Genomic DNA, 72,089 nt, shown 5'->3' on the forward strand with positions numbered 1-72,089 from the left:
ACGCTTATCATAATGAATTTTTTGGCAGCCGCTAATGTGATTTTTCCGACTGGCTCAACTTCAATCCACTTGGTAAAGGTGTCAATTGCATTGCAACGAATAGGAACTTGAAGCACCTGGGTGCTACCGGTGTAGGGATCAATGACATTCTAAGAGGGGGGGGGGGTGAATTAGGACACTTAAAACTTATTGGTTCTAAAAACTTCACAAGATAAACCTATATCAATTTCTATCTAAATGTACTCTAGGTTCATCTAGTATGTCTACTCTACCGTTCAAAAAGTTTTGTAACATATAGCCAATCCTAGCAAACTACTCTAGAAAGGTAAATGCAGTTAGATTGCAAGTATGTAAATATAGAAACGTAAAGAAGGTAGAGAGAGAAAACTCGGCACACGTGATTTTTATCCTGTGGTATCGATGGCATAAACGTCACTCCTAGTCCACGTTAGAGTAGTCACTTAGGTTATTGCTCTCGGATAGCACCTGATCACGATCCTTGAGCCACCTAGGCCTCAAGTAGGTTGAGGCACTAAGCCACCAAGGCACGGTCTCATCACAAGCCTCTCTTCTAGTCACTTGCCGCCATCTTCACTTTGGAGCTTGAGACACCAAGGCAATGCTCTCCTTGTCTCCGTACAAGCTTCTTACCGCTGCTCCACACCAAGTCGGAGGGTCAACAAGCATGAGCCACCAAAGCTTACAGTGTTGGTGAGTCACCAAGACTCCAAGGTACCGGCGTACCACTTGGTACAATGTAGGACCACTCTTTGATCCTCTCTCTAGGTAGAAACACCTAACAACAACTCTCTCTAGGCCTATTGGTATTAATCACTCCCTAATCTTGTGCTTAATTGTCTTGGATGATTACTTTTAGCACTTTAACCTTGGATGTCTTCTCAAATGTATATGAGCTTCTCTGGACTCCAGCACACTCAAATAGCCGAGTGGGGGTATTTATGGGCTCAAACCCGTGCACCAGTCGTTTCTCCAATGGTCAAAAAAAGACTATGAGCACCAGATGATTCAACATCAATAACAGTATAAACACCAGACCATTCGACGTGTACATCAACAAAAACTAGCCGTTGGAACCCCACTCAAACTCATTATGAACACTAGATGTTCTGGTGTAACCTTGAACTCCATCACCAGACTATCCGGTGTATATACTTGAGCCAACCGAGCCACTTTTCACTATCCATTTGCCTGGCATGTAGATCCTCTGATCACCAGACCATCCGGTGTGTACAGCCACTCCGGTGTGTACAGCCACACCAGATAAGCCGTTACAACATCTCTTGGAAAATGCTCCGGTGTAGCCAACTCCTCATCGTCGGACCATCTGGCGTGTACAACATTTTCACCTTCATCTGAGAAGGCTCTAGCGTCTATAGGCCTCTAATTGCCAGACCATCCGGCATTCAAACTCCTTCTACCACTGAGAAACAGCTCCTGGAAAATGCTCTGGCGTGTTTATCACTTCAACGCAGGACCATCTGGTAAGTTCAAACCTTTCCTTTGAAGATCTGCACAAGTTTTGTAAAATGCTCCAGTCTGCACATCACTCCATTACCAAACCATCCGGTGAGGCCTTTGATTTTCTATTCTGAGTAAAAATACTCCGGTGTGTAAACTTTACTGAGCATCGGACCATCCGATGAGTACAATATTTTCTAAACTCGTACAATTCAAATTTTCTTGAGTTCCGCTTTGGTGGCTTATGTATCCAGGAGACCTACTAAAGCATATACTTAACAAACATGTTAATCTTATTGACTATGTTGTCATTATTTACCAAAATCATATACATGCCCTAAAAGGGCCATGTTCGCTACAATCGGGAAGGGCCCCATAATATCCAGCCCTTATGTCGCGAATGGCCACGACAAAAGGATCATTTGTAAGGCTTGAGCAGGTTGAAGTACTCTTCTGCTGTGAAATCGACAGCTTGCATACCTTTTTACCAACTCGGTCGCATCATGGAAACCCTTAGGCCAATAGAAACATTGGTTGAATGCCTTTTCGACTAGAGTTCGGAAAAAAGCGTGAGCTCCACACACCCCTCCATGGATTTCTTCGAGTAATTCTCTACCATGCTTCTGAGAGATACATTTCATGAGTACTTTATGAGCGCCTTTTCGATAAAAAATGACATCCACCAAGGTATATATATTGGATCGACGGGAATTTTGCTTCGTCAGTGCATCATCCTTAGGCACAACTTGATCTTGAAGGTACTTGCGGATTGTGGTCATCCATGAAACTTCACTTTTGAGCTGAGCCACGAGTTCCCCTGTGACTCCTTTTGAGGCGTCAATCCCTGGTGAGTCCCCGAGCTAGTTATAGGTCTCGTAGATCACCACTCCCTCAGTTGCGTTCTCTGATGATTTCACAGACGGCTTCGAGAGTTTCTCTATGAAAATATGGGTTGTCCTGGAGACCATGAGGATGTCGTGCGGACAAGACTATCGGCGAGGCAGTTATGCTTCCTTGGGATATATTTGACCTCAAGTCCGATGATTTTTTTTCTAGCTTCCTCACCTCCGCGAGGTAGTCTATCATGATCTTATCCGAGGTTTGATACTCCTTGCTAACTTGCTTCACCACCAACTGTGAATCCCCTTTCACAAGTAAGCAGTGGATGCCAAGAGCAGAAACTGCTCAGAGTTCGACGAGCAGAACCCTCATATTCGGCTACGTTATTCATAGTCAGAAAACCGATCTGCAAAGCGTATTCCAGTTTTTTGTCCTCCAGGAGAGATCTGTATAATCCTAGACCTCGTGCCTTGAAACATGAGTGATCCATCGTAGAATAAAGTCCATACATTCAATAGGTTACCGCTGTCATCCTAGGGTTGATCTGGTTCTGTCCATTCGGCCACGAAGTCGACAAGTGCTTGTGACTTGATTGTTGTTCGATGCACAAAACGAGCATCAAATTCTCCAAGTTCAACTGACTTGATTGTTGCGACTTGTCAGCAAGTCTAACTACTAATTAGTAGCTAGCATAAAAAACTAGTTTTTCTCTCTCCTCGTGTTAATCCCCTCCACGGACATAAAAAGTTTTTCTCTCTCCTCGCGTTAACTCCCATCCACGGACATAAAATCAGCCGTGCATGAACTTATAGCTAGATGATGTGTATTGTTGTAGACGGTCTGAGTGGTCTAGACTTCTTGTTCTGGGGAAGAAAAGGAGCGGAGCGCCTGGGTTCCAAAATAGGGTGGAACGGTGAGAGGAGAAGAGAAGAGAGGACCTCAGGGTGGATCTATTTTGCTAAGCAGAGTTGGCTGGAGATCTATTTTGCTCCAGGAGAGCTATGAGGTACGACGATGAAGCCTGACTCAAGACGCTGCTATTTAGCTCATGCGCACAAGTTGGCAACTCGCGCTTCCTCTCCGACAGCAGGCTGACAAAGTTGGTCCCCCATGTGCATTTCCCTTTCCCTGCCCTTTCCCCCACGCAAAGCGCAAACCATTTTGGGACGTGCACGTGGTTGTGGGGGGGGGGGGGGGAAATGATAGCACGCGCGTGCATTGGAGTGCACGAGGAGAAGCCCATGTGGGCGTGCGGCTATCGTGGGCTGGTGTGGGCTATCCGGCTCGTGATGGGGTGTATGGCGTGTGGAGCCCAGGTGCAGATCTATTTTTTTGGGAAAATTTGAATAAGAAAAGTTTGGCTCAAAAATTACAGCACAAAGCTTATCCATAAAATTTATACTACAAACTTATCAACAAAACTTGTACTATAAACTTGTCCACAAAACTTATACTACAAAACTTTTCTCGTGTAAAACTTATCCACAAATAAAATTCCAGTATAAAACTTGTTCACAAAACTTATTCTATAACCTTATTCACAAAACTTATACTGCAAACTTATCTATCCACAACACAATAAGTTTACCACAAACTTTTCAAACTGGGTCAATCAGCGCACCATGTGAGCCACACGTTCCAGCCAGCCTCAACACGGACGCACACGACCCAGCAGTGCTGGGTGCGGCCAATCAGCACACGTGGTCCATCAATGATCGCTAGTTGGTCCATGGGCCGCTCGGACTGGATCGTTCGCGAGGGAAGAAATGAGCGCGCGCTCGAATCAGGAATTTCGCCTGCCTCGGCTGCTGCCAAACTAGCCGGGGTGCAGGAATAGGGCCGGAACAGCCCAGGGAGAAAAAAAAAAGGCCCTGAGGCCTGGGTGAATTGGGAGTTGGAGTCAGGTCCGAAGAGAGAGGTTGGGATCAGCCCAAAGAATAAAAATTGACATCTTTTTTAGAAAACAGCAATTTCAGAGGCCAGATAGAATAGGGAAAAGCATAAGAACTCCAAATAAAGCCAGAACTCAAACAAGGCAAGGGAAAAAGAATTTTGCGAAAAAAATTCTCGAATTTTGGGTTGTCACATGTAAGATGTAACATTAAAGATGTTATGAAAAGTTTGTTTATTATAATACATGTTGCTAATTTACATCCTCAAAGATGTCAAAATGATAAGAACTGAGAAATGAAATGATGTATAAGCCGGATCAATTTGCTGCCCCTAAAACCGCTATACAGACTAGAGGCAAAATATCAGCATAAGGTATACTCGCAATCAAGCAGACGGGTCAGGATCTCCTGGCAGCTTGGACGCTTCTCCGGTTCTGCCCAGCAATCTGTTAAACAAGGATGTAGCATGTTTTTTTTAGGTCAACATTAGGTACTTGAATAGAGTATAGGAAAATCAGTGTACTTTCCATGGTGACATAAATTTTAAAAATAAGATTTGGTGAACGGATGTTTAAACTGTAGATTGCTGACTCATACATTTCTGCCTGCTGGCCTGGGTAAAGGACTCTTTCTGTCTTATCTATTTTTCTAGAGTGAAAAGTATTCAACGAAGTCCCATCAGTTTCCTCGATATTTTTTCATGAAACAGTCGCATCATCAGTAGAGAAAAGGGAATTTCTTATAGCCAATGCTTGAAAAATTCAGCATATCTGTCCATTTTAAATGTATTAATTCGTAATCTCCTGGGAATCAGGCAAACCGCCATGGAAGTTCTAACTGATACAGGAGTGTACCAACCATCCTTTCATAAATGAGGGAACATGTTTCCCAAAAAAAGGAGGAACACAAATCATACCCGCTATCAAGCTTCCAAGAGGTCCATCTGGTATTTCCAGCCTTGCCCCTCCATTCGCAACAGAGTAGACGACCTTACATGTAGATCAGAAGACACCATTCTATGTGGGTCAGTTTAATTCAGTGACAATTGAAAAAAACAAGGGGTGGAGAAGTATGGTGGTCACCTGAACTGATGGTATTCCTTCCCAAGGTTTACTCAGGGTGCAAAGCTCCCACATGATAACCCCAAAGCTGAAGATATCACACTTCTCAGTAAATGGCTCGTTGCGAATGAGCTCAGGAGCCATCCACTCTGGAGTTCCTGCAGATGAGTTGTCATTCATTGCAGAATCCAACATTACTCGGGAGAGCCCAAAGTCACATATCTTGACTGTCCAGTGCCTATTAACAAGACAATTTGCACTCTTCAGATCACGGTGAACTATCTTCAGTCGATGCATGCACATGAGACCCCTAGTACAACAAATAATCAGACCAAGGTGTTAAACACGGCAGTAAAAACGCTAAGAGATATCAGGGATTGAACAGTCTGAAAGACTACAGGCATTGAACAGTATGCTCACCTACAGATATCACGGAGCATCTTTAACCTCCTCTTCCAATTGAGCTTAGGTTTCTGCACAGTTGAGTGAATCAAATTGTACAAAGAACTCATTTCCATGTACTCAGTGACTAGGGATAAGTGAGGAGGCTTCATACATGCACCAAGGAAGAGTATGACTGCAGTGCAAAGCAACATAAAAATTATTAGCATACTCTTCTAAATATATCAAAAGTTCTTATAATCTTGCTGAAATAGGAAATGGCATTTGCAAACAGCTAGACCCAACAGATTAAGACAGAAACTGAAATCAGAATCAACAAAATGAAACTACTGTAATGTAATTTCAATGAGGAGGTAATACCATTGGGATGTCGAAGTCGGCTGAAAACAAAGAGAAAATAATAAGAGGACAATCTTGTAGACAATTCATAACAAAAGTAACAACCAAAGGTATATGTAAAACCTAAGTATTGAGATCTCGTTGCAGAAATCTTCCATATTCTCGGTTGTCAAATCTTGCTCCAGGAATACTTTTATAGCTACTTCCGTTCCATTCCAGGTGCCACGGAAGACTTCTCCGAAGAACCCTGAAGAAACATTTAGATGTGTTACTAGCTTTAATAGGATAGGATGCAAAAAAAACAAACATTCAGTCTCATGATTCTAAGAGATAAAAGGCCAATGTGAAACATATATTACTTTAGATCCATTCCATAACACTTTAAAAAATGGTACAAATGAAGCATAACTTCCTTCAATGCCCCTGGCTCTAAAAAGTTCTGATGATGCAGTATTTCCTAAATAGAGCAAACAAATAAACAGAGAAGATATACTTGCCTATTCCCACACGACTGCCAACAGTAATCTCTGAAAACTCAATGTGCCATTCCTCAAATGGCAATAAAGGCTTGTTCAGAAATGGTGAAGACTGCAAGACTTTATTCCAGTTTGATATCAGATCTGCTGCTGTAAAGTCAGCTGGGCCTCCGAGGTCCGAACCAAGGATACCTGACCTATGGGGCGATGAAGGTAATGACACTGCCTTTTGAGAATTAATTTGTATTCTCAAACCCTCCAGTGCATTTGGTCGTCTTGTATATACTTCATTGTCTTTGAAATCACCTACTGGTTCCTATATATCATATTGATTTAATTACAATATTTAAACCACAAAACTAAGCAATTCAGAAATTCCAATGAACTTTTGTGCGTATTGGATAAACAACAAAACATTTTAGCATAAGAAGTAGATCGAGACAAATTTACTGAAAATCAATTAAAGAAATGTGTCAATTAACTAATAGGACATGTTGGCAGAAGAAAAAAAGTACAACAAGTATATATGAAGGTGTCCAGAAGAAAAAACATGACCTTACAACATAAAAAAAGTGTATATATGGTTATGCACAAATAAAATGAAGAAATACAAACTAAAAGCATAGGCACTTGTGAACTGCAATTTTCATATTGAATGACTCTGCACCTTGCAAATTTGCATGATCTGAATAATAAGCTTCACCATATAAAACATCACTTAACTATTTGGCATCATTGTCAATGTATTGATGCTGTACAGTAATGGTGGCAGAGTCCAGTATGGAACTTAACAGGTACATGAAAATTAAAAATATTTCATGGTATCTGAAATACTCTATACAGTCATATATAATATTATGCAAGTAAAAAAAATGCAGCAAATAACAGTTATTTACTTTTATAACATCAATGCTCTGAAGATCTGTGAGAATAATTTGACAAATTTCTAGAATTTGTAATTTTGTATTCTTAAGGGGAACTTGAATTGATGCAACAGGAAAGGTGGTAAGTTGCAGGTATGCCACTGTGAAACACGGGAACACATTAAAAATGGCCCTGGAATTTGTAAATATACCACTCCAAAATCATCTTGGTTCAGAAATGCCACTGGAGAGGAACTTGTAATAGCTTTCCCTTTTTTATTGGCATTTTTCACAGCTTTCTATGTTTGCAATGACATACTCCAATACCTGGTTTTGTCATAGTTCATCTGCTTATAGCAAGTTTCCTATTGGTATATGTGCACATGTTCTAAAAGGCTAGGTAATTTGCAATCTCTTACCGCCTCGATTTTGCCATAGTCGGTGGGGTCGGCAGCCATCCTGTCAACAAGTCTCTAGGCGATAGGGCGGGAGGTGGGCGCACCAGTCTGGGGTGAAGTGGGAGGACTTACGGCAAAGGCAAGGGGAGGAGATGGAGGCCCAGATCTAGCTTCGGCGACAGAGACAAGGGGCGGTCAGATTCAGCATCAGCGGTGGTGGTGAATGAGAGGAGCAGTGGCGGAGCCCCGATCCAGCTCCATCCACTTTGGAGGTGGCCAGATCCGGCGTCAGTGGTGGTGGGAGCGACCGGATTTGACGTCCGCGACGATGGCGAGGGAGAGGGAAGATAAGCAGTGATAAGGGGCAACAATCAGATTGGCAAGGGATGGCACCTGCAGATCTTGAGGCACGAGGGTTAGGGTTTCTTATATTGGTTGCTTCTTGGGCCAGGCCGGACCGAGTAGATTGCCTTACTTTCCCCTTTTTTTTTCCTCCAGGATCTCTCCTCCCCCTCCTTCCTCTCATGTATACCAGGCCACCTAGACGGTGCCAAGGCGCTAGGCGACACCCAACACGCCCACCTAGCACCTTTTATAATGGAATTTCAGTAAGCAAATTAAATATTAGCAAGTCTTAATATTTGGAATCAACAAAGTATATAGTACAGTTTCCCTTTTTACTTAATGCCCTTATATTACAAAAAAAAAATTGGAAATCAAAATGGTATATGGTACTCTACAGATATGAAAACTAAATAAAAAGATTATCATACAACCTGCACCCTGGGACACTAAATGTGGAGAAGGACGAAGCTACTTATTGGAACAGTAAAGTGGCTAACTCCTTCATAACCCCATTGACGAGCATATCAGGTGTTAGATACTAGGATCCATAGGGTAACTCATTAGTTTTTAGTTCACGGGCTAAAATTAGAGTCAGCTGTAACATAGATACATGTTAGTTGTGGGTTTTGAAAAGCAATGGAACTAGGTATTCTTGTAAACCAACATTTGTTGAATGGCAGCTAGAGGAATTTTGCCACTAACCACTTATCCAACAGTGCCAACCTCATGTGGGTACATAATCAGGCCATACAATAAAGGGTCTGAGTACTGTAGGCTAAAAGAGAATTACAAGTTATGCAAAGAAGGGAAACCTAGCAGTTAGTGCTTTTTGTGTTCGTCCATTTCTGTTTGCAAAGAAATAATAGGAACCAAATTCATGATGGGTTTGAGAAACTTGAACTAAGATGCCATGGAAAATGGGAAACCAGTCCCATTCTACAAGGTAAAAAAAAAAGAGTTTAGCACCATCAAAAGGAATTTAGGAATCCAGGCTTCTGGGCAGGAACATAATGTAAAACAGAGAATCTGACATGCACGGAAACTATCGTTAGAATACTAACTTCAATGTGGATGATCAGGAAAAAAAGGCAACAAATTACTATGGCACAATCAGATTGCAAGACCTTCATTGATCAAGTTTCTAGAAATCATGCACATGCATTTGTCTGAACACATTTTTTTAATGTAGATCATTGGACCTTAAAATAACGAGGAAGCTTCCAAAAAGATGTAACAAAGGCAAAATCACAGATAACAAGTACAGTCACTGATATGGTTTGCTTAGGTATCAATATTCTCAACTTTATTGCTTGACTTTTCCACACTTTTGAAAACTACTCATTGGGCTATGCTGCTCTTAATTTCACCATTCAAGTCCCAATACTCAATCCGTATTCCATACTAGTCAACTCGGCAACACCATTAACATGCTAACAATGAAGTTGCACACAAATTGGTGAGTCAAAATTCAAAACATATAAGAGCCACCGTAACTCTAGCAACAGAAGGCCAAAGCAGCACACAAGGTGAACTTATTTTTATAAAAAAGCTACTCAATTGATGAGAGGCATTTTAGCTAAAAGAAAATGTACTAAGGGCCATAAGGAAGAAACACGAAAAACACTACAAAATATATAAATAATTTCAAAAAAGTTGGTAAACAAATAAGGAGAAATAACTCAAAAGGGCCCATGCCATCATCTTGTAACAGTAACAATATTCCCTATATAGTGCAGCATTAACTTCCGCTTGATACCAAGAATCTAGATACAGGAGCATGTATAGATTCTATACAAATAATCAAATATAGCAACAAGCATCAACAATGCCTAAGATCTAATATTGACCTAGTTCCTCAGCAACTAGTTTCCTTCCCGAATCCCAACTAACATATTTTTCCCCATTGCATGATCATGTTGTGAGTGTGAAAATGATAAATCACAACTAAAAATTTTCGCAAGAAAGAATTTAGGAAAATGAAAATAAAAAAGTTAACAGAGAGACATAAACATGCCCCAGCCAATAGAATAAAATCAAGGGAGCAATAGACTTGAGATAATAGCATACATTTTTCCGTGAATCATTTGAGTGTCCAGGACTGCCATCATTCCTTGAAAGTCGATTTTGTCTCATGCTTTCATTCATTGCTCGAACTGCTCTGAAGGCAAGCAAACCATACTTCTATGTCAGCCAGGGCAGATAATATCTCGAAACAAAGAAGAGCAAAAATGTCATGCCAGAAGTTCCCATCTTGCTTGTGGCCAGATAGCCAAAGCAATAAATCCACGTAACAAAACTGTGATTTGAAGACAGATGAATGGCCCAAAAGTCTTGTTTCAACAAAATAAAGAATTGCCCAAAAGTAGGGGTGAAAATGAATTGGATATGGACGGATATCGCTGATCCTATATCCTATCTCATATTTTCTCCTCGGGTTCGGAGTCGGATACAGATAGTGCCGAATGCAGGTACGGATACATATAGTCTTGGTCACGGATACAGATCGATACGGATAGAATATGTGACGAGTCTGATGCAGACAATGTCGGTCATGAATATTTTATTTGGATATTGAGTAAAAGCAATAACAATATATATCGCATATGTTATGATTGTTCGACCATTCCACGTATCCAAAACTCAACTACATTAGAGGTCTAACAAGCAAATCAACAATATACTCCCATGAAAGGAGTTATGTTACAACGAAATTGGAGAAGTTATGAGTACCCAATATGCTAGCTGAAGTTTTTATTAATTATTTGAATATATTAATAACTTCAAATGAAAAAAGTATCAATTAGAAACTTGTAGATCTCATCAAGAGCTACAATTTTCATATAAAGATCGTCTCCAACCAACTCCGTATGACAAAGTTACAAGCTCCAAAAGATAGGTTCGGATAGCTATCAGATAGTCTTTGGATATATCCGATATCCGACGGATATCTGGCTCCCTATATCCGATACAACTATCCGAGATCCGATCCAATATCCAAGATTTCTTTTGGATATCCGATATTTGAGATCTGATTAGCATATAAATCGGATCAGACGATCGGGTGGGTGGGAAAATTCCGGCCCGTTTTCACCCCTACCCAAAAGTGAAAAGAAAATGTAAAAGATTGATCTTTTTTCATCAAGGTCACTAGCAATGAAACACAAACATTTGGTTCAATGTAGAAATTCAAGGAGTTATATGACTGGAACTTGAGCTTAAAACAAAACGAAGCCACAGCATGGAATTCATGAAAATTATAAACAGTGTTTCTTAGATAGCGCAGGCACCAGAAAAAGACTAAAATAACTGTATAGACATAAGTTACTGACATATAAAATTTATGACAGAAGCGAACCAATGTTCAACATACCTACCTTTTCTTTATTTCATTGTTCGTTCAAAAAGGAAAAACATCTTCTATTGCCTCTCAGGTGGCAACCAAAGATTTAAGTGAAGTTATGCTATTATGTAATAAGACTAAAAGCTCTACGTTTTCACTGGACTAAGCACAGATCTGGCTGTTATTTTGAGACAATCCGGCTGCTCATAGAGTTGAAAGTCATCTTTACCAACCTCACAATATCATCACTAATTTCAGGGGCAATACTTGTATTTGTACTTCTTCTCCGTGCTCTACGTGTATTTGACGTTGATGCACCATCTGACCTATCATCAGGCAAGAAATATTTAATTAGGCCAATAAGAAATCAGTACTGCTGGATTAAAAACATCGACTGCAATAGTGTTAAATCCTTTATAGTTTCCAACGGTAAGCTGGCTCCCAAAGTTGAGCACAGATAATCTTTATTTCTACCACTACAAAGGCCCAGTTGCTGAGTTCTTCCTTTCTTCTGCCTCCCTATTCCTCCTCAACAAACAGCATGCAACTACGGGGGGTTCCGATAAGTGGCCACAACAACTTCCTCCTGGCAGCAGGGCCAAGGATACAAGAAGGCCAGGCATGGCAGTGTAGGTGTGACGCGTGCAGCAGCAAAACTCGGCTGGGCACAGCAGTGGTGCTGAGGCATGGTGTTAGCCGAGCACAACAGAAAAGGCACAATGCAGGCTGAGGTGGAACCGAGGGTGCGCAAGCTGAGTCCAACAATGGCGATTTGACTTGTTGGGGATAATGCGATTCTTATTTATCTGTAGCAACGCACTGACATTCAACTAGTTACAGCATAAAAGTATGAGACAAAGTGGTAGATTCTATTTCTCAAAAACAAGAAAGATGTTGAGAGCAGAAAGTTCTTCGATTATCTATCATAACAACTTCATTCTGATGGGTTCAACTTAGTTTCTACTTCCCATGAGTTTAATGATTCTGGGAAAATCTTGGAAATAGGTTACCACAGGTTCCTATCAGGAACCAGAAAAAACCATAATATGTAGATGGTAAAAGGCAGATGCAGGAGCCATTGCTCTGCGGTGAGATGAGAGAAGGCCTAGGCTCACTGGTGCCAGGCGTCACAGGCACACTGCAGGTCGTGTCAAGGGCTGGGGAGGGATAACATTGAACAATAATAGAAGAGCTGATGGCTACGAGAGATTTGTGGTTGTAAAAATTTGATGCTCATGTTGATGTCAGCGACTTCATGGCTTCATGGATTTGCTCAAGTTCAAGTTCCACTCCACTAGAAACAATGGAGCAAGATGTTGTTTTCTCTATGGATGGGGAGTATATTCCGAGAAGAGAAAGGAAAGCCATGAGAAAAGAAGAGTAAATTGGTGTTCTGGAGGAAGATAAAGGACCAAATGTTTTTTTTAAAAAGGTAGCCACTGACACGTGGGGCCTGCAGCCTTGTGAATGGTGTGCCGACAAGGATCAAACTCAATAGCCACACAGGTCAAAACCGAGATGGTTTGGGTATAGGGGGTTAATTGCACTTGTTTTGGCATGTGGAGGATGCAAATTAGATGGTATTGGAGTTGAGGATGTAACTTAAACCGAAGCAATACTTAAGCCCCCCTTTGGATTGTAGGATTATGATCCTTAGGAATTTTTCATACATAGGTCCTTCAGAAGAAAGGAATGGAGTTGTAAAAATTCCTATGGATTGCATTTTTATGCCACAAATCTATAGGAAACCAAAGATGAGTTCAAACCTCATGCTTTGAGAAGTCCAATGCATCACATCACTCCCTCCTGTTATGAGCCATGGGTCAATAGTTATTGTATCGCGCTACTACAGCTGCAGCACCTCTCTATCCATCTATTATTCATTTAGTTACCTTAAGTTAGATTGGTTTATTATGGAAATAGATAGATTAGTTCCCTTAGTCGGGGATTAGATTGATTTGGTTAGATCTTTCCATAGGTTAGAGATATGTTTCTTGGAGGTCAAGTCAAGCCATCTCTATAAAAGAGATAGCCATGTACCAGTTATGAGGAAGCAAAGAATAGATCATCAAGTTTAATAAAGGACCGGCATGGTCAGACCCTCCTGCCTCAGGGAGAAGCCCTGTTGGTGACAAGGGTGACTAGCACCATTATCTTACACCAATCCACCATTACCGATCAGCTACCATATCACCTCCCTACATCACCTCTAACGTTTCTGTGTTTTGAATTTGAAATCCTGTAGGAGTCAATGGCACGAGGCATTCCATTCTTCCTATTCATGCTTTCCAAAGAGGCCCTCACGGACCAAAACTGGGCCTTCTCCATTTTTTTTGTTAATGTTTTTTCACATAATATAGCAAATATGAAGCATCACAATGACGCATTAGATGCTTGTTTGAGCAGTAAAACAATGAGGATACGAATTCAGGAATTTTTTGTTTGGTTCAGACAAAAAAGTAAATACACAAAAGAGAAACTTACTGAGGTACCTTGATACAGCTACACCATCACCGTATTGTCTATCACCCAGCATTGATCGCCCACAAGCTCTGTACAGTGGATGCTCTGGACTACAGGAACAAAGAAATGCATTTAAGGAAAAACAATCTATGAAGGACTTGGAATTCTAGATTCAGATGTATACAAATACGAAAAGGAAACGTCATATAAATGGATACTGGAAAAGAGAGAGACAAAACAATGAACAGGGACATGCACTTACAGCACTTTTGCTTCACTCGTTTTAATCATTTTACTTCTAAATAAGCCTTTGGCCACTCTTAAGTTTTCTGACAGCAAAAGGAGCCCAAAAGGCAAGTGATGATAACGGGACTCTGAATTTGTTGGCACACTGTAGATATAGGCAGTAAGCACTCTCCCTGCCCCTATATCATCCCTTTCCTAACCACAGAGGATAAGGATAAGGAGGGACATATAATTCAACTACATGTCATGCCTTGTCACGCTACATATTATTTTCCATTCAAAGGATAAGGAGTGATAGATAAAAAAGCTCAATTTGAGAGTACAGGTACTGATTTTCCCAGGCATAAAGCAGAGGAACTAAAAAAAGCTTGAATGTAAAGGAGGAAGGAAAAAGCATTTATCACATTTCAATACTATAGTTAAGAGCTACTAAAATTTTTGCAGTTCATGTCATGACAACTTGCAATAGAAGTGTTTGTTCCTGGAATTTCAAATTCTAACAAGAATTATACAAATTATATATATTACCCCATCGAGTTAAGTAATGCCACACCTGAATGCATGCAGTCAAACTAATTATATTTTGACCTACATATTTACAAATGTTTATATTGGTTATATGAAAACAATGCCGGTAGGTTTGCCTCCAAAAAATACTCTCATTATAGTATTATGCTAAAAGTTATCAGGTTGTGCAAATACATTACAATCATTGAAATACAGTTGATGAGTGATGATCCATCAACTGATAATTTTCAAGTGGCCAATTAGATACGGAAATGTATATCAATAGTCAATGCAAAAGTTTGACTATGCACACAGGGGTGGAGCCAGAAACACATCACGCCTGGGGCTGCAGTATTGTGTTCTTAGCTAGGTCCTTTGTATTTTTCAAAAAAAAATTAATGGAATTTGGATAGGCTTATGGACCTAGGCCTAGATCTGCCACTGTGCGCACATTCAGGGACGAAGGGAATAGGGAGTATCAGTTATGGCAGCCTGGCAGAAGCGAACCTAAGGCAAACTAAAAGAAGACACGTAATAAACGTTTTTCTCAATTTTCGTCCATCCAATGAGAATGGCTACTGGGATAATCAAAAGATGTCAAAATGAGAACCTTGAACTTGCAGTTCTTTGATGTTCATTCACAACTTTCCTCTGGCTGCGACCACACAAGGCATTGGCAACATTCGGCTCACTATGAGATGAACTGGTAAAGCAGGGGTGAATCTGATGAGTAATTTTGCAGTTAACTGGACAATGAGAAAAACAGCAAAAGTGAAATACGAGAGAAAAAACATACTGAACAAGCTTTATTACATGGCTTACCACCTCATTTTACCCTCCATAGAATTTGTTGATCTAAGCATGATGTTTCTTAGAGAGGGGACTTTGAAGGATCTCGTGCTGTCATCTTGCTCTAGCCTGGAAAAGAGAGAGATTGACTATAGCGCTCATCACAGACCAATAAACCATAGCAAAGTACTCAGTTTAAATCCACCCTGAGAAGTCAGTTTACAGTTATTAAAAAAAATTCCCAAATATCAAGTTAGCAACTAAAATATTGTTTAAGATTCAAACGGCATTCGAAGCACATAAATGCTTCAAAGATGGAGTCAACAAAGTAATAAAAATACTTATTAACTTTTTGGTAAATAATAAATTGATAGTGCTTTGAATAAGACAAGTACATCACATAAGCTCTCAATATTTAATCTACAATTCAGACAGCATTAAATTTCATAAAACAATCAAGGCTGACAAAGTACAACCCTCATAGGCTACAACATTAGTCCAACAACAACAGCAACAGCATTTTCAATCAATCAATGCTCCAGTTGCTATTAATATATACCAAAAAAAGAAGTATTGTGTAGGTGGTAGGCCTAAAGAAAGATTAAACCCAATGAAATCATGAAATACCATGTCAGTTTGGAATGCCTTCACTTTGTTAATGGGTAGCATTCCTTAGCAGATGCTGAGTTGGAAAGTGTAGTTCAAAACTACATGAAATACAAAGTTTCATGCAGTTCATACTAATACAGTAATACTAGATCCATGGCAAGGGACCAAACAGAACCACTACAAGAGACAAATGCCACAAAAGGAAATGCACGGATATACCGTTGAGCACAAAGAGGACTGTTAGGTTCAAGAGGAGAATCACAGGAATCGTAGTCAGCTGAATCACTCTCTCCAGTTGCAGATATATGGGATGTGATGACAGCTTTGGATGAAAATGGAACTAGTTGTCCTGGAAAACGCATCAGATCAACTAGAAATTCCACAGACTTCAGCATGACCACAACAGACATATGTTTGGCGGAATCATCGTATCCATGAGATTCTTCATTTGGAATGCCCTACACATGTTAAAATAAGATAAAGATGCAAGGTCCAGGAGTTCCATGAGTAGAGAAGAATCCTATTCCAAGTTCAAACATACAGATGAGAAGGTAATAAAACATACCACGAGCAGTTTACAGTCTATACCAACAGAGTCAGCAAGAACTTTAAATAACATTGCTCTGGGCCTGCAAGACCCATGTCTTATCTGTCCCAGTAATTGAACTCCCCTGTTTTCCATAAAATGAGAAAGTTCTTCAGAGGAAGTTCTTGCAGGACTAAGTTGCGGGTTTGGTCTCTTATAGAAGTCAGAAACCTGAAATTAGAATTGAAAATCTGGAGTTCATAAGAGAAGTATAAAATTAAGATGACATCTGTACAAGCGGGAAAAAAAAAATGGTTTAGAAAGAGTTATTCATACTTCAAGAAGCAAGTGCAACCCACCAGAGACTCAGAAGAATCAAAGGATGAGCAAAGCAATAAAATGGAACAGTTCTAAATAAGAAAAGTTTATGTAAACCACTTCAAGGCAATTGATCACAAGGAGGTTGCACATTGCCATAATCTGAAGGAAGAAAAGATGTCACTACCATCCTACGTTCCGTAAAGAATCTCACAGGAAACTTACCAAACCTGCAACCTTCTTTATCACTGCAGCAGGATTTGAATTTAACCCTTTTGCCAGCGCTGTGCATAGCTGCTTTAAAGCAGAGAGCTTTTTATCTCTTTCGAAGTCCACAAGTATAATCTCGGCCTTGAATCCATCTATTCCAAGGGAATAAATGTCATCAGGAGAAGGTACAGTGTCAAAATGCTCCTTGAATCTCTTTTCCTTCAAAGTTCAGAGTGAACAGATGAGATACTAAGTACAAATAAGTTATTTATATTCTTTTAACAAGTCAATGTCATTAAAAAAAACCCTTACCGGAATAATGGAATAAAAACCATTGGGTATTGGACTTGATAGAGATCCAGTAGACCACAATGTCTGAGCAGCCTGCAATGAATGATCAGCTTCCCTACAATCGAAGGAAGAATCTGCAGGATCCAAATTCTTTTCATGTTTGGTCAGGGAAAGGGATTGGAACTTGTCCTCCAAATGGGAGGGCCGATTTGGATCTGAAGAGTGTGTCTGGGAACGTCCTTCATCCCCTGGCAGATCATCCATCTCCAAAATATGTTGAAATATAGAATCATTTTGCTTTAATTATCATCCTTCAAGGCCACCCTAGATTCAAATGAACGAGTGAAACAAATTAACCAAACTAAACACGATGTCTTGAATATTCAAAATTGAGATTGTGAGATTTATTTTCAAGACAGGTGGCCAGCCCCCAAATTAATTAGCAAGATCAAATACTTGCTAAGTTTCAGAAAAACAAACAAAAGCAAAAGTCTAGCAGGAGATTAGAAGATCAAGTTGCATTTTCCCTACAGACTGGTGTTACAGTTACAATGCTCAAATTATAATCTCAATGCCGTGACTTCAACTCAATCAACTTGAGTACAGGGTTATGGTAAATCCTTCGCAATTGTATCGAGATGATTTATGTTAGAAGGCCAATTCACAAGTTCAAATACATGTATTGTGGATTGCCAAAATATATATAATCAAGTGCCAAATCAACCATGGATTTGACATTTTCATGTTACAAACTCCGCATTGAATTAACAGAACTAGGCAGAATTTGATCACTGTGTGGATAATTCAACTGCTTCAGCATGATCCGAACAATGATGCACATATATTGCTAAGCCAACAGATCATAGATAACATGGTTGCTATGAAATACTGATTTCCTTGTTATGATCATAGTCATTAGGATGACGCTATATCACCGTGGCGGAAAATCACGGGACGCCACGGCGTCGCCACGGCTCTAGAGTGTATGGCGTCCGCCATAGCGCCGTGGCGTCCCCGTGGCGCCGTTTTAGCGTCCTATGGCGACCAAACAAGTTGTGGTGGGCGCAATAGGTGGTGACCGCTCCGCCCACCTCCACCTGGATCGTCGTCTCCTATCTAGATCCCTGTCCGTCTCGCCATCTCCCGTCCTGATCCCCATCCACCTCCTCATCCAGATCTAGCGGTCGAGAACGGCAGATCCAACGGTCGAGAGCGGTAGATCCGGCAACGGCGGAGGCAGCGGCAGATCCGGTAGATACGCGCCGGGGAGGGAGTGCGACAGCCGTCGAGGCATCGAGCTCCTCGATGGGTGACTCCCCAATGGCGGCGCTTGCTGCTGCTTCAGTGCTTCGCCTTGAGAACTCGAAGATGAGCAAGGAAGGGGGAGGGAGATGTGGAAGCCAAAGGCGCCAACTTGTTATAGACGACGGCAATCACTACTAGTCTACTTCGTGCTGCCTTTTTTACAGATCGCCCCCTAAGTTTTAGAGTTATTGCCCCTTGGCCCCAAAATGTCCTTCATGAACTGAACTTGAAGTTCAGATCTTGAACCATGCTGGACCTCATATAAGAACTAGTCAGATCTTTGGAAGGTTAGATCTCATGTCTAGTTCATAAGGATAGCGATATTCATCATCAGCAATGTATATAACAAATGCAAGAAAAAAATTACTTGGTCTTGGATGCTTTGCAGCATGCAGTTGCTTAGATTTGTATGCCCCAACATCAAGCACAAACCAGAAACCACACATTAGTAGTTTCACAGCACTTGAACCACTTGAGCAGATAATCTCTCTCTTTTAAAGTACGGGAGTTACACCGTATGTTCCTAATATCCTAGACTATGATGTGTGTATGGCGTCGCCACGCCGCGCGCCATAAGCGATATAAAGGTACGAAGGTGGTGGGTCGCCATGCCTCACCACACCACTGTAATAACTATGGTAATGATGTTACTAATGCTACTCAATAACCGTATAATGAGAGTTATCATGTGAACAATTTTTTAACCAGCTATGGAAGTACCAACATCCTTCTTTATTCTAACATTGACTCCTAATGCAGCATCTATGATATGCCATGTCACATCTAAAGCTACAGCCATCTGATCAAACTCGATGGAATACCATCAGCTCCTGAATAGTTAAGAGATGTTTTGTTAGACATCTTTCGGTTGAAATGGTGGAAGTTTGTGTAACCGTACACATCATTTCAGGAAACAACATGCTTTCGTCTGCAGCAAAGCAGAGGCGATATGCTAGTATTAATAAATCTATTCTTTTTTATAGAATCAAAGGTCACTCCACCAAATAATCAATATATGCATTATCATGTATTCATGTTAAACAATTCGCATACTTACGTTCAAACTTCAAAACTGACCAATATTCTCTTATACCGATTTTCGTGAGTGTTTTTTCACATTGGAACCACAGGTGCATTCCATATGTGTGTCCCAATTTATGTAAAAATTATGTCAATAGAAATTGCTTTTCTTACTACTGAATGTTTATCTCATTCTTGGTCAAGTACAACGGGAACAGCATGCATTGGTGCTCTGCTAAACTTTCGTGCCATGTAGGAGCATAACTAGAAACATGTTCTTCCAAGGTTCGGACTACAGGCGTACATTGATTATATTCTACTATACAGATATGAGTTCACAACAGCACAAGTAGTAGACTCATGGCATACAAGCAACAGGGTACATTTCAGCACTTCAAGTTCTCACTCAAATCAAACCTTAAAATAAATAATACAGAATTGTTGAATAATTCAAACTTTGACCAACTAATTGTAATCTCGTATCTATAACCTGCCACAATCAAGATAAATCCACCATACTTAATTTCAAAGTTTCCAGTGTCCCTTCCACCACATATTCTAAAGCCAATCACTATCAAACTCCAGACTCCAATCACTATCAAGCTCCACAAGTAAGTTCCACACACACACAAGAGAGAGAGAGAGAGAGAGGTGATGTCACTGGTACAGGCAACCAGATGTGAATGTGTGATCACATCAACCAACAGTCCCATGTTGACCAACAAGTACAATCATCCAGGGTTTTGAAAACTAACACGGGACCACTAACCAACAAATGTCCATAACCAATGTTGAGCCAGTTACCACGGTAACCACCATTTAGTCTGGCATCAGTCGAAAAACTATATCATGTGCCTTTTGACAAGGGCAAGCACATCTCTTCAGCAAATTTCCAATGGACTAGTTAAACCAGACGAGCTTCACTACAGACAATACGAAACCCAGCCATGATCAACATTCAACGAGCTCAAACCACTAATCTCGCAACCTAAAACCCCTGACCCGACGAAACCAGCTGCTCAGAGAGTTGACCAACGAGCGTTAGTATCCTCTCACGCATCACCACGCTCGTTTGACCTACTCCCGCAACCAACCAGCGCAGCCGCCGCCCCTCCCGCCCTCCCTCATCGCCCGATGCACGAGAAGTCAAACCCTGGCCGCGTTGACCAACGCGGTGAACACAGCATTGCCCGCTGCCACCATTCCGCCACTACCCACATCCCCACGGAATCGAAACGACGAAACCGGTTTATCCCGACGCCCGCCACGAACTCTGGGGCCCTCGCCCCCACCGGGGATCCCCCGGGCATCCATCGAGCGAAACGGCCGCATTCAGCGGGGCAAGGGGAGGGGGAACTGACCTGTGGCGCGGCGCGGTCCGGGAGCCTCGCCGCGGGATCCCCCCGGCGGCCGGCCGCGCACGCGAGCGGTGGCTGGCGTTGCCGGCGCGCGTGGGCGAGGCGGTTGCGGTGGCGGTGGGAGAGAGGCGAGAAGAGGAGCGCGACTGAGCAGTGAGAAGGGGATCTCGTGATGTGATTAATTAGCGGAGGTGGGAGGAGTTGTTTTTCTAGGCAACTTCGAGTTTTACGATCCAGTCCGGGTCTGTTTCGATTTTTAAAAGATTTGATTCCATCTTTTAAGATTTTTATTATTATATATAGAGCAAAATTTTAATAATAAATATAGATGAATAAAGAATAGATAACATTTCCTCTACATTATGTCTCCTTTTACAATTATTCTCTCAAAAGATTACTAGATTATACTTGTTAGCAGTGGTTTCTCAATACTTTATTAGCACGAAACTCTGTCGAAGACTAAGCTAGCGAATCTGCACTGCATTGATATCGTCGTTAAACGGATAAATCATAGCCTAGCATATATACCCTACATGGCATGAATTTTGCCGAGACATCAAAACTATGATTTGTTGTTACTACCATAAATAGGGCTACTGTTTTCTATTTATTCTATATGTAGTAGACTGATTCTCTGTCATCGCTCCACCGACTTGAAGTTGATATGTCTGCCGCCGATGATGACCAGGCCGACATGTTGCCTTGCAGGCCGATGTGCCCTTGATTGTTGCACCCCCAGCCATGGTGCTGCTGCACGCCATCGTGCACGCCGCTGATCTGCTACGTTGTACTGTTGTTGTCCACCAAATCTTGTTGCACGTAAAGGACATGCACCTCTGTGTTGGCATCTGCACGTGAAGGACATGCACCTCTACCCATCGAATCTTGCTTGCCATGAAGGACATGCATCTAGGCACTAACCACGTCGTGCCCCTGCAATGCCGCCGTATCACCTCCACGAACCTGCCACGTAACCTTGCAGTGTTGCCGCCCCGCTGCTGCTTTGAGCAAACCGAAGAACAACCGGGTCGAATCCCTGTCGCGCTATCTTGTCATGTGCCCTGGCCGTGGAATGCGCCACTGAGCCTCACTATGCACGACGTTGTGTTGTTCAAGGCTCGGCCGCTTGTTGTTGTGCACGGCCGCGCTGTCTCCTGCAGAAGCCTGACGTGCGTAACAAGGCTCGTTGCTATTCATGACGCGAGGGAGAAGGAAGTCGGCCGAAGACCTCGTTGTGCAGAGGCCCCGACCGCACACTCCTGCTGATACTCACGACACAAATGGAAAAGGGTGTAGCTGATGCTATCATTCGCCCGGCCGGAAGCCGCCGTCACACGCGAGCTCTCCGAGCAGTACGACGCCACCCGCACGAGATGGGCCTAGCAGCCACCACCGAGTGGAAGCCCTAACCCTTGGGTCGATTGGGCCAAATGGGCTGGTAGCCCATTCACAACCGAGAGAAAGAATTGAGATTCGTGGGCTAGAATGGGTTGGACCGGTCCAATACTAGCAGGTCGGTCCAATAAAGGAAGAAAATTGGTCGGAATAAGAAAATAGAAAAAAGATGGGCCGATTAGAAAGAATATGAAAGGGCACAAATAGAAAATTAAAGGAATATAAAAATTTCGCAAATTAGACCTTGTGATTTCTTGAAATTACGTAAATCCTGAAGTTTTGCGTATAAACCCTAGGACTTTGCAAAAAAAATCCCTTAAGTACTCTTTCTTGCAGAAAAGTACCTCTAGAATTTGAATTTTGCATCTATTTTTTCAATTATGCAATATTTATTTCTATGTTACTATTACTGTTTAAATTGCCTATTATACGTTTAAATTCAGTAATATTGATATAATATCATAGAAAATATTGGAAAATTTGCAGCAATCCTATTTAGCAACACGATGCAACTTTACTAGCAGTAATACTTGCGTCATTTGAGTATGAAGATGGCTGGCATCATGAACAAGAAGTTCGTTGAGTTGAGTGCAGATGGCTACAACTATCTCACATGGGTATCGGATGTCCGGATTATACTGCAAGCAGAAAGGCTCCACCCTAATATTGGCCTAGGAACAAGTAGTGCAATGGTTCTCACGGAGGATGAGAATGATCAGGCACTTCATTTTCTCTGCCACCATCTCTCCCCACTTTGAAGGATGAGTACATGGTAATGACCAACGTAAGGTATTATGGGACGCACTGCAGGAGTATTTTGAGCGTCTTAAATACACCACCAAGCCTCTTGCAGAGCAAGAATGAGTTTGGCCCTATTTTTCTATGACTACAAGAATGTTAGAGAGTACAACTTCACGCTACACCGTATTTGCACACTCATGTGTCTATGTGGGAAAGAGATCACAGAAGAGGAGAAAATTGAGAAGACTCTCTCCACTTTCCACCCGAATGCTGCAGAATCCGCACGCAATCATCGTCAATCAAAATACAAGAAGTATTTTGAATTGATTGATATGTTACAGCTTCATAAAGTTCATGATGACGTCATAAAAAAGAACTTCTTATCTCAGCTGTAAGGAGAGAGCAGTGCCTTAGAAGTCAATCACAACTATTTCATAGCACGCAAGAATCATAGTAAGAAGCAGAGGAAGGTAGGAAGGAAAGTGGTGGTAGACAAGATCAAGCATGATGATGATAATAATGGCAGGACAAAGAAAGAAGTCAAGCCATATGATGAGCAGAATAAGAATCTACAAAGCACTAAAGCATTTTGTGGAAGCATACCATAAGAACAAGAAGAAACAGCCAGAACCACACCTCACCATTGTAGTGAGGATGGAAGTGAACAAAGTAGCCACAATTGAAAGGGAATCATCTCACATGAAGTTGACGATCCTCCCACATTGACAGTAAAAGACCTCCCAATGAAGATACAGAGGCCTTTAATTTGTCCTCCTCCACTGCCGTAGAAGATCCATGAAGTATGAAGCGGAAAAGAAAGCCATTGAAGAAGAAGTGATTGAATATTTCGCAGACACTATCTAGAATTAGAATAATTAGCCATTTTATCTAGTTGTTGAATTTAGAAGGATTGAATGAATGAATGAAAGCTCTAGAAGAGAAAGCTTAGCTGCAAACAATATTTTTCGGTATTTAACAGAATAAGTGTGGCACTCATATGGAGGAAATGTGTATTATAGATAGTGAAACCATAAATACCATCTTAAAAGAAAATATGTATTTTCAGTTTATCGAAAATAGCTCTGTATAAGTGATGACTGTTACTAGTAGTAATAATTGCATAGTATGCTCCGAAAGAGTCATAATCATACTACCTACGGGAACTACTTTGCACATCGAAGAAGCATTGTTGTATCCTGAATCTATATGGAATCTCTTAAGATATTTGCGCTAATAGTTTTCATGTAAAAACTGGTGAAGAAGATGGTAGGGAGAACCTACTCATCACTAAGCGTGATAATGAAGTGAGAATATTAGAAAAACTTTCCTCCATGAGCAGTGGCTTGTACTATACTCGCATTAAAGTACCTGAAGTATTCACTCATAGTGCAGAATTTTTCTTCCTATAGCATGATAGAATAGGTCACTCTAGTTTTAGAATGATAAGAAACAAGGTCATGGTATAAATGTAAAGAATTTCTCAAATCAGAAAGATTTTGTATGCCCTGCATGTGTTACTGGGAAATCAATAAGAAGACTGTCTACCTTGAAGGTACAAGATAAAATCCCTATATTTCTGGACCGAATCCAGGGGAATATTTGTGGTCCTATTCAGTCGCTCTCTGGCATATTTCGGTACTTCATGGTATTAATAGACGTATCCTCAAAATAGTCACATGTATGTCTATTACCTACCCGCAACCACACCTTTGCAAAGTTGATCTCGTAGATCATATATATCAGGAATATTTTTCCTAACCATCGAGTGAAATCCATTAGAATGGATAGTGCTGGAGAATTTACTTCTAAAATGTTCGATGATTATTGCATTGGTATGGAAATTAAAGTTGAATATTCTATACTGCATGTCCACACTCAGAATGGACTAGCCGAAGCACTGATAAAAGCAATAAAATTCATTACTAGACCTTTGTTGCAGTCCTGTAATTTGTCTGCTACATGTTGGGGACATGCAGTTTTACATGCGGCAGCTCTCATTTATTATGGACCATCCTCCAACAACATCCATTCAACTATACAACTAACGCAAGGGGTAATTTCAAAAAAAATTCATTTACACAAACCTAGATATATGGTTTATGTGCCAATATCACCGCCACAGCGAACCGCTATGGGACCTTGCATACGGTTCGCTTCGTTGACTGTATATTTGATGAAAATAATTTTCTATCATTAGAGAGAGAAAATATACCCTTGGATGAAGAATGTCGGAAAATTATTTGATAGGCACAAGTAATTACAACACATGATCCTCTCACTAGTGAAGCAAATGAAGAAGTATAGAAACTTATCATTTTGCAAAAATTAGCAAACGATCTGCCTGATCATTTTTGTGATTTGAAGAGCATGACTAAGTCGCATGTGCCTTCATGTAATGCACCGGAGAGGGTGGAAGTACCAAAAGAAGGTACCCCTTATCTTGTCCTAGGAGCTCCGAAAAATAAATAAAGGACAAGAAATTCGGTTTCTCAAGTCCCAAATAGCCGAAGACATCTGGAGAAAGTGGGAAATGAGAGATTACCATATCCGATCGTAAAAATACACCAAAGGAAAAAGAAGGGGAGCCAGTTGAGACCTGACGATGGTATGGAACCTCAAGAAGTAGGCATACAAGATTTGAATCTTCCCACGCAGGAAGAAACCAACAAAAATGCACGCGCTGAAATAGAAATTAACGTTGGTAAACTAAAGGGTTTTGCTCCAACAGTAAGAAATAGTAAAGAAGCACTTGGAAGTGCACCTGAAAGAAATTATGAAGAGCAAGATGAAGAAGCACCTGAAAGTGCAACTCATGATGAAATAGCAATGAACTATGTAAATTCAGGGGAATCCTGGAACATAGCAACCACAATAGTTGATATACACTTCACAAATAGAATTGCCACAGTTATAGATCATGACCATGAACCTACGTCGCTCACTGAATGTACAATGAGGTCAGATTGTGAAGACTACTAGAAGACAATAACAGCTGAACTGTTGTCCCTGAACAAAAGAGAGGTTTTGGGCCAGTATGCCGCACACCTCCCCATATGAAATCAGTAGGATACAAGTGGGTTTTTTGTTCGTAAGAGGAATAAAAGGAATAAAATTGTGAGATACAAAGCACGACTAGTGGCACAAGGTTTCACTCAATGAACAGACGTTGATTATGAGAAAATCTATTTTCCGGTGATGGATGGAATTACCTTTAGATATTTAATATCAATGACAATCAACCTGGAGTTAAAAATGAAATCGATGGATGTTGTGACCGTATATCTTTATGGGAGCCTAGATTCGGATATTTATATGAAGGTACCTGAAGGAATACCATTACCGAATCAGGATAGAATAAATAGACACTTTTATAACGTATAATTGAAGAAGTCGTTATATGGTTTGAAACAGTTAGATCCCAGAATGGATTTTTGCATATATAGATGATCTAAATATCATCGGTACAGAAGAAGAAATAGAAGAAATAAGCTTGTACTTGAAGTATGAATTTGAAATAAAAAAATCGTATTATAGCTAGAGCATGTGACAGATGGAATTTTAGTACATCAGTTAAACTACATTCAGAAGGTGTTAAAGCGGTTTGGTTTTGAAAAAACATTTCCCACTAAAACCCCTAAGAAGATCAAGATCCCTATAGACCTAGAGAATATGGGAGAAAGTATTAGGACAGAATTACCAATACAGTGCAGAGCCTACTAGAAGGTATTGGAAGGAAGTGAATGATATTCTACGTTACTTGCAAAATAGCAAAGATATGTGTTTGTTCTACGAAAAAAATCAAGATCTAAGTCTGGTTAGATACGCATATGCTGGTTATCAGTCAGACCCGCATATAGCGAAATCAAAGACTGGTTATGTTTTCCTATGTGATGGAACTGCAATTTCTTGGAAATCGTCAAAGCAAACTCTTATATTTACTTTGACGAACCCCTCAGAAATAATAGCTTTATATGAAACCGCACGGGAATACACATGGATTAAAAGAGCGATCAATCATATCTAGCAATCATGTGGTTTTAACACCACTAACACCCCACCATTATCCATGAAGATAATGTTGTATGTGTTGCACAAATACAATCGAGATATATGAAAAGCAACTTAACCAAGCATATCGCCCCTAAGTTCTTTATGCTCATGAATTCCATAAAATGAATAAAATAAAGGTAATGCATACCAAGTCACATGAAAATCTTACAGATTTATTCAATAAGTCTCTCTATGCATCTCGTTTTGAAAGATGTATTCGTGGCATTGGAATGATGAGGTTTAGAGAGTTGCATATTTAGAGGAGAATTTTCACATAATATCGATATAAAGAATTAAATCTTAGTCAAGAAGATTAAGTGCCTAAAGTTAATTATAAAGATTATATAAAGTATTTTGGGTGAATTATACTCTTTTCCCCTTAAATGAGTTTTTCTAAAGTTTCTCATGTTAAAGTTTTTAACGAGACAATTCGTATGATCATGTCGCGAGCTATGTATTTTTTTCCCCAATTTTCCCACTAGATTTTTAGGGAGAGACATATGTATTTCGCGAGAAGTGACTAAGGGGGAGTGTTAGGAAATCAGGAGTTTCACCACCAAATGTGAGCCTGTCTTGATCTCTTGAATGATTTGATTCTATCTCTCATGGATTTTTGATATTATATATAGAGAGCATAACCTTTTATTGTAAATATAGATAAAAAAAAAAATTTCTTCTATATTATGTCTTATTTTATAATTATTTTAAAAAAAATTAGTAAACTACACTCGGTAGTAGTGATTTCTCGATACTTTTATTTAGGGGTTCGCTCACAAGGCGCGCGAGAGCGACTCTGCCTCACTGCCTGCGGCTGTGGAATTGGAATGGCCGATGGCTGGCCCAGAGGAGAGGCTGCCTAGTGGGCCCAATGACTCCGAGGTAATGGGCCAGGCCAGGGAGTTTAGCTTGTGATGGGCCGTGCTCTCGTGGGGTACTGTGAAGTAAAAAGCGCTGGGGACTGCTTACTGGGCCCAGCGTGTGAGGCTAGTAGGAGAAATTCCAGAAAATGCAATAGTTTATCTCTTATCTGATATTTATATATTAATTGATTTTTCTCGTATACCTTATAATTTTTTTCACCTATCCCTTTAATATAAATCTCATAATAAATAAATAATTTTATTATTTATTTAAAATCGTATACCTTATATGTGCAAGGGCAGTGGAAATTTCATGTTCGAAATTCTGCTATGGTATGCTGGGATAGCTTTTGTCTGCAGTGCATGAACTGAGAAGATCGTGCTCGCCTCTGGAGCTTGCAAATATCGGCGACATAGCAGTGCTATGAAGTTTATATCGTCAACGACATACAAATATCTTAATTGGTGAGTTTTTTTTCTTTATCTGTTACGTTCGGTCTTTTTTTATTTAGATTTTGGCCCATAGCTAGAGAGCCTATAATCACTATACCAAATTATCTTAGATAAAATTAAGAGCAGACGTACAATTGTAACCTCTTCTTAACTTAGACGCCTCCTCCTCGTTTGTTGCACGGCTGTTAAAATATCGTCCTCCCTACAGCTGTCGCGTACGTGCTAAACTAACACTCATGTTGCGGGTTCTGGGTCGAGTATACATTCCAAATGGATAAAAATACGATTGTATTTGTAATCAATCTTTCTTAGAAAAGCTTATCGCACCCGTCACTATGATTTGTGTTGCTGAAATGTAATTTACTGAAGTGCATTAGTATAAATATTAAGAAAACTAAACATATTAACAAGTAATTTCATGAAGACGTACTATAGGGTTTTTTTTTGTTTTTTTAAATAGAGTTCCTAATGCTCGGCCTTCATTAGAGGCTTACAGAGAGGTATACGGAATGGGTTTCGAATCTTGTCAGTTTGGCTCTCAACTTGGAGCTTTACCACCATGCTCCATACATATCGCAAGACTATAGGTTTTTGGACATCACTTCTTGAGAAACTATAGATTTTTAAACCTTCGTGATTTACAACACCTTCTAAGACTATCTCCAACCGTTTCCTTCCATTCCCAGTTCAAAATCCTTTCCTGAAGGGATTCCCTTCCTAGATTCGTTCTCTTCAGATTCCTACACCCTAACAACATTCTTTTCCTCAACATACTTCTAATATTCTATCATTTCCTCATAACTGCCACAACACACACAATACGACTGTGTATATATGGTATGTATACGCCGTACATGTATTTTTTACAGTGACAAGAACGATCGCTGTGCCTCAAACCCAAACTTTTTCCGCCATCAATCTCTCTACCACTATCTTCTCTGTTTCGTTGTTTTCCAAAATTCGTAGAGCGAGCTGGACGTACGCTACCTATTTTATGGCGGCAACCAATAATAAACTAGCAATATATACATGTGTTTCATACATAAACAATCTTATTTCTAAAATCATTTCGCCGCTAGTTTCGTGTACAAGAATCTTTTCGTAGGTGTCACATGCGTGCTGGCTTCGTGGTCATGAGTCTTCCCATGGAAGTAATTGAGTACATGCCTGGTAGCTTGCAAGGGAAGCCAGGCATATGTTGCTTCCTTGAGAAGACTGTCGTCCCTGTAAAAGAGGCGGCCACCATAGTAGAGAGGCACAATTGCCTTCACATTTCACATTTACACAATGAGCTCATCTACGTCTGAAAATATGTTCTTGTTCTCATTGGACTCAAGCAACGAAGAGGACGAATTAATGTTGCTGCTCGCCATCGAGGAGGAACAGCTTGCTGCCCAAGGTTGCAGCCGTTAGCGTGGCTCCGTGCCAGGCCATGCGGTCATAGATCATGGGCACCAGGAAGGTGCTGCCAGGCTATTCCAAGACTACTTCATCGACAACCTAGTGTATGGTGATACATTGTTCCGTCATAGGTAAGACCATCTTCCCTACTAAGCACATGTATTGGTTGTGATCCATACTAATGACTGTTCACCCTCTAAGGTTTCGAATGAGTCAACCATTATTCTTGAGAATTACCGCTGCTGTGGAGCATAACAACCCATGGTTTCAACAGAAGAGGGATGCCACTGGGAAACGAGGCCTAAGCCCCCTCCAAAAGATGACAGATGACATATAACAACTGGCGTACAGAGTCAGTGTAGACGTAGTGGATGAGTATGTTCAGATAGCGGGTAGCACAGTGATGCTCGCCCTGACAAAGTTTGTGCAAGCTGTTGTCTTACTTTTCTCCGATGAGTACCTCCACGCTCCAGCTGCGGAGGATATTGCTCGACTATTAGACATTGGCGAGCAGAGAGGGTCCCCCGGGATGCTGGGGAGCATCGACTGCATTTAGAGGCGGTTGCGTCATATGATCTATGGATATGACATGTTTTCTTTGGAATACTTGGTAGTCTGAACGATATAAATGTTTTGCACCGCTCTAACATTTTCAACAGGCTCACGGATGGGACTGCGCCTCCTATGTCATACATCATTAATGGTAACACATATGACATGTGCTACTACCTAGGTGATGGAATTTGCCCCGAATAGGTGACCATATTGAAGCCAATTTCAGCACCAAGGGGGAACAAGAGCGTGCATTTCTCCACCATGCAAGTAGCAGTCCGGAAAGATGTTAAACGCGCATTTGGTGTCCTGCAGTCGAGGTTCGCCATAATTTGCGGCCTAGCAAGAGTTTGGAATGAAAGCACGTTACACAACATTATGACCGCATGTGTCATAATGCACAATATGATCATTAAGGACGAGAGGGGCGACACCGATGTGGAGGAGGTGTACGACTATATGGGCCAGAAAGCGACAGTGCATCATGATCCAGACCAAGCCATCCTCCAGTACATCGAAGTCACTGAAGCAATCAGGAACCAAGAATTGCACCAGCAACCGAGTGATGATTTAGGTGGAGCACCTATGGAGTTGTCATGGAGCACAGTAGATCGGTCATCACGTTCCATCTAGGACATGCGTCGTCGTTGGCATGTCAGGCTGAAAGTGTATCTAGCCCTTATGTGTGGTTTTGATAATTAATGACAATACATATGGACTAACAACGTTATTAAGAATTGTTAGTAGGTTGTTTCATAGGTCATACATGTAGGAGAGATATGCATGAGTTCTAGGTGAATAGGGAGATTGAAAGTGCATCAAGATGAATGAACTCTAGGTGATGCTCGGGGATGCATAGTGATGCTCATGAGGAGAAGGAGAAGCGCAAGAAGATTGATGATAAGTGTAAATGCTAAGTTACTTGTAGAGATCAAGTAACTAAAAATATGAAATTGTTAATTAAGTTTTATAAACTAACCCATGTGCTTTGTACTTAAGAGTGAGTTGGGATTAGGATCTATAAAAAGGCATAAGTTGAATTGAAATCATATATGCCAAAAGTGAAGAATAAGAGTGGACTCCATATTTGATAAAGTGAATTCCTTGAATATGTTGAATACAAAGTGGTTTTCTATGGCAAGACGGTGAAGGGAAAGTAAGACTCGACTGCGATGGACCATCCATGGTGAAGGGCAAGCAAATAGCTTGGCGTTGAAGGACCAAGACGGTGTTAAAGAGCGAGTGAAGGCTTTGCGCTAATGTACCATGTGAGGCCTTAGGAAGCAATGAATTATTTGCATTAATCATATGAAGAATCAAGAAGAAATGGAGTAAAGATTATATGGAAGTTGGCAACCATCAAGGTTTGAAAGAAAGAAGCGGTACTTGAAGGTATTCAAAAGCTCAAATTGGTTCAAAAGAGTTTTACATTTGAATTTGAGTATAGGTATATTGCACTATTAAGAGAGATACAACGTAGAGCTAATTGTCGTGTCTCAGTGCTCAAGAGTTTCTAACAAAACCCAAGTGAGAGTTTTATTTAGAAATCCTGGTGCAGAAAGTGTGAAAGTGTCTGAATTTGGTTTCGGAGTGTTCCTAATTTAATCCAATATGTTTGACATCATGAATTCAGTTAGGATGTGTAGCCCTCTGAATAATCTTTCCATAGAGTCAAAAATCGTTAAAATCGGACTTCGGGATCAATAGTTATCGTCGTTTTTAGAGGGCCAACTGTGTTGAACTCAGATACTTCGGATTGTCTGGAGTCTCCGGGTGAGGTTCCAAGCCGAGTGATCTATTAGAGCCTTTTTGGTTTATCGGGATACCTCGGGTTGACTCGGATACTCCAGGTTCCGGATACTCCGGTTGAGGTTCCGAGATAGGGTCTCAATTTGGGCCTTTTTAGTTTACCCAGAGACTCTGGGTCACTAAAAAAAATGTTGTAACGGCTAGTTTTGGGGGTTGATCCTTTGGAGCTGCTGCAAGGGCACGAAAGAGAACACAGTTTAGAGGCAAAAGAACTCCTTTCCACTCCATTTTAGTGAGAGATTTGAGAAGAAAAGTGAGCTAAAATCCATTCTTGAGCACTTGAGTTCATTGGTGAGAAGTTCGCGAAGCGTTTATTACTCTTGGAGCTTTGAGTTTCCAAGGTTGCGGTGTGCCGCGGGAAGTTTGTGAATGCTTCGATTTTGCCTCCGCAAGGGAAGAAATCAAGAGTGGAAGTCAATCTCAAGTGTGACCGAGCTTAGAGAGGAAAAGGGTTGAGAGAGACCCGGCTCAAGTGTGACCGAACCCCTCAATGGAGCCGTAGGAACCTATAGAGGAGGTGTCTGAACTTCGAGAAATAAATCGTGTATCTCCTCTCTTATTTTCATGTTCTTGTGTTCTTGCTTAATATTTGTGCATTTTGCTTGATCTACTTGCTCGTGTTAAATTGATTGTAGGTTCTTCATGGATCTATTTGGAATCATCAGTTGGAACACATAACTATATTTGGTTTGAGCTAGAACTCTTTAGCTGTACTTTAATTTCAATTTTGAGCACATTCTGTACAGGACCCTGAGGTTCTAGATTTAACCCGAAGATTCCGGATACTGTACAATCTACTCTCAACCCGGATACTCCGGGTTGACCCAGATACTACAGTGAACATGTTTTAGGGTTTTTCAATTAATGTTTTCTTGAATATTTTTTGCTAGAATTGAATAATTTTTGTCACCCTAAGATTGTAACTTTCACACTTATTTAGAGTGATTATGTACTAGTTGAGCCTATCATATTTAGGATATTTACTTATGAAAAAATTGTTAGTTTATTTTTTGTTGCAAGTTTAGTCCAACGATAAAAGGGAACAATTTTATTTTTTGCAAAAACGCCTATTCACCCCATCTAGGCGACATCATTATCCTTTCACATGCATCGTAATGTAGTGTATCCTTATTGTTAGTTTTAGTTCTTGTCAGTTGCTATTTGTATCATTAATGCCTGAAGGATTTGTATCGTTATTGTGTACCTTCTTTGAAGAATCGCATGTCTGCAATGAAGAAGACTTTCTCTGAACTTGATTTCCAGTGGAATGAACTAAGTTTATACAAACTACTAGCTCATTTGGTAACTCTATGTGTGGCATGTTTGTAATCTTTGAACAATAATAATCCTGTGCTATTCGTAAATCACAATCTATCCTGAACAAAGCTTGTACAAACTACTAGCTTATTCTGTCGGTCATATGCACATTTGAAGAACATGCTGCCCGATGGCGTAAATCACATATGCATATTCCCTCTCTGTTTTATTCAATAGCAAAAATGATGGCTCAAATGAAGTAGCTTCAGTGAAACAAGGGCTATTAACCAAATGCCCCAACCCTTCTCTACAATGACATCGATCAAGAAAGTAGCACGCAAATAAAATCAGGCAGCATATACACCTGCTTGCATTGAAGCAAATTCGTCATATTGCTCAGTGCAAGTCCATACAACGAATTCACACACAGTTTGGAATCTAAATATTTGGAAAATATTACACATAGGTTGCCAGGACAAAGAGTTCTTGCAAATTCGCCAAAAGCACATTGCAAAGAAGTGAAACAAGGGCGACTACGTGGTCTGCTCTGTGAGCTTCCATCGTGCGAGGATATCTTCCCGCCTCTTCTTGTAGTAGTCTCTAAGGGGACCACTAACACTGTCCAAGTCGACCTTCATTATACGCTTGTCCTGATCATTTACTTGGACGGATGCCTACAGACACATGATTGAAATCTACTCCTTCTTCAACTCCACCATAACCTTCTTTGTTTCACAAATCTCAACAAGGTGGCTTTCATACATCTCACCCAACACGGTATGCAAAGATGTAGTGGGAGGTGATTTCCGAGCATGGGCCGCTTTAGCTGCCTCCCTTCCAATAGGCCTAGGAAGGTCAATAGATGCGTTCGATGCTACGTCATTCGCCACTTCCTTGCATGCTACTTGGCTGGAATGTCCATCGGCTCCGTCTTGCATCTTTTGCGCCTTCGTGGACTCGTGCGCATGCCACTTGGGGTGGTCGGCAAGCATGACCCAACAGTGCGTATATACAAACGGCTTCCCCTCAATATCCTTATACATCGTGCAAGCTCGAGCCATATGCAAAACAAGGACAACATGGGTGAGTTGAAAATGTATGATGAGGGCGTACATATTACAGCTAGTAGCCTTAAGCTAACAACTATTAACTATTATTGCTTACTGAACTAGAAAGGTACTCATCAAATATATCTCTTTTTACTGAACTAATGTGCACCAGTGTGACACACTCCTATGGTACCCTGTTACAAGTATGATGCATTCAGAGCTTGAAGAATGCAAATTCTTCTATGACTGCCATTCATGAAAACAAATTGTAAAAGACAAGGCAGTGAGCTCTTTGAGCAAATAAGCACACCAGGAGAACTGCAATGCAATTTTATTAACTTGACAGCCTAACATATTTTTTTGGGGGGAAAGTAGCTGTCGGAGGGTGAACTCCTCAAGCAGGGATCCGGAGGGACCCCCTTTGAGATTCGGCCGGGGGGATGATTCTGAATCTGTTTTGCGAGTGAAATAAATGGGCGTAAATGCGATGCAGGTGGGTGGAAGGATCGAATGCAGAATGCAGTAAATGCTCAGGAGATTTTTAGACAGGTTTGGGCCGCACTGAGCGTAACACCCTACTCCTGTGTGTATGCTATAAATGCTTTGAGAATGTCTCTCAGAGATGTCGATGGTTACAAGAATATTTGTCTAGCCTAGAGCTTCGGGCTCCTTGTTCTTCGGTGATCTCAGCTTCTGTGCTTGTATTGTGACTCTATCTTCTTCCTCGGCTTCCTCCTTGTCTGAGAAAATCCCGTTGTCTCCGAAATATGCCCTTCTCCAGGGAGCCCGCCCCGCCTTAAATATTCACCGGGCGGTGGCGTGCCCAGAGAGGGAGGACGCGAGTTCCAAGACGTCATAAATGGAAAGCAACCATCATGGGCTGCTGCGCGAAGTGACGGGGAGGGTTGAAAACGTGCCCCCGTTTGGTCTTGTTCGTCATGATGCTGTTCTGCAACGGTCGCCGAGGAGAGGGCCCACCGGGCAGCCACTGAATGGCCCGGCGTGCCCGCTCGGTCTTGTACACCTAACACAGCAGGGCGGCAGGCGGGGCGCCTTGGGCTTCGCGACGCTATCCCGAGGCGCGCCGGATGTCCCGCGATGGGACCCTTGCATTAAATGTCCCCACACCTCCCTGCCAGGCCGTGGCAGGGACTGACACCGAGCGTGGTAGGAGCAGTTGGAAGTGACAGGCCACGCGCCCTCTTAAATGCGGCATCAGGCCTTTTCACTGGTTGACACCTCACCGCTGGACCTCTGTGGGGGCCACCGGCGAAGGACTTCTTAGGCCGTCGGGGAACCGAGTGGTCGGGGGTCATTGTTTACAGCCCCGAGCACTCTCTCCCGGATATGCCCTTTCTTGGTCCTCGGGGAACCGAGTGCTCAAGGGCTACTGTTCACGGCCATGAGCACTCTCTCCCGGAACTGGCTGTTTGGGTCCTCGGGGATCCGAGTGCTCGGGGGCCACTGCTCGCGGCCCCGAGCACTCTCTCCCGGAACTGACTTTCCTTGGGTCCTCGGGTGCTCGGGGGCCACTGTTCGTAGCCCCGAGCACAGCCTTCCCGGTACTCGGCTTTTCTGGTCGTCGGGGGACTTGAGTGCTCGGGGGCTACTGTTCACGGCCCCGAGCACTCTCTTCCCGGCGCTTGGTCTTCTCGGATCATCGGGGAACTCGGGTACTCGGGGACCACTGTTTATGGCCCCGAGCACCCTCTCCCGGGACTTAGTCTTCTCGTACTTCGCGGAGATGATCCCCGCGTGAGGGCGCCATGTGGCAAACTGCTGATCTGGCCTCGGGACTCGGGGACCCCTGGTTCCTGTGTCACCGACAGTAGCTGAACTCTAGGCCTTGCAGGGTCTCAAGTGAAAGCTAGGCATATATGACCATACTATCTTCTTTTCTTTGGGATATGCCTTACTGATGGCATCAAACTGATACAAAATGATTGTGAGAACATGAACCCGTTTGAATAAGGAACACCTGGCTGCTGGAAAACTAGACACGCAAGAATATGACAAAAACATTGACGAAGATTCTGACAACATTGTTGATCAAGATTTCAACATAACAAATACCAAAACAAACTCCTGGTGGCAGGCACAAGTACCTGATACTCACCTTCTTCCCAGCACATATTCCGCAACCTGGCCTTGAAGCAGCCCAAACATACAGACTTACATTAAGTGCTACTAAGTGTAAGAGGCATTCCTTTCCCATTGCCTAAACTGCTATGCAAGTTATTCAGTACTATAAAATACTATCTAACATGTATTGTGAGCGACTAATTCTTTTTACCAGATATTATGAACAAATAGCAAGCACAAATAACAATACAATGGTTGACAGTTTGCTGCAACCATATTTATCTCAGCACAGTGATAACACAGCTCGTGTTCAATAGGTTATATGGGCATACCTTGTCACGCTCGTTGGTCCCACTAGGATTGAGCTGCTCCACCTTCCTCACGTGCACCGCAAACTTGCTAACTGCATCCGTGGTGAGCTTCATGTGGTTGATCAAAGCCTTATCTGACCTAGTCATCATGGTCGGCCTCTTATAAGTGTTGAAGTACTTGGTGATCCTGCCCCAGTACGTATCCTTCGACTGATCTGTTCTAACCACAAGATCTTGACTCACATTTAACCATGCCAACACGAGCAGCTCGTCCTCCTCGTCTGTCCACTTTGTTCGATATGTCTTCGCCTCTGCCTTCTTCTTCCTCTTGGAGGTGGTCACCTTATTTCTTCCCTTCTCCTCGCTACCCAAGCTGAATTGACCCGTCTCCTCATACGGTACAGGAGCGTCAACAACCATGAACTGGGCCATGTCCGAGGGAGGTGCAACAGCAGAGGGACCCCCCGACATCTGCGGCCCCGGCCATGTCATCCTGTCAAATCCATCCTGAAGCATACTCTCATAAAACAGATCCATGGAACCCCTGCACATCACAAGAAATGGAAGATGAACCTGCAACTCAATGGATAATTCATTTTAACTCTATAAAGAGATGCAACTGAATGCACAATAGTCTTGCAAATATTTGGGTAGAACTATTGCAACTTAATGGAAATAACTCCTGCTAGCAAAGAAGTAGGAGTGACTACTGCACAACTACTAATCTACATATATTTACAGAGCAAAGAAGTTTTTACAAAAAATCAGAACACATATCAGTTGTTTAATTCCAGATTGAACCATATTGTAATAAGAGTACCATGAACAAATAGGCTTGGATATTGAAATCATATGTGTACAAAAAATCATCTGCAACATCATTTAAGCAAACAATGAAAGACCTAAAATGTTACAACTAGTTCAATAGACCTGCCATACATTATCTGAATTTCCTATTTTCAAAGCACCAATATTCAGTTCCATTAATGCAATGATACTTCAGTGCATTTAAGTGTGAATTCCAAACTGATTACTTCATCTTATACACTATCACACTTAGTACTTGATCTTAAACTTCAGTGCCACTTTCAAACTAATAACATGCTTATATACACTACAATTCGAAGCTATCTATATATTTCCATGAGGAAGCTACCTATATACACTGCCCTTCGAAGGTATCTATATATTTACAACATGATACTTCAGTGCATTACTTGATCTTAAGAGAAAGCTATCTATATTCACTGCCCTGCACTTTCATACCATGCTATAAACTTGGACCACTTTACAATAACATGCCTACATACACTGCCCTTCGAAGGGAAATCCACAAGTTTACCAAACATTTTAGCAACCATGCAATATGGTCTTACCACTTGAGTGGCACTTTCAAACTAATAAGAGCAGGATAGCAAGGAAAGGCAACACTAGATCAGTTCAGGAACCAAGCATTTTGTGCAGTTCAACTATCAAACACCCACCAGTTTGGAATATTCCAAATGAAATTAATCCATAGTGCATAAAACTAAAGATGCATAATCAAACAATGGGTCAGCTACAACACATGACAAAATCATAACACAAGCAGCTTCATAGTTTATACATTGCATGCAGCTTCATAGTTCATACATTGCATACTAAACCAAATCTTGACTACATAAACCTAAAATAGCATACAACCATCGCAACACTTACATTCATAATTTCATGGACTATAGGCATTGCAGGGTTCAAAGAAGGCCTGTTGTCCAATAATTGACACCATTTCACACTTCTACTAACAAACACCCGACTCGATCACAACCTCCACGAACGATCCGATTCAATTGACACGCCATCGTCCGTACTGGAACACAGAATGTCATCCGAGCTCAAGTCAGCTGAAGGACGTCATTGTTGTCAATGTCCTTGGATCCCGATGCTTCATCTTCAACGGGCACGTTGCTACTGTCGGGCAAACCAACATGGTTGGGCACGACAGTAACGCGCAGTACATCCTCGACTTGGAAAACAAGCTAATCCAAATCTGCCACAATGGAGTCGACCTCTAGCAGCGCCATGTTGAACTCCATAGAAGTAGGGTGTTGTCCGGACTCAAGTTATCATTCGCAACCTTCTTCAACGCGGCAGTCGCCTCCTGCATATGGTCCTGCATCTTAGACACAAGTGTGGCAAGCGCTACGACGTCCATCTACAACACCGAGTAGGGGATTTCATGAGCACGCAAGTTGCAGGAAGCGATTGCCGAGGCCGTCGTCGCACGGTGGCGACGCGCATCGAGTTGGCAGATGCCGATCAACCCTTCCTTACTCAAGACAGATGAACAAACCGAGACAGCGGCGATGCCAGTGGACCCCTCACCTGCCTCACCCCTCATCGCCACCGCCACCCGACGCCACGCCCAAACACCACCACAATCCGAAACACCACTCCTCCCCTACCCCGCATGACAAGCCGGTGCCCCTCCTTTCACCAGATCCGCGATTGAACTGCCACACGCTCAGATCCGCAAGAGTGTGGCGAGAAATTTGTAGCTCCCGTCACTTATCGTCGTAGCTAGCGCGCCGCCTCCGGTCAAGTCCCCGCTTCCCTCCACACCAACGCGCAAATCTATCCTCTGGGAGCTAGATGCCCTCGCCACCAACCTTCCGCCGCCCCCCCCCCCTCGCGCGCGCCACCGTCGCCACCCCTCATTTCCGCGTCTTCCACTCTAGTGCGTGAGCCTAAGGTCTGGACCCTTCCCCGCTCGCCATCTCCGCGAAGGGATAGGAGAGAGGTTCCCATGCCCATGGGAACCTCTCTCCTTTCCTATCCCGCTCCGGGCCGCGACGGGAAGGTGTTGGACCTCGATTTTGGTTCCCGTCATGCTTGTTTTCCCATCGTGAAGGGAATAGCGACCGGGATGGGAAGCCCTTGGGGATGGTCTAACGAGGGTAGCCCATTTGTTGACCTCACATGAGGATCTCACAATACCTTTCAATGGGTACATTTGTGTCAAATGCTTTGCGGGCATGGCGTCCTTCTGACCCAAAGATAGCTTCCACCTGGGCGGAGCTAGCTGTTAAGCACCTTCGATCCCGAGGGAGGACAAGCTGGAGTGTAAGGGCATGTACAATGCATGTACTTATAGATGTAGTTAGCAAGACAGAACTGTTTTCTCTTGACACATTGGACATGTTAGGTGCTTAATTATTTCGTAGCATATATGCACACAGTTAGGCATCAATAGCTAAGATGTGTTTATGCATATAATATAATCACATCTAATTTATGGAGACTAATCTTATGCGGGTTCTTGACGACGTGGTTCTATTCTCTGTTAAGCACCCATCAAACATTTGGCATTGTTACATGCCACAATGCTGAGATGGCGCTTCACCCTTGAGTACGTACTAATTTTGTGCAGACATATATATTACCATACAGCAACTTACGACCATTCAAAAACCAAATTGCACAAATATAAGGAGATGGATATCTATCATCTTGTCAGAAATACTATGTTCCATATGCCCATGTTTCTTCGGACATTCAAATGCAATAATAACTTGTACTGATTAGAACTGCTGTGGATATACCCTCAGTCATGCTGGCTTTGTTTCCCAAAGATGCTGTCACAAAAGAACAAACTAGTTATCGATCATGTGGTCAAGGATACATGCATATGGGCCATATATAGTCACATATAGATTGGCAGACTCTCCCTAGAAACAATAACCAAGCATGGCATGCACATACGATATATTTGCCTATGTACTGGTGGAGACGAGATTAAATTAACAATGTTTATTAATCTCATGCATGCATGGTGCAGTGTGCAAATTTTGGATGGCCTTGGGACAAAGTACTTGAAAGATCTCACTCCAATGCCCTGATCGACATGGTCAGATCCAAAGTACTCTGCCCCAGAACGGCTTCACCGCTGCTGCTGTTGCTGCTTCCTGTTCTTGTCTTTTCTTGCCGCTGCTGCTGATGCATGGAAGCTGCAGCAGGTGGCGAGAGCGAGAGCGAGATCGAGAGCTCGCTGCTGTTCATGATCTCCTGCTCGCTTGGTGCAGTGGTCTTTCTCTTCTTGGCATCCACCGCCGTGGTGGGGGACAAGGTGAGCTTCAAGTACGGCGCCGTCGAGCCATGTGGTTCCGGCGGCGGCCGCTTGCGGCACGCATCGTCGGTCGGCGTGGAGGAAGCCCTTGGATCTACGTGCTTTTTCCTCTGAATTGATCGGTCATATACAATATTGCGTTAGAAATGAGTTGAACTGATATAGGGCTAGTGTGCAGCGTGGAGGTATATGCGGTACCTGATCGAGCTGCTGGGCATCTAGGGCTTCTTCGATCACGACGGGATCCGACGATCTTGTTGTGATCAGGGCGCTGCTGCTGGGGTGGACGCCGACGTTGCTGCCGCCTCCCGGCCGCCATCTGAACGGAAGACGGTGATCGCTGGACACGGCCGGCGACATGGCCCAGGCCGGCCGAGAGCTGCTCCCGATGGAATTGCGGAAGTTTACATCCCATCCCGTCTCTACCCTGTGCTCTCCGACGGCGACGGGCGCGCCCGCGTCGGTGAAAGGCCACCAGCGCCTCTCGGTCCTCAGTGCCGCGGAAGATGCAAGAGGGTGTGGCTGCGGCCCGGTCAGGGGCGTGGCGTCCTTCATGGAGATCGTCACCTGTCTCTGGTTCGACGCCCAATCATGATTCCTAGCCGGAGATGAACAACCAGAATTAGGGTTTCCTTTGCAGATAAGCCAGATATGCACGTACTCTTAGCTCGAAGCTGCTTGTGAAAAGAAAATTTACCTGAAACTGGAGCTTCTGCAGTCGAAAGTTTGCGCCGGAGCCAGCTGGTGCTGGAAAGGCCCGTAAAGGCGTCTGACCTCCTGGCCGCTGCCGTTCCTCGACATGAAGAAACCGCTGTGCTCCGCCGGCCTGGAGGAGGAGAGCGCGGCGGCTCTGTGCAGGAACGACATGTCGTGGAAACGCCGATCGCCTCTCATGAAATGGAAGTCCAGTGGGGATTGGGAATACGCTGTAGCACATGAAAAATACTATGATGAGAACACAAGTTGTTCTTAATTGCAGGGTGAGATGAGGAGGATGGAGAGAATTGTGTGCTATATATGAATGCATGGAAACCTGAGGAAATTGCTCCCCTCGGGCGACCATCCTGGTCGAGCTTCTTGCCTCTGTACATCTGAAAAGAAACGGGGATCATCAGAAAGAGTACTACATCTGTATGTTATTAGGAGTACTTCACAACAGCACAGTAATGTGTTGCTGCCTAGTTGCTACTGTGATGCTACAAGCAATACGTCGAGCAGCAGAAGTAGATCGACCGATTCTAAACACAGACGATCATTCACCTGCAAGTGGCTTTTCACATGAGCAATGCTGAGCCCCCTAACGTTCATCATCTGAAGCACCAGCTTCGGGGTTGCTCCTGTGAACAAGCATAAGTAATAAAATTGTTACTACACACATAAAGAAGTTTGGAAATTACAGAGGAAAACAACCTCTAATTTCAAGAAATTATGGCCTTCTATATGTTCCATATGATGGACTACTACTTACTCTCTTGCCCACCAAGCCTTTCGACGGCGTGGACGAAGGACATGTGGAGGTCAGGCGTCCACCGGAGCCGAGGTAGCTTCGACCGGTTGTACTGCCGCACCATAGACACCCTCTGCTCGCCGCCGCTCCCCTCCGACTTGCTTTCACCGTTCGCACCGCCCTTCTTGCCCTCCAAATTATTATTGGTGCTGCTGTTGTTGCTCGAGCTCCTACTCCCAGCAACATCGGTGGTGCTACCGCCGTCATCGTCATCGCCATCACCTTCCTCATCATCATAATCGCCGACTTCCCCTTCCTCGCTCTCGGCATCAACACTCTCGTTGAGGTCAAAACCCTTGTCATCCATGGATCTCCCCTCATCATCCTCAAGAACCTCAACAAGTGCTACTTCCTTATCCTTCACCTCTCTCATCACTTGCCCTGCTCTAGCTACCACCCTGTATCGGTCTCTCCACTGATCTGCCATGAATCCGATCATCAAAATAGGATGTGCAGGTAGAAGCGGGAAAGGGGAAGGAAGGATGAAGTGGGGAGGAGGGCAACAATGATATGAAGGGTGGGGAGGGGAAAGAGCATAAGCATGCTAGTGATGTGGGGATAAAATAAGGGAGAAGAAGACAGGCATTCTCCCTCTACATTGACTGGTTTTGAACAGTAGCAAGAAATGATGTGTGCGATACTTGACTGACTCCTTGTTTGGTTGGTAGCAAGTCAAGGGTCACGCATATATACACACAGAAAGTCAGAAACTACGTAAGTTAAAGTAGGTTAATTAGAGCAACAAAATCTAGAAACTTAGCAGCTAAAAGAAAGAGCTTTTAGCAAAGTTCATGGGCTAATGGTGCTGGCATACTTTACATGGCAGCAGTGGGATCTTTTAGGTTTTGTCTTAGCTAGGCTTGCATCGGCATGCACGAGCGAGCTGAGCTGCTAGTAGCTCGATCGATCATGTGACCCAATCTGCCAATCTGGCTCGATTCCAAAAGCATTTCTCGCACTAATTTTCTTTTCGCGGTTTGGGTTGGGACACTGACCCCCTTGTCGTGTGGATCTGAGCTGCCAATCCGTGACAGGAAAACAAAGCGTTAGTGGTTGACCTCTGCCTGCCCCCGGCCCTCTGAAAGGCTCGTCTAAACAGCTACAGCTAAAAGGGACAAATAGTCTTGGTCACGTTATGGCATGCATGGCAGTGTATTTATTACATTCCATATGCACAGCTACCGATCTACTACCTGTAGCTATGCATAGCCAGTCTTCATTCTAAGTGAGAGAGCTGGTGAGCGGTTTCCAGGTTTTCTGCAACATGCATATCGGTTTTAGCCCTAAAAACATATATGATCGCATATTTATATATAAGTATGAGGAAAGGCATCAACAATAGAAGGGGAAAGAATCAATTTTACTAACTAGAACTATTCTGTTTGTCCACTTAATAATCCTCTAAACAATTTTTTTTGTCTCACTTTACCCCCCCCCCCCCGCAGTACTAAAGCCAGGTCACTTCACTCCCAAACGAAAAAAGTGTTATACAACTCGCATTTTAAGTTTAAAATTGTGGGGCGAGAGATGACATGATACCTATGTTACAAGATATTTTAAGAATTTTTCATCACAATTTGCATAGGTTCAGAGGATCTAAAATTAGTTTAACCTTTGAAATATGACAATGCATGCAAATAATTATGGAACATTATGATTTTTTTTGTGATATAGGGTATAATATTATCTATCGTCTAAAAAAAATTAAATTTAAAAATAATTTGTGTAAGGAGAAACAAACAAAAATCAAATATCGTTAGGGTTTTAGTAGTCAAGGGAGGCCGGGTATAAGTGAGATGAAAAATAGTTTTGGGGTTAAATGGACAAATGAGATAGTTTGAGGGAGTAAAATGAACTTTTTCACCGGAGAATAATCACACAAATAACATATGAAAACACTAATTTACCTCTGCCTATTGCAACGAGATAGGCACCGAATACATTGGCTGAAACCTCGGTACGTAAAAGGGCATGCCCTTTCTTTGATCTATTTTTCCATGCCCCCCCCAGATATTATTGGTACCTAGTTGCAATTCAATTGTTGATTTGCCAAAATTTTGGCAACCGTACAAATGAGTACCAATTTTTAAGAGCAGCAAATTTTTGGTAGGTTGGTTTGGGAACAAACAATTACACCCTTAGCCTCTAAGCAAAATGATGTGTCACCGTAATTTATATCCCAGAAAGAAATATCTGTAAGGTATAGGTGATTGGGTTCTATTTAAATGTGTGGCATAAGAAATCATCACATCTAAATCGACCCTTTTGGTTGGTCGTTTATGGTTTCGCGAGTTTGGGGATGCAAAAGGGTAGGAAGATGTAGGCGTTCAGACCAGCCGGCCTCATGAGAGCTTCCGAAAAGGAGACGATCACATGAATGGGCGGAATGTGGTTGCGTTGTCACGGCATTCTTGGGGAGTTGGGGGTATCTGCAGCAGTTGCCCTCCTGCGTATAGGTGGAAAAAGCCAAGGATGGCATGCAAAAGCAGGTAAAGGAATCAAGCCACACCTGTTTGTGTGGCAATAACGAGATCATCAATATATATGCATGGCTAGCTGCACGAGGACAGTCATGTGAGTTAAACCGTGTAAAGTTGACGTAGTTCTACTTTAATTTAAACATTGCGCTACTACAGAAATAATCAGAAATAACATTTTATTAATGTCGGTTAAATAGTAGCTATCACAGAAAATGTATCAATATCGGTTTTTAATTTCTCGCGCGTGGACAATGATTGAGCTACTAAGAATAGGCACCGATAGTCCTATTCAGTGCCGGTTCTATCTACCAACCGGCACTGATGTTTGCTACAGTATAAAAAGCCCATCTTCTCCCCAAACTCGACCAGAACAGAGCTACCATGAGCCCACACAGAATAGCGTCGGCCGTCATTTTTATCAGTGTTCCACGTGAAGCATTCAAAATTTAGAGGAGTTAATGTGCTCTAAGATTGGTAAGATGATTTATATTTAATTTTTAGATATATTTACTTGGTAGATTGCTATTGTAATCTTTGATTTGATTAAATCTAAGTTTACTTATAGTAATAATCACACACATATAGAGTGTACATATGATATATCAAGAAGAGTGTTAGACACCGGCCATACACGAAAGAATAGATAGTCCGATACAACTTCCCTTATAGGAAGCAGACCCGGGCAACAATTTATGTGTTTTTTATGTAATAGAATTCATGCACGGATTCATCAGAGACTTGTCGCTCTTGGTGAACAATGTTGAGGTAGGTGATATATATATTGATGACTAATTTTCAGGTTCGTTACGTGTTCATAAGGATTAATTTCTTCAATTCTTGAAATTGCAGCTCCTCAAGCTGGCCACAGATCGACTCTTGCCTATTAAAATCAATACACTTCAAGAACAACTTGTCGGGTTCATCAATAATGAAGTCATCAGACCAACCAGCGAGTACCATGAACTTGTCTGATCAATCTCTTTACCTTCATCTAACAAGCAAAGACAGAGTTCAGGCCATTCGATTAGCAAGAAACCTTAAACTTCTTATCCTTGTTGTAACCAAACTTGATATGTATGCGATGTATATATACTGTGATAAGACTTGATGTTTTATGACTTAAATTTATATGTACTTGTGTGTATATGCTGCGATGAAACTTGACGTCTTGTGAATAATTTATATGTGCGTGTCTATAAATATACCATACACTATTGACGGTAACGGTCAAAATTTGAAAAGGACGAAAAACATTATCATTGCCAGCGGCAGTGATACTCCACGTATCAATGCCGGATGGTTTTTACCAACTGGCAGTGATATGGACTATCACTGTCGGTTTATCCATGAACCGGCACTTATGCTAATTTTCAGCACCGGTTCTATACCCGACACTGATAATATGTGACTATCAGTACCGAGTAATCAGTAGCGGTTCAAAACCCACCATTGATAACGATTTTGAACCTCTACTGATGTGTTCTGCTATAGTGTGTTGGCTGGTTATTGATACTACAAATTAATCTATACAAATGTTGAGATCGGGCTAAACATTAATCATAGTATTACATTTTTTTACTTTACAAATATCACTACTACAGAAATAGGCTTATATACCGATCCATCGCTGCCGGTTTCTTACGAGCCGACAGTGATGGAATATCAGTTCCGGTTCGTATTGTGGACTGGTACTAAAACGCCATTCGAAAAAACCGACAGTAAAAATCCACTATCACTGCCGGCTATAGCCACGTGCCGGCAGTGATAGTGGATGACAGCTTATTTTAAAAAAATTCATAACTTTTTCATATGAAGTCGGATAGGGATAAACTTTGTATCAAAACTATAGCCCTTGATGAGATCTACATATTTGTAGTTGAATTTATTTTTCATATGATGTCATTTAGATATCCAAATAATCGTTTGAAGTTTTAAGTAGAATATGTCAAAAGGATTGCATATGCTAATGGTATCACTAGTACTTTTGTGGTGGAATGATAAGGACATATCGTGCGAGCTGAGAAGTTCTGAGTTCGAGTGCCACGAACCGAACGCGCACGTATTTTGTGCGAAAAATCGCGTGACTCATGACTTGGGACGATGTGGGTGTGGGGTTCCTCGGGTGCAATTTTTTTTTCAATTTTTCCGGCCCCAAAATGATCGATTCGGTGCCCGACTATTACTGCTGACTGAAGCTTTCAACTGGTAGTGATAGTCGACTATCACTGCTGACTGAAGCCTTCAGTTAGCAGTGATAACTCCTGGACCGACAGTGATAATCGGGGATTATCACTGCTCGTTGCCCACTGTCAACTTCAAAATTAACAGTGAAATTATTTTATGGGTCGATAGTGAAAGGGGCTTTTTTATAGTGAATATATGACAATGTCAAATGAAGGATTCTAAAGTTTTAGTCACCTGAACATTTAGAAAACGTGATTAATTAATGTGTAGCTTTGATCAAGTAGTGGCACGTAAAGAAAGAAATATAGCTAGCTAAACTCGTTGACTGAAAAGTATGCAAAAAGAAAAATCAACGGAGTTTTCGATGGAAATTGAGATATTTTACGTATGTAGAATGATACTGACTTTGCTTCTAGTAATATGTTATGCCAAATTAAAGTTTAGTACGAGCATATCAGTATGTGCTAGGCAAACTTGATTCACCTTCAGCTTTGAATCTATGGCATGAATTATAATCTAGACGATGCTTATGTAACTACTCAACATAAATTAAGAAGCATTCATATCTAACTATCTAAGATATCTTACCATAGTCTGACTCAGCTGATGAACCTGATCAAGATTCTTATATCTTTCTCTTTTACTTCTTACGCAGCATATTCCGTAGCAGCTGATGGCACATGATATCCTGTGGATCAGTGTCAACAAGTCTTGTAGTACTAGTACAATAGACACCGGAGCATATATGTACACCTGTACATAACATTAAATTGGTCTTTTAATTTGCATGAATGAGTTTACTTATTTAATTTAATTTGTATATGTGTTGCATATATATATATATATATATATATATATATATATATATATATATATATATATATATATATATATATATATATATATATATATATGCTCGATGAGTCCAGCATATTTACAGTACACATAGGATATTTCATGCACCAAAACTCTTCCACAGAATCAAAGTCAAACAACAAAACCAATCCAAACATGCCACGTGTCCTCCCTTCCCATCACTTTACGGGTCATGTATGCCAGAGAATCTTTTCTTGCTCTCCATCTGTAAAATATGATTTCTCTTGAACCGTAGGTCCGATTGCCGATCAGTTTGAAGCATATTATTTGAAAAAAAATGTGCTTAATAAAATAAGATATATAAAGACTATGTTTTGACAAAAATTTAAATAATTGCAATTAAAATTTATTTAATTATGTCAGAATTTTCGTAATCACGCTGCTATGACTAAAAGGTTACAATTCACTGCTCTGCTGGTTACGATACGGTAAGTTTCGATGATTTTTCCCTGAATCATGATCTTATCCACTGTGAGTTACTATTGATTACGATAAGGAACTATTCTAAGATACGATCATATCCATCACAAAGTTACCATTAGGTTTTCCTTAAAGTTTTCGATACTTGCAATCAAAATTTTCGTAATTACGATTGTTGTTACTGTATAGTTGAGATCGTTTATACTAATGGATTACGATAAGGTATTTCGCACTGAAATTTCATAGAATTACGATCCTATTTGCTATGAGTTGCTACCAATTACAGTATTTTTGGTTATTATCATATACAACATAAATTATTATCGGTTACAGTTAGGTTACCTAATAAGGTATACTATGAGTAACGATCAGTTATGATTTGGTTACAACTAACTATCACGCTTTATTGCGGAAGTTATAACTGAGGATAGTTATGATTATTGGATAACGACTAACCTGCACGTCAATTGCAACATGTAACAATGCTGAGTTACGGTGGTTATTACTGAAAATAACGTTAAAAATCACTACAATTACGATGAGATTAGTTAAACAATTACCACTAGCTTTAAACATATCAGTTACAATGGGTTAGTAAGCTATTACCGATGCGATGGTAACAACAGTTACAATTGTTAAGGCTCCATAATTACTATTCCTGCTGATTGTAATCAATTACGACTTCCTCTACTATCTGATTACTATCGTCTTCTCTGTTATCTCTCTCAAACGGATACAATTCTGAGTGCGCCCGAGATTTGCGAGATACAGGCTGGTGCACAAGCGCACGGGCGGTTGGCGGAATCCAGGTTGGCACGCGGTAGGTGGGAAGTCTGGTTGGTTGACGAGCAGGGTGTCCTGGCTAGGTTGATTGGCACGTGAGGAGCAGAGGCTGGCTCGCTGAGTTAGCTATGCGCAACAGTAACAACAATTGTGCCTAGGCACATAATATAGTTGTCATATATATATATATATATATATATATATATATATATATATATATATTCTCTGCAAACGAAAATAGATAAACTCAGTGCCATTCTCACATTAAATCATAAAGTTAGAGTAGTATACATATAGCCAACTGTATGAGCGGAAAGAGAAAAACCAATTCAAGAACAATGACAAACAAACAACAACAAAATGAACCGATTTACTATCTTTACACAAATAGTACTTACAAAAATTCACCTCACGTAATTAATTAAGTCGACACTGTATGTATGCATCTGTACATGATCCTTGGATTTCTTTCTTTCACTAATCTGATATAGTAATGAAATTAATTAGGACGTCTTAGTCCTCGAATCGCGCAAAAGAATCACGGTGGGGACGGTTGGGCAGGTGTTTGGTGAAATCACTCTACTAGCTAGTTTACTCGAAAATGCCGTGCAGTTGCGGTATGCAACTTGTGGAATGATTCCGTAAGGACAATCTCAGTGACACCCTATCGACTAATTCCAAATCCAATTGTTAAGTTATATATTAAGTAGTATTTGTCTGTCGATCTCACGCCAATCACATTGCTAGATCGATTGACACATTGAAGCTTCAGCCCCAACAGAACTGTACTTTAATTTATGTTATTTGTAAGTTTAAACTAAGCACGCAGTAAAAACCGGTCTTCAAGTTTTTAAACCAAGGCGGTCCTAATTAAAGTTCATATGACACAAATTAGCGCGTGTGAAAATCCCAGATAAATGGCTTAGATAATTTGTTTTTATTTTAGGCAAACGTCAAGGGAAAGTTTTCCCGCCTCATTAATGGTCTGTTTGTTTCAGCTGGAGATTCTGAAAAGTAGTTTATAGAAGCTGTATTGTGAAAAGCTGGTTTGTGAAAAGCTGGATTGTGAAAAGCTTTTAGATTATAGATTCTAAAAAAAATTTATAGACAGTTTAGTAAAATGGACTTTTAAAATCTATCAAAAACTGAGAAAAACCAGCTTCTAAGATTCCTACAATTCAACCAGCAGATTTTAAAAAGCTATAACCAAAAGTTATCTGTTTTTTTCAACTTCGAATTGTAAAAACTGAAAATCACACTCCAAAATTAAAACAAACATGCCCTAATGAGAGATGATTCAAATTAAACACTTGCCAACACACGTCAGACACATGATTCCAGAGTCTCACTGTCCTTTTCATCCCAGCTATGTAGGCATGTAGCTACTAGACTCAAACTCACTTTCACATCGACCCTACCCCTAGAGAGAGCTTAGCAAGCAAGCTCATCCTCAGCAAAGATTGATCTGGGTCAGTGAACTTGACTGCAGCTCGAACACAGGGTATCAGATCGAGCTGCAGCTGCAGCTGCCCCAAGGGATCCAACGTCTTCGATCAGGCCAAGGCCCGACACCCCTGCCCAACCCTTGGAAAGTGCCCTCTCACCCCCGCGGTCTCCGCTTCTCCCGGGTGGACAACCTCTTCTTCCCCACGGTCCAAAGAATCGCTTTCCCCGGAATCTCCGATCGGCGACCACGCTGAGCCGAGACAAGGGGGAATTTTGGACAGTATGTCGGGGCATGCATGTGACGAAGCCAAACATCTCACTGGATTTTTATCTTTTTTAATGGCCATGCAGGCATTAGAGAACTGGTCGTGCTGTGTGGCGATGATTCTGTGACGAGCTAATCTGGATCGAGCGCAGATAAATTTACTGGGATGTGGGGGCCTGGCAGCATTGGGAGGCGAGGAGGTCAACTGTGATCAGGGGAATCGAATCATGTCCGTCCCCATGCATGATGTCAGTCACGATTAGTTTGGATCTATCGATCTATCTAGCTATGGGCTTCATGTCTTGTGCAGTGGTTGGAAAATTCCAAGCTCGTGGATTTGAGCTGGTGCCTGCGGTGGTCTGCATACGTGCTAGTGCTAGGCAGGTGGAAGTAACAGCGGCAACGTCGCCTCTGTACAGCAAGCTTAGGTTGTGTTAGGATATGTGTGGAATACTTGGATAAAATCGGTTATAGATAAATCTAAGTTTAAATTAGATGAATAGAGATAGAGTTATAGTTAAATTTATATTATTGGATATAGAAATATTGGGTACCACCGTATAATCACAGTACGGCGACAAACAGATCAATATGGGGAGGAGCATCCGTAGTCATGCCTCAAGGATGTAGTCAGGATGGTCAAATTTTATTAAAAAATATCGTATCTTGGTGTGTTGATCTTGTGCTTAGCCTGATGATCTTGGTGATGATTCCATTAAACTCTAACAAGTGGTATCAGAACTATGTAAAAAGATCAAGTGAAGGCACGAAGAGATGCTCCACACTGTACAAAGCTTGCACGGTCTGAGGAGGGATATGGTACAAGGTGGAGCATGACGGCAATCGATGACTCGATCGGTGGATTCGGACACTTTGAGCATGTCGGCTCGAACTGTCCGATGAGTTGCATCAACATGGATCCATCCAGATGTGGAGATCAGGTTGACGATGGCTGCAGGTTGCTGTTTGATAGGGATCAGTTAGACGTGACGACCAGGTTTGACGGTTCGGCCGGAAGATTACGTGGATGAGTGTGGCGTCTTCGACTCGCGATCTGATTGACAGGCGGTCAATCTAGATCGGAGCGGTTGTCGCTTGCTCAAGGTGGAGCAGCGACCGGTGATGGTGAAAGCCATAGTGGACTCGGAGGATAGGTGGCAGCGCAGGTGCGGTCATTAGCCATAGCGTGGTCGATCACGACCATACAATAGCTAAGGTTTCGAGAAGGGCATTGTTGTGCACATGTGTTCGGGCGGCATGATGTAGCGGCTTGGTCAGCTCGGGCGCTGAGGTCCAGAGGTCCAAGGCTACCCACAAAATCTAGTTGGTTTCGCTCCTAATGCGAAGACATATATGAGTAGGACTCTGCAGCCATGCTGGGTAAATCTACTTCGGGCGGCTCAGCATCGGTTCCCAGGGGCATTGAGGTCACATGCACGTGGTGGCGGCAGTCGACTAGAGGCCGATTGGGCGTCAGGTGGCTAGGGGCGCTCGACGTCAGCCCAGGAGCGTTAGGTGACCAAGGAGGAATTTTTTTAATAGTAGTCGACTAGGCTAGTATCACTCATTCAACGGGTGAGAGTAAGGTGTCGATCGATGAACATGCGATACCTTGTGGGCCTTATGGTCAAACTTGCCCAAATTTAATAAGTCCGGTGACCTAGCGGCCACATCAAGGTGTTTCCCTTTTGTCGGATGACACCTTGCTATTGCTCGTTGAACGGGGGAGACCTTTCTCGTAGTGCGCCCCCGTGGGCCCACCAAAAAGGTGTCACTCGTTGGACGGGTGATACCTTTTTGGTATAAATAGCACCGCGCACGCTCGGCCAACATTAGTACGCCATTTGCTATTGTGCCCAGCTGAGAGAGCAAGAGAGAGCGCTAAGAGAGGGAGGAGAGGGGAGGGGAGGGGAGGGAGGAAGAATAGGAGGCGAAGCCTTGCCGGAGAAAAAAGATAATTTATTACTCTGTTTGTATTTTACAAATTCAGTAGTATAGCCGCTAGTGCTAGGTTTTGACATAGGTTAGAGGTTAGATCTAGGGTTTCAACGTAGATTAGAATGTAGAACTAGGGTTAGACATAGTTTAGCAAATAGATCTAGTCTGCAAGCATATGTTAGCAATTAGATACAGTATTTAGATATATGTTAGGTATTACATGTAAGATTTAGACATAGTTTAGAAAGAACTTAGATAATAGATGTAGGATTTAGATGTTTTAAATGTAGTGGCCTATGGACTTTTTTTTTACAATGTAGAGTAATTGTTGGATCATATGTTTAGTCATTATTAAAATATTGTAGATGTCAGTTTACGTATATTTTTTTTCTACCGGAATAATGGTAGGTTTTATGTCGATGTTTGGTAGGTATATCGGATAAGTGGCAGTTTAGGATTTTTTTTATGGGGACAATGAAATATTTTATAGTTCGAAAGAGGTAGTACTGTTGGTCTTTGAGTCAATGGATAAGGGTATTTCCAAACCTATACAGAAGAGTGTTGGGTGTTTGTATGACTGGTTGATGCGGGGCTTCAAAATAGACCATAAGGTTTGAGAGATGACCATTAGCATTGTGACAAGTGTAAGAGAGTTGGTGTATACTGGGAGGTATACTCGCTCAGGAAAAATCAAGTGTGAAGGAGGTATCTGCAGGATGTAGGAGAAAGATGTTGGGCACCTATGTTGTTTGTGCAATGGAAGGGTAATGAAAGAGTTGGGGAGATGCAGAGTGGGGGGTACACGGAGTAAGAGGAGGGTGATGAGAAAGAGTGTTATGCGGAGAAGGATAATGAGGATGGCGAATTGGATGTTGGACATTCATTGGCTAATCTGATTGAATCCACCGGTGAGGCAGACGAGGGGGAGCAAATCCCTTTTCTAATTAAACAGATGGAGCGGGATGATCTTGAAACCGACGAAGCTCTTGAGTATGACATGTCAGATGACGAGGATGATGCTCATATTCCCGCAAACTGGAACAATTCGAACTTTAACAACATTGTGGTGAATAAAAGGAATCATGTGCCCTGTGAGTATACGCAGAATGAGGTGATCGAGGGGACTAAGTACCCTACCAATCAGGTCATAAAGGATGTTGTAATTCAATGGGTGACATCATTTCGATGGCAATTTTATGTCGTGAAGTCAAGCAATAAGGAATATAATGTGAAATGTGTAAAGGAGGTTGCCCGTGGCGAGTGCATGGTTTCAAGTGGAAGTGGGTTGAGTATTGGGAGGTGTCGATTGTGGTGGACCATACTTGCACTCTAAACAAACTTGAGCCCAGCCATAGGAAAATCACTTCAGCCTTTGTTGCTAATGTGATGTACGTCCAGATTTGTGAATAACCTGTACTACGAATTAGGGTCCATAATCAGGGCAATTAAGGAAGAGTACAAGTACACTATCAGCTACAACAAGACATGGAAGGGGAAGAGAAAAGCAATTAAGATGAGATTCAGGAACTACAAAGCATCATATGACAATCTTCCATACTTGTTGCATACAATTGCTCAAAGGAACTTAGGGACGTATTACGACTTCGATAAGTACCTATTGTAGCGAACATGATCCTCTTAGGGCATGTATGTGATTTTAGTGATTAATGACAACATAGTCAATATGACTAATATGTTTGTTAAGTATATGCTTAAGTAGGTCTCATGGATAAAATATATGAAGAAGCCACCAAAGCCGAGACAAAGATCGATTGAATTGGAGAAGTCCCAGTAAAGTTGTACATGCTGGATAGTCCGGTGATCAGCAAGGTGTATACGTTGGAGTGTTTCTGACAGAGAAGGAGAAAGTTCAAGAACACGCCAGATGATCCGGTGCTCAGGAGTTTGTACACGCCAGAGCATTTCAGAGGAAGGAGTTGAAGAAGCTACATGCCGGATGGTCCGGTGCTCTAAAGTTTTACACGCCGGAGTGTTTTGTGCAGAGAAGAAATAGCTCAGTTGGCAGAAGAAGATATGCACGCCAGATGGTCTAGCGCTCTAAAGATGGTGCATGCCGGAGTAATTTGTCTAGAAAATATGGTGAACAAGCTTGCAGAGGAGTCCACCGTGACATGCTTCAAGTGTCATAAAAAAGGCCACAAGTCTTTCTAATACAAGCAAGTCAAGAAGGAGACCAAGGAGAATAAGATGATGATGAATCTCTCCAATAAGCCATCCAACCTCTACACCAAGCTCAACTACAAGATCAAAATTAAGAGCAACCATTACAAGCTCAAGAAGAAGGATAATAGCAAAGTGGTTGCACATATGGCTGGGAGAAAGGATCGGAGGTGAAACCAATTCATTTGGATGCTCAAGGAAGTCATCACCAACATAAAAGGGTACCAATTGGTTTGAATTCCAAAGAAGACTTGAAGACCCCGAGTCAGCATTGGGGATTTGGAGACTTGGCTCACAAGGTAAAGAGAAGTTTCAAGCAAAAAACCAACTGTACAAGATTAGGCGCATTGATGAAAATCTTGATCATCATCTACCTTTCCCCATCCAAAGGTAAATGAGGTAATGATACTAGATGCAAAATCTTTTCAATTGATGTATACCTTAACTTGTCTTGGATTGCATGTGTTTATTTCAATCTATTGCAATGTCTAGTGTAGATTCATCTCATGGTAGGTTGCTTGTGCTTCTTTCTAACACATGAGCAACCTACATAGTTTATTAGTTGTAAGCTCTTTATATGACACAAGTTTACAATTGGTATCTTTTATGTGTCATGAATTAACCTATAGGGTACCCTATTATTATCAATGATAAATATATGTCTCTCACAAGTATTCAACACTTGTATACACATATTTAAAGGAAGTATATCCTATAGAGTGTGATTTTGAGACTAACATGTGTTTCAATTTTTATCCTGTGTAATCTCATGAAGAAATCTACAAGTCCCCAGAGGTATACAATGCTTAAAGGTTTCAATTGGTATAATTATCAATTCATTTGATTATTTAAACTACCTTCATATATAATATGGCTTAAACTTCTCATCTCTAAAATTGTCTTGTTGTGCATAGATTGTTACATATCTACAAGTGATTCATCACCAGTAGATCTCATCATATGTATGCACATATATAAGGGAAGTTTAGAATATATTATGTGATTTTCATGTATTGTGATCTATATATTTTCATTTTAATTGGTATCTACATAGCTCATTTCAACTCAGTTGGTACCATATCTTTGAATTGAATCCCTACAAGTGGTATCATCTTATTGGATCATGGTTCATGAAGGTCTCTCCCATATGCTATAACATTTTTCCTTGAGTTCAACATAGGCTTGTAGCCTTTTTGAATATTGTTGATAAAGGAGAAGAATTTTGATGACCAAAACAAGTGCAAGAAGCATGATGGCATGTCTAGGGGAGAACAAGCAAGGAAGCAAGATAACTGGGAATGCCAAAGTCAACAAAGAGGAGAAGAAGAAGCTCTTGCATGGGTCGATCAAAGGAGATAGTGGCAATGGAGAAAGGGGGAGCCACGAGAAAAGGGGGACAAAGTGTAGGTAAGAACAAGGACAAGTTTTCTCGCAATCGGTATCTCTAGTTGTTCTTACCATATATCCAATCAAAGTGGTAAGGCATTGTGTTTTTACAAAATTGTTGCTATATTTGTACCATTTACATTTGAATCATTTGTTTGCCACTTGCTTTGGTTCTGTTGTCATCAATCACAAAAAGGGGGAGATTGTGTCGAGGGTTTTTTCCCTGGTAATATATCTATAAGAATAACGGGGTTGTCTTCATGATTCAGGAATGAAACAGGAGATGAGACACACGCGATGTATACATGTTTGGGGCCCTAATTGGAGTAATACCCTATGTCCTATGTGGTCGATGATGTATCTGTATTCACTCGAATACAAGCAATGTGTCTAGATTTATTACAAGGAATAGATGGGATCTAAACTAGACTAATGAGGAAGTCGTGGAGTATCTCCTATGGCCCTAGTGCTTGCGTCGAGTTAAATGAGTTGTGCTTCTACTGAAAAAAGAGAGTCTTTCGGGGGTCTAGGTCCCCGAATTATATAGGGGTCTTGTGCCACCACCTATCTCGCCGTAGTCGATAGAGAGTCCTTCATCTTGTCCACCATGAAAGATAAGATAAATCCGGCTGGGATGCTAGTTGTTCTCGAGTTAGATAATCAATCGAGACCTTCCTAGTACGTGCCTACTAGATCTCTAAGAGTATCAGGTACCGCAGATTCGGTTCCATAATATCCGGAGTTGTTAAGCATGCACACGACATACCTTATCCGTATATGGTATACTCTTTATGCGTATACACCTCATAGTTAAATATTTGACAGATTGGAGCAAACATGACCCTCTTAGGGCATGTAAGTGATTTTGGTGATTAATAATAACATAGTCAATGAGACAAATATGTTTATCAAGTATATGCTTAAGTAGGTATCACGGATGAAATATATGAAGAAGCCATCGAAGCCGGGACAAAGATCAATTGAATTGGAGAAGTCACAAAAAAGTTGTACACACCGGATAGTCTGGTGATCACTAAGGTGTACACGCCAGTGTTTCTGACAGAGAAGGAGAAAGTTGAAGAACATGTCGGATGGTCTGGCGCTCAGGAGTTTGTACACGCCGGAGCATTTCAGAGGAAGGAGTTGAAGAAGCTACGCATAGGATGGTCCGGCACTCTGAAGTTCTACACGCCGGAGTGTTTTGTGCAGAGAAGAAATAGCTCGATTGGCAGAAGAAGATATGCATGTCGGATGGTCCGGCGCTCCGAAGATGGTGCACACCAGAGTAATTTGTCTAGAGAATATGTCAGCGGCTAGTTTGGCGTGGGTGTACATGCTGGATGGTCTGGCGATGAAGATTGGCTACGCTGGAGTATTTTGCACAGAGAGAAGTGGCGTATGTTGGCTCGATTGTACACGCCGGATGGTCCAGCGATATAGTTGAAGGCAACGATGGAATATCTGGTGTTCAAAACGAATTTGAGTGGGGTTCGAACGGCTAGTTTGTGTAGGATGTACACATCGGATGGTCCGATGAGTACAATCTGTCTACACTAGATCATCTGGCGTATATAGAAAAGTTGAGCCGTTATAGCAACGACTAGTCTGTGAGGTTGAGGCTATAAATACCCCTCCACTTGATCATTTGAAGGTGTGGCTATCCAGAGGAAGCTCATAGACACTTGTGAAGACATCCAAGCCACCAAAGTGCTTAAAGTTATCATCCAAGGCAATTAGCATATAAATTAGTGCTATTATGCCTAGAGAGAGTTGTTGCTAGGTGTTACTGCCTAGAGAGTAGATCAAGGAGTGATTCTATCGTGTACCCAGTGGTACACCGACACCTTAGGATTTTGGTGACTCACCGACACCTTGGGACTTGGTGGCTCAAGCTTGTTGGCCCTCCGACTTGGTGTGGAGCGGCGATAAGAAGCTTGTACGGGGACGCGGAGACCCTTATTTTGGTGATTCAAGCTCCGAAGTGAAGACGCGGCAAGTGACCATAAGAGAGACTACATGTGAGACATTGCCTTGGTGTCTTGGTGGTTCATCTGGCTTGAGGTCTTGCCATGGTGACTTAGTGGCTCAAGAGCTATGACCGGAAGGGTCTTGGCGACCGGGAGCATATCCTTGGTGGAGCTCCAACATGGACTAAGGGTGGCATTCATGCTATCGATACCACGGGATAAAAATCACTTGTGCTGAGTTTGCTCTCTTTACCTTATTTACATTTTCGCATTTACATACTTGTAATTTACCTTCCTAGAGTAGGTTGCAAACCTTTTGAATAGTAGAGTAGATACACTAGATGAACCTAGAGCATATTTAGATAGAAATTGATATAGGTTTATCTTATGAAGTTTTTGAAGTCGAGTAGTTTTAAGTGTCCTAATTCACCCCCTCTCTTTGTACGTCACCGATCCTTACACCCATTGTTGTCCAAACCTAGCAAGTATGTCCTGAAGCGAAGCTTTTTTACGTTAGGACCATACATCAAAGCTTTCAAATATTGTCGGCATATCCTCGGCATGTACTGAAAGTGCATCTAGGCCCCCTAAGTGGGTTTTGGCTCATTGATGAGAAAACGATTAAGGATCTAATATGTTTATCTAAGTTATGAATAGGTTTAAGTCTTAGTTGAGAAGACATATGACATTTGACGCCCGTCGAAAAGAAAGGAGAAGCAACTAGGAGTACTCAATAGGATTTAAATTCTTTTATTTTTGAAATTGAGTCTAGGATAGCCGCTCTATTAAGAGGGTTGCATTTGATTACTTGATTAGTGTCTCAATGCTCAAGATATCCTTTAGAACCAACAAGTTGAGAGACACACTCACCCACGGACACCGGGTTAGTTCTGCAAAGTTCACTGAGTCCGGATACTCCGGTGTTCACCGGATACTCCGGTACTCAGTATTTAGTCCGGAGTCTCCGAGGTAGACTCCAGCAGAGGGTGCTCGGTTCTGATTTATTTTTGTTGAAAACAGATTGGAGTCTCCGGTGTTCACCGGATACTCTGGCAAGTTGGTGGGTTTTGAGGCCGGAGTCAATCGGTTAAGTCTTTATTTTTATTGAAAAACACCGGAGTCTCCGGTGTTCACCGGATACTCCGGTAGGAGAAAATGTTTTAATCGGAGTTTCCGAGGGAGACTCCGGTAGGGGTGTCTCAGTTAGCATTTATTCTTTTTTGATAAAAAGACCGGAGTCTCCGGTGTTCACCGGATACTCCGGTACCTAGAGAGGCCGGAGGGTCCGGCAAGTCTTCGGACTTAGTCTTTTCGAAAGCCTTGTCAGGACCGGAGACTCCGGTAACTTAATAGAATTGTAACGGCTAGTTCTGACACGTTCTATGACCGTTTTGACGCCGTTTTTGGATTTGGGGCCAGATACTCCGGTGTTCACCGGATACTTCGGTCAGGTCTGACAGAACAGTAACGGCTAGTTTTTGAGAGAGGGCTATAAATACTCCCACACCCCATGGCATTAAAGGCTTGCTATTGCTGGTGAACTCTAGACTCCTTGAGCATTTTAAGAGCATTCAAAGTCCCTCCAACCACCTCTAGTCCCGGTCGGTATGCGCGCAGGCAGTAGATGCTGACTTAAGTCTGTTGTGGTAGGCTGTGGTGTCCAGCTGCATGGCAGTACCCCGAGCACTACCGAGCCTCTAGGGTTCTCGGTTAATCCTACCGCTTGAACAAAGAGTGGTCGGGACTGCCTAGGCCCCAGGGGCGGGCTGTCAGTGCTCGGTCTGGTTAGTCCTACCTCGGGCACCACCGAACCATTGAACCTCTTGGTTATGCCTCTGTCCGTACACTTCGCCGGTCTGAGTATGCGAGAGGTCTCGGGTCAAAAACGAGAGCAGTCTATAACAGAGCGCATCAAGCAAAGAACCTTTGCCTATTTTCTAAGCTTACAGATCAATGATCAAGAACAAAGCAGCTCGACCATAGGGCCTCAGTGCCCAGGGCGCTGCTCGAACCTATGGGGTCCTCGGGTAATCCTACCGCTCGAACATGAGTGGTTGGGACTGCCTAGCCCCTGGTTCTATCACCGGTTTTCCAGTGCTAGGGTGCTAAAAGGATGTCCTGGGGGCTTAGACGCTCTGTACGAGGGAACTCACGTTCCTGGGCGCTCCGAGCTCAGGGCATCTACCCCTTCCTGGACCAGTCAGTCGAAATGCTGACAGCTACCCGGTGAGTTACTAAAGTTATATGAATCTCCTTTCATACATACGCAATAAACTATTGTTCCCTAGTTATCCTCAGGACCCTCGCATGCTAATCTGTTCAGCGAGACTGTCTCCTTGCGCGCAAAACCCCGCCCACGTGCTCACTTTTCCGGAACGACAAAACAGACAGTAGTCGGTGTACTGTATAGGCGGCAATGGCTAACCTAGGTCCTTTATGGTGGCTGTGGTGCCCGGTCGGCTTGGCAGTACCCCGAGCACTACCGAGCCTCTGGGGTTTTCGGGTAATCCTACCACTCGAGCAAAGAGTGGTCGGGACTGCCTAGGCCCCAGGGGCGGGTTGTCGGTGCTAGGCCTGGTCAGTCCTACCCCGGACACCACCAAACCGTGGGGACTTTTGGTTGCGTTTCTGCCTGCACGCATCTCCGGTCTACTTGTTTGAGAGGTCGCAGGGTGGAAAGTGTTCACTGGTCGTGGCGTGCACCCTGCCAGATGGATTCGTCTCCCGAGCAAAGAAGTTCGTGTCTGTGTCTCTTCGACTCAGCTACTACGAACTCGCGAGGGCTCAGGGGCTGGACGCTCGGGTGGTCCCACTACTCGAACGATGAGTGGTCGGGGCAACCTAACTTCTCGGGGGAAGATTGCTGGACTCGTCCCGACCAGTGCCTCTCAGGAAACCAAACAAAAAGTAGACAACGCAGAACAAATGCAGAGCGGAGTTTCAATCCCAAAGAGTGGTTTCTATTACATTAAAATGAACCGTTCAGGAGGGGATCACTCCCATATTTACAACATTACAAAAACAAAAAACCTAACTATCTACAGGTTCAGGAGGCGGAGAGCACGCGTCGCTACTGCTGTCGCTGCTCGGATCCGGCTCCCGCACAAAACATTCTGAGACCTCGGTGGCGACAGCACGGATGGCTTCCCGGGCGGCGGCCTCCTCTGACTCAACCACGCCCTGCCCGCTCCAGCGGGAAGGCGGGGTCTCGGCTGCGGTAGCAGGCGAGAATGTGCTCGGCCACACCTTGTGCTAGCACGTGCCCCTCCCGAGTCGCCAGCTCCTGGACAGCGGTAGGAAGGGCCTCGAGGTGTTGGGCAATCTCCGCAAACCCGAGGGCGATGTGGCCGGTCGTCTCCTTATCCAGCGACTGGTCACCCACGAACACGCGCTCAAGCCCGGCCGCCTCCACGGAGTCCTGTGCCTGCTGAAGGATGTCCCGCATCATCAGCTTCATGTTCGTCCGCTCGGCGAGGGCGGTCTCGAGCTCATCCTCAGTGTTCTTCAGCCGGTCCTCGAGACTGGTGCCATCGGCGGCGCTGATAGGGACGCCCCTCACGGTTGGGATCTCCCGGCATTGGGCGGCCGCCTCGGTCTGAGCTTGCTCCAGTTGCTCGGCCCGGGCCTTGACGGCCTACTCTCGGGCAGCCATGTCTCGGGCAATATCAAGGTGTCGCCCGCTGGATGGGCGACACCTTCTACGCTAGGTCAGCGGCCAACCACGTTGGCCTGCCACGTCAAGGTGTCGCCCATTCAATAGGTGACACGTTGTTCTCGCCCATTGAACAGGCGATAGTAGCCTATTCACACAAATTCTTGAAACGAGCATGTAGTTTTGCAAATATTATATATAGGCCAACCGAGGGCGCAGGGCGTCAGTGTGGCCCATGAGGGCATGGCGTTGGCCTGGGCAACGGGGCATGTGTGGCCCAAGCATGAGGATGGCGTGCTGCTTTGTTGGCTTGGCTTGTGAATGCACGCGGGAGAGCATCGCGAGACTGATTAGGATATGGTTGGATTTGGTGTGAATGTTCTATAGTTATAAATGTGTGAGCACATGAGATGTCTGGAGACCGTGTCGGCCATGGTAGGCTCTTGTACCGATTGTTGTCAGTACAAGGGGTTTTTGGGCTACCAATAAGTACCAGAAAAAGGCAACAAAATTGAGCAACAGCACAGGGCACGAGATCGAGGAAACCCAAGAAGAAGTCCAAGTGAGATTGCAAAAAAAAAAAAATTGCAATCAGGCTATTCGTGAACCGGTGCTTGCAATGGTTGATGGAGAATAGTGGGGGCGATCGAGTGAGGTCGGCTTTGTCGTATCCAAGCAACGTGGTTGTCAACAGGGCTTGAGAACGGCAGATAGTACACAGGTGATGCATGAGGTGGTGTGCTCGTGGTTCATCGTGTGCGTAGCGGTGTGTCCAGGTGGGGCGTGGGATGAGCATGCAGCGACACGTTTAGCGCATGTGAGGTACGTGTGAGTAAAGGGATTCGGTGGTCTATGACAACAGGTAGATGGAGTCCAAATTCGAGGTGACAAGGTTTAACAGGATTGGCAACTTCGGGCATTGGCCGACAAGAGTTAAGGACCTGCTCGCACAACATGGTATCTTGAAGGTTCTACAGGAGTCAAAGCTGGCTACGATAGATAATGACAAGTGGGAGGAGATGCAAGCGCAAGAGGGGAAAATAATCAGGTTGTGTCTCTTCGATTAAGACATGTACCATGCCATGGATGAGTCATCACCTAAGAAGATTTGGGATAAATTGGTCAGTCAGTTCATGTCTAAAACATTGACTCGGAAGCTATATCTAAAGTAGAAATTGCACGGGCTAAATATGCAGGAGTGGTCGGGTCATGTTGAGCACATAAATGTCTTCAATCAAGTTATAGTTGACCTTGTGAAGATGGAGGTGACAATTGATGATGAAGACAAGACGATTATTCTTCTATTTTCCTTACCAAGGTCTTATGAGCACTCGTTCACTATATTGATGTATGGTAAAGAGGCAGTTAAAGTGGATGATATCCTTGTGGCGTTGTTTGCTCATGAACTAAGGAGAAAGAACAATGCATGTGAGGGTTCATCAGGACACGCTTTGCTGGTCAGGGGTGATCGAGGCGTGGAGATTGACAAGGAAAAGAAGAAGAAGGGGCGACAGTGCTAGAAATGCAAGGATTGGGGACATGTGAAGAGAAATTGTCCAAAATTAAAAAAGGACGTAGCAAATGTTGTGGTTTCCAAGAAAGATGATTTGGAGAGCGATAGTGATCATATTTTCATACTATCGAGTGAAAAATCTTATGATAAAACATGGTTGTTAGATTCTGCAAGTTCCTATAATGCAATATTTAAGGAGTGATTTTCTTCATACACTGAGGATGATATTGATATTGCTCACTTGGGAGATGGTACGGGGTACCATGTTATGGGAGTTGGCAACATCAAGTTGAAGATATATGATGGGCACAAAGTGCTACTCGAGGGGGTGCAGCATGTGCTGGGACTTAGAAGGAATTTGATCTCACTTGGAATTCTACATGAAGAAAGGTGGTTGTATTAGGTGGTGCTAGATAAGAAGACCTTAAAAGTGATATAGGATGGCAAGACTATGATGCTAGATGAAAAGACAGGAGCTCATCAGTATAAACTAAAGGGTGAAGCCATGGAGGAGGGAGCTACAAACTTTATAGAATTCGTTCCTGACGGCAAGACATCCTCAGCAGTGGAGCTGGATGACTTAAGTCTGCATACATGGAGGTTTGCACATGATAACTTCACGGTGGCGTGCATATTTGCTCAAGGTGGAGTTTGTTGGGATATATGTTGAATATGCGTACAAAGTCTATTACACATAGACTTGAGTTTAAACTGAGTAGATAGAGATAGAGTTGTAGTCGGATTTGTATTCCCAAGACTATAAATTTTGGGCACCACTATATAACTAGAGTACGACGATAAATAGATGAATATGAGAAGAAGTGTCTGTAGTCATGCCACGAGAATATAGACAGGATGGCTAGAGCTCGTTAAAAAATATCGTGTCTTGATGTCTTGATGATGCTTCCGCTAAACCCTAACAGCTTCGACCTAGCTAAATTCACCTCGGCATCAAACAAGGGATGGGGCTAGTTGTCTTCCTAACATACAAAGGGAGAGCAGAATGTTGCAGCACATGAGCTCGCTTACTCATCGGAAAGGTTGTGTCGTAGTGTTGTATGGTGTGATAGCTCTCCATTCTGCTAAATTCACCTCGGCATCAAACAAGGGATGGAGCTGGTCGTCTTCCTAACATACAAAGGGAGAGCAGAATGTTGTAGCACACGAGCTCGCTTAGTCAGCGGAAAGGTTGTGTTGTAGTGTTGTATGGCGTGATAGCTCTCCATTCTGAATAGAGTAATTAGTTGCTTAGGATGGTAACTTTCTATGAGTAACTAATGAAGCGCTCTCTTTTTTCAGTAAAATGGATGGAGCTGCTAATCTCTCTCTGTCTCTCGAAATGAACAATCTTCCTGAACCAGAGCACGCAGCAGAGCAAGGTGAAGTTGGCTAAACCTGGCCCAACGTATGGCGCAACAGCAGCTTGTCTAAGCTCTCGTTTCCCTGGGAGTTTGTTGCCCCGATTCTACCCAGGATGACGGGCCTATGCTCCAGGCCAGTTGGGCAGTTGAACTGGGCCGGTTTTCTTCTCTCCTCTTTTCCTCCACTTCCTCTGTTCTTTTCTATTCTATCGGCCCATCGACGGCATCAAGTTTGCCAAGCTCGATAACTTTCGCCTGCTAGATTAGGCCGAGCGTGAGAGTTCCATATATTGGGCTAAATGGTGTTCAAAGTTAGGGGCTCTTTTTTTTTTTTTTGGCCACACTTCGCCATAATGTATTCACGTGAGTTGACTTTTTGATGTTAGGTGTTTAGTTGCTCTCACACGGTCACACCATTGTCGTGTCACAGTTTCTTAGCAGCATACCCTATACGTCATAGGTACAATTTCGTGCTAAAATATTGTGGCTCTTGTGACTACTGATTTGTTCGCCACAAAACCGTGGCAAGACACGCTTTGTCGCAGAAAGTTTGGTTAGCCGTGCGCTATCGACACTCTTCAACTCACTTCTCTTGAGCTCGCTTCGTGCCTTCACTGTTCCATCCCGTTCATTCCACCAGATCAGCGTGCCACTTTCCCTTCAAGTTCACTACTCCCCTCGAGGAAAGACGAAAAGAGAACGAGAACCTTTACAGTACACCATGATACTAGATGACGGAGAGTATCATTGTTGTGATTCAACCATCTATTTTAGTAAGTATTATTGTAATTATCTTGATACTCTTAGGGGTAATTACGTCATTGACTGATCGGACTTCAGACTTTCACCACCCATCATCGACCGATTGACGGAGGGCGAAAACCCTAATAAATGAAATGAACAGAATAAGTGAAAGCTTATCCGAAGAATAAACTAACATTTTGATCTTCCCTAATTAAATATATAATTTACAAATTTATCATAGTTTTTTTTTTCTAATCCTACCCTTATGATACTCTTTAATGATACCTATGATACTGATGGGCGATAGAGTATCATTGGATCAATTTAAACCACCAAATGAAGAAAATAAACAGTATACACTTATTTAGGTGTACTGTAAAAGTCCCCAAGAGAACACCCTATGGGAACACCACAAAACCATCAGAGGAACACGAGCTTCACGCGCAAAGCGAGACTACCCAGAGATGATGCCACGCCACTTGGACGCCTACCGCCACTTCCTGCTCCTCGTCGTGGCCGCCACCTCGACGGCGGCGGCGGCCGTGTCCAACAGCTCGTCAAACTGCACCCTGCTCCCGGACGCCGTGTTCGTCCGCGCGGCGTTCTTGCACGTCGCCAACTTCCCCTTGCCGTTACCTCGCCGCCGCCCGGTCCGGCGGCTCCCCTTCCCGTCGCGCAACCTCACGGGCGCTGTGGACTGGGACGCGTTGGCCAACCTGCACAGCCTCCTCACCGTCGACCTCTCCGTCAACTCCCTGCAGGGCGGCATCAACGGCACGTTCTGGCGCGCGCCGTCGCTTCGCGCGGTGGACGTATCCGGTAACAGCCTCGACGGCGCGCTGCGGTTCGACCCGAGTGCACATCTAGCGGCGCTGAACGCGTCCGACAACCGCTTCACCTCTATCGAGGGCGTGTCCGGGCTCGCCGGCCTAGAGGATCTCGACGTGTCGAGGAACGTGATTAGAGCGGTGCCGGAGAGACTGCGGAATCTGGCGCGGGTGCGGCGGCTCGACTTGTCCAGGAACAGGATGAGCAGGAGATTCCCTGACGACCTGCCGCCGCTTGACGGCCTCGTGTTCTTGAACATCTCGTACAACAACTTCTCGGGTGTGGTTAACGCCGAAGCCATCCGGAAGTTCGGCCGCTCCGCTTTCGTCGAAACCGGCAACGCATTGCTAGTGATTGAGGACACCCCACCGGCGCCGGAGCCGGCACCTTCACCACCGTCCAGCAGCGGAAAGAAGCACGGGCGTGTGGTTTTCATCGTCGTAATCGCGGTCGTCGCAGTGGTGACTGCGGCCGCGCTGTTGTTCTTGGCCGGGTGCGTCGTCTGCGGCTTGAAGCGTCGTCGGAAGAGAAGAGGGAAGAAAAAGGATAAGGACGGGAAGGCAGTAGCGTGGGAGGACGAGGAGGTGGCGGTGGGGGCGGTGAAGGTGCGGCCAGCCGCGCCGGTGGTGGTGCTCGAGCGGCCGCTGATGGAGCTAACGTTGGAAGACCTGGCCGCGGCCACGTCGGGGTTCGGGCGCGAGTCGTAGCTCGAGGAGACGGGCGGCCGCAGCGGCGCCGCGTGTCGCGCCGTGCTTTCGGGGGACCTGCACGTTGTCGTGCGCGTCGTGGAGGGCGCCGTGGCTGGTGTCGGGGAGGACACCGCCGCCGCCGCCGCCACGTCTGCCGGGTTCTGGGAGCTTGCATGGCTCAGGCACCCAAACATTCTCCCGCTCCTTGGCTACTGCATTGCAGGTCAGCTTAGTCTATTAAACTTCGGTTTTACCACTACGCCCAGCCACTTCAAAAAACATCATATTTCATCTGTAAGCTGACTGATTTTGGTTATATATGTTTTCATGTGGCTAATTATATTTCTTAATACATAATCAAAAGGGAAACCCTATTTATTTGTTGACAAGGGGGAGGGGGGATCTGTCGAATTTTTTACGGTAGGATCCACGCCAAGATCCACGCAACCTTCTTCCCTAGTGACTTCTTTAGCGAGTTCAAGTCTTCTTTGGCAAGGGCTAAGGTTAGGGTTAGACGTTGGGTTTAGAGTTAGGATTTTCGAGGGAGGGATTCATGTCTGTCGGCAGCAAAGGGAGGCCCAAGGAGGTTAGTGACGGGTGGCAAGCGGGACGGCGAGGCGGCGGGGGCGCTGCCCGCTATGGGTGGTAGTGAATCGTTGGTTGGCCTGTGGTGGGGGCGGAGGCATCTGGATTGAACAGGTTAGGGACGACTCTGGTGGCGGTGGCACCGTCGGAGCCGAGTGGGATGGTGGCGGAGGCAGGGGAGCTCTGATCCGTGGCCAAAGATGGTGAAGAAGAAGCGTGGCGGAGGGGGAGGGGAGGTGGAGAGAGGACGGGCGACAGAGGAGCTCGTCGGAGGGCGCGTCGGTGCCAAGATAGTGGGGAGGCGACGCGCAGTGGGGGCGGAAGTGAGGGAGGACGACGTGGAACGAGAATAAGGGAGGGGATTTAGGGTTAGGTTTCTTATATGCAGTCTAGATCGATTTAGGCCGTTCGATATCCGATGGATGAAAATCTGATTGATTTTATCCTGATAATTTGTTGATAGATGTATAGACAGTCCCAAAAATATGACCTATACTTAAGAAATGAGTAGATCGCCTTTATCTGAGAACAATATACTTAATTACACTTCCTAATCTTCAAACGCCTGAAAACGATGGGTGTCGCTTAGGCGACGAATAACTATGCGTCGGTGAGTTAGGGGAGGTGGAGGTTTTCTTCGTCACTGGGCTTAGATAGGAGTTGGGGAGGAAGGTCGGCCCGGCGGAGGTGGCGAGCGCGGAGTGGGGCGGTGGGGACACCACCGTCTGTGGGAGGCGGAGGACCGTTAGATGTGCGAGTGGCGAGGTGAGAGAGTTTCAAAATGGAGAGGTTAGCATAGCGACAAGCTATGGGTGTGGATCTGGTGGTGGGGCACCATCAGAGACGATGGAGGAGGGTGATGCATGGGCGAGAGACATGATGATTCACGAGGGAGCAGAAGTGTCTGGAGGTTGAAAATGATTCATCCACCGTTAAAATCGCATCTGATGACTGAGATCCATCATTTGAAAATCTTGCATTTTCATATGCACGAAGTATAGCATCGTCCATACTTAATTACTCCCTTAGTTCGAAATAAGTGTCATTTTCAACATTAACACAGTCCCCAAAATACAACTTTAATTACTATTTTTTATAACATATTGATAAAATATATCAAAAATATACTATTATAAAAATACTTTTCGAGATAAATCTACCTGTGTCATTTTTAAGTATTCAAACTTGATACATAAAATATAATTTGTAACTAAAGTTTTAAACAGTTAACTACACATAAATCAAAACGACACTTATTTTACATCAAAGGGAGTAAGTGGCAAGAGCTAGTTGCTTGTCTGATTGCATTTATTATTTAAATTAGCTTCTAGAAACTAGAATAATCCAGCGCACATTGTCACAATTATTACTTTTGGAATCATTGTCACAGTTATGAGTTATGACTACAGAGGCGTACTGGAAACTAGAAAAACAAACACTATAAATTAATGCAAGTTGATTATTCTCTGATGTTATGAATTTTGATATTCGAGTTTCATGTCTCTCGCAGGAAAACAAAAACTGCTGCTCTTCGAGTGTATGGAAAAGGGTGACCTCCACCGGTGGCTCCACGAGCTGCCAGCGGGTAGCATGGACACCGAGGACATGTACATTGACACGTTGGATGCCGCGGAGGATAGGAAATCCCTGGGTGACTGGCCCACTCGCTATCGCATTATCCTTGGAGTAGTTCGAGGGCTTGCATTCTTGCACCAGAGCTAGGCTGGGTCAGGCCGGCCTATCGTGCATGGCCATCTGGTTCCAACCAACATCCTCTGCGACGACATGGAGCCTCGGATCTCTGACTTTCTGCACCCGAGCAACGTGGAGGATGATGCGATATAGATACGGCGGAGTCCCGCTTCGTCATGAATCAGTACCGCTAGGATGAAAAATACGGTGCAAAAATATCAACGTACAGATCTCACCCAAAAAAATAGAACGACCACCTACCTCGTCCTATTACTCGGTCCGTTTTATGTCGGAGAGCAACGTCTACAGCTTCCGGCACCCTGATCTTTGAGCTCGTGACGGGCCAGGCGAGGTGGGACGAGGCCTCGACAAGCTGGGCACGGGGCGTTGTCCGGAACCGGAAGGGCCTCAACATCGTGGACGCGAGGCTGAGGGACGAGGCAGCGGAGACGGATGCGGAGCGGGAGATGACGGAGTGCCTGTAGGCGGGGTTCCTCTGCACGCCGAGCCCGCCGGAGAAGAGGCCCACCATGCAGCAGGTGGTGGGGCTGCTCAAGGACATCAGGCCAGCGCCCGCCGGCTAGCTGGTCGTTCGCCCCATCATGCTTATGCGTTGACGAGCTCTGCAAGCACACGCGAGGATGTGGTAGCTGGAGCAGCTAGTACAGCTTTTTGCACGGCATCTCCCAAATCCAAGAAGATCCGTGGCAGATGTGTGGTGATTTTTAGGGCAGTAATTAAGAAACGATTCTATGCTCCTTTTGGAGCTTCCCTTTCATTGTTTTTGTCTTGTTTTCGTCCAAGGTAGGAGCTAGTTTTATCGGTTGGTGCAACACACTGGAAAAAGCTGATGGATCACGGATAATAACTCTTATAGGTGGCGGGTCTAAGTACCCGTTATTTTGAATATGACACTGATGACTAGTTATTAGTGACAGGTAAGAATCTATTACTAATTATGTCATCAATGACGGGTTATCTATGAGCGTCTGATATGTGCTAGGGTGATAAACATAAATGACATGTGACATCTTCACCCGTCACTTATGTCCTAATATAAGTGACGGGTAAACTTGTAATCCATCACTTATGTCCTAACATAAGTGACGGGTAACTAGTTTACCTGTCTTTTATGTTTGTCATTAATGTGCTTGGAGAAATACATAAGTTATATTTAATATAAATGACGGGTAATCTGTAGGTTACCCGTCACTTATGCGTATGTTACCCTATAAGAATATCCTGTTTCCAGGCTATATCCTGGAGCGTAGCTAGGATTTAGCAGCTGTCTTCTCCCTGCAAACAACAACATACCCAAATCTATATCGACAAACATGCATATAAGAACTCGCTTCATCATATAATCACAAAGGTCACAAAGTTCCAATCAATTTATTACAGAATCACAAATATTATAAAGTGCTAATCAACTCATATTACATATATAAGACCTCATAACCTAGAAATTCTATAGTGAAATTCGCCATACAGGTTTATGACTTCAGCCACCAAGAACTCTGTGATCCATCGTCAAATCTCCGAAAGTGCACCGTCGTTGAAAAAAAGAGCATTAAATTCCTAAATAATTTGACGCGTAACCAATGTCATGTTATCGTGAAATTAAACTAATTATTAAAATTAGTTACAAATAATTTCGTATTTAACTTATATAAGAGGATTTGATATCCTTCATGGGAGCGTAAGGAGCATATTCTACGCATCCTAGAATTTACAGGTGTTGTCTAGTGGTGGTTGATGGTATTGCTGAAAAAGAAATTTAGTGTTAGATAAAAAGAAAAAACAACAACAGAAAATATTTGGTATTAGGTAGTATTTCGTATACGTTGGTATATTTTGCTGTGGTAGAAAGACTGTTGGAGTGCATGTCGTTAACACACGCGCGAGCTGACACAAGTGAGAGTTCGTTTTGATTGCACTAGACAATATGCTTCTGACACGTCCTAAGCTTTTGTCCTGACCGGAATGGAGAGCGCCTTCTAGCGTGTGTAGTGTCAGGACACTGTTTTTTGTCCTATGGTACGCAACATGCAACATGGAACATACGGTTGGCATTTTTACCGGCACTAGTTTGTACTTTGTAAACATAATGAAACGGGATATAATAGTGCTAAACTGTAGTTTTTTTTTTTGCAACAAATGCACTTAAAATTTTAGTACAGTAAATACAAATATATATAGAAGAACTAAACCAGGTCAGTTGGTGGTAGCTGTGGATGTATAATCTACCACCAAAGTTTGAGTCATCTTTGACTCAAATATTGACCCCACCTTTTATTTTAAATGCAAAAGTTTCTAGTTATATATATATATATTTAAAAAGTAGATAAATACGTAGTTGCCCTAAAAAAGACACATGTTGTTTGAATTGAAGTGTTTCGTGGATCCAAAACTTGCCATTTTATGTATTCGAACTGTTATATTGTATAACT

The 72,089-nt window shown here is 43.1% G+C and overlaps 2 protein-coding genes and 1 pseudogene across 4 annotated transcripts; 1 reads left to right on the forward strand and 2 right to left on the reverse strand.

The window, feature by feature from the left end:
* Nucleotides 1–4,427: 4,427 nt before the first annotated feature.
* Nucleotides 4,428–21,315, reverse strand: LOC133922351 (probable serine/threonine-protein kinase SIS8). Of its 3 annotated transcripts, none has more exons than XM_062367648.1 (17): nt 21,081–21,315; nt 17,416–17,718; nt 17,119–17,322; nt 16,615–16,806; nt 16,269–16,507; nt 15,477–15,569; nt 15,262–15,354; nt 13,920–14,008; nt 11,669–11,756; nt 10,163–10,253; nt 6,511–6,805; nt 6,137–6,260; nt 6,035–6,054; nt 5,693–5,849; nt 5,294–5,582; nt 5,128–5,200; nt 4,428–4,657 (listed from the first exon to the last, which is right to left on the reverse strand). In XM_062367648.1, exons 2-17 carry the CDS (start codon nt 17,656–17,658, stop codon nt 4,575–4,577), a joined length of 2,373 nt encoding a protein of 790 aa, XP_062223632.1. In that variant the 5' UTR covers nt 17,659–17,718; nt 21,081–21,315; the 3' UTR covers nt 4,428–4,574. The 3 variants fall into 3 exon arrangements, with proteins under 3 accessions (XP_062223632.1, XP_062223631.1, XP_062223630.1); XM_062367647.1 differs by having other exon boundaries at nt 11,669–11,761; nt 13,928–14,008; nt 15,474–15,569; nt 21,081–21,314; XM_062367646.1 differs by having other exon boundaries at nt 15,474–15,569; nt 21,081–21,314.
* A 19,334-nt stretch (nt 21,316–40,649) lies between these two features.
* On the reverse strand, nt 40,650–43,328 carry LOC133922353 (two-component response regulator ORR22-like). The gene is made up of 6 exons (XM_062367649.1): nt 42,611–43,328; nt 42,403–42,479; nt 42,176–42,233; nt 41,840–42,068; nt 41,341–41,740; nt 40,650–41,252 (listed from the first exon to the last, which is right to left on the reverse strand). The coding sequence occupies exons 1-6, from the start codon at nt 43,086–43,088 to the stop codon at nt 40,899–40,901; spliced, it is 1,596 nt and encodes a 531-aa protein (XP_062223633.1). The 5' UTR covers nt 43,089–43,328; the 3' UTR covers nt 40,650–40,898.
* Nucleotides 43,329–66,304: 22,976 nt separating this feature from the next.
* Nucleotides 66,305–70,409, forward strand: LOC133920630 (calmodulin-binding receptor kinase CaMRLK-like; annotated as a pseudogene).
* Nucleotides 70,410–72,089: the final 1,680 nt, after the last annotated feature.

This window comes from Phragmites australis, chromosome 6 (genome assembly GCF_958298935.1).
Source record: "Phragmites australis chromosome 6, lpPhrAust1.1, whole genome shotgun sequence".
Classification (NCBI taxonomy): Eukaryota; Viridiplantae; Streptophyta; class Magnoliopsida; order Poales; family Poaceae; genus Phragmites; species Phragmites australis.

What these genes read in the sequence shown, in the direction of transcription:
- LOC133922351 (XM_062367646.1), bottom strand. Translation starts at nt 17,658, where the DNA reads ATGGATGATCTGCCAGGGGATGAAGGACGTTCCCAGACACACTCTTCA. An exon ending in CAAATGATTCACGGAAAAAT is followed by an intron (nt 6,806 to 10,162) that starts GTATGCTATTAT and finishes TATGATATATAG; the next exon opens with GAACCAGTAGGTGATTTCAA. An exon ending in AACGAGATCTCAATACTTAG is followed by an intron (nt 6,055 to 6,136) that starts GTTTTACATATA and finishes CTTTGTTTTCAG; the next exon opens with CCGACTTCGACATCCCAATG.
- LOC133922353 (XM_062367649.1), bottom strand. Translation starts at nt 43,088, where the DNA reads ATGATCGGATTCATGGCAGATCAGTGGAGAGACCGATACAGGGTGGTA. An exon ending in AAGGCTTGGTGGGCAAGAGA is followed by an intron (nt 42,480 to 42,610) that starts GTAAGTAGTAGT and finishes GCTTGTTCACAG; the next exon opens with GAGCAACCCCGAAGCTGGTG. An exon ending in ATGCCCAGCAGCTCGATCAG is followed by an intron (nt 41,253 to 41,340) that starts GTACCGCATATA and finishes CGATCAATTCAG; the next exon opens with AGGAAAAAGCACGTAGATCC.